The 70,305-nt window shown below is 32.2% G+C and overlaps 4 protein-coding genes and 2 pseudogenes across 7 annotated transcripts; 4 read left to right on the forward strand and 2 right to left on the reverse strand.

The window, feature by feature from the left end:
* Positions 1-1,617, reverse strand: part of LOC133292985 (formin-like protein 13) — a 3,133-nt pseudogene extending 1,516 nt beyond the window's left edge.
* A 10,908-nt stretch (positions 1,618-12,525) lies between these two features.
* LOC133293029 (uncharacterized) lies at positions 12,526-13,629 on the forward strand. Its single transcript, XM_061491545.1, has one exon. The coding sequence runs from the start codon at positions 12,526-12,528 to the stop codon at positions 13,627-13,629; it is 1,104 nt and encodes a 367-aa protein (XP_061347529.1).
* A 7,874-nt stretch (positions 13,630-21,503) lies between these two features.
* Positions 21,504-29,033, forward strand: LOC133292969 (omega-6 fatty acid desaturase, chloroplastic). 4 transcript variants are annotated; one of them, XR_009749002.1, is made up of 11 exons: positions 21,504-21,660; positions 21,816-21,870; positions 22,585-22,823; positions 23,375-23,518; positions 23,676-23,827; positions 24,358-24,480; positions 24,645-24,822; positions 26,704-26,822; positions 27,175-27,289; positions 28,399-28,614; positions 28,729-29,033. XR_009749002.1 is itself a non-coding variant. In XM_061491467.1 (10 exons), exons 1-10 carry the CDS (start codon positions 21,622-21,624, stop codon positions 28,558-28,560), a joined length of 1,326 nt encoding a protein of 441 aa, XP_061347451.1. In that variant the 5' UTR covers positions 21,504-21,621; the 3' UTR covers positions 28,561-28,710. The 4 variants fall into 4 exon arrangements, 1 of the variants encoding a protein (XP_061347451.1); XR_009749001.1 differs by having other exon boundaries at positions 28,399-28,610; positions 28,717-29,033; XR_009749000.1 differs by having other exon boundaries at positions 28,399-28,610.
* A 662-nt stretch (positions 29,034-29,695) lies between these two features.
* Positions 29,696-31,585, reverse strand: LOC133293012 (BTB/POZ domain-containing protein At2g24240). The gene has a single exon (XM_061491524.1). It carries the CDS (start codon positions 31,213-31,215, stop codon positions 29,881-29,883), a length of 1,335 nt encoding a protein of 444 aa, XP_061347508.1. The 5' UTR covers positions 31,216-31,585; the 3' UTR covers positions 29,696-29,880.
* A 7,227-nt stretch (positions 31,586-38,812) lies between these two features.
* LOC133292974 (ubiquitin carboxyl-terminal hydrolase 23-like) lies at positions 38,813-46,503 on the forward strand (annotated as a pseudogene).
* Positions 46,504-51,047: 4,544 nt separating this feature from the next.
* Positions 51,048-53,609, forward strand: LOC133293020 (probable LRR receptor-like serine/threonine-protein kinase At2g24230). The gene has a single exon (XM_061491534.1). It carries the CDS (start codon positions 51,048-51,050, stop codon positions 53,607-53,609), a length of 2,562 nt encoding a protein of 853 aa, XP_061347518.1.
* The last annotated feature ends 16,696 nt before the right edge of the window (positions 53,610-70,305 follow it).

The raw sequence follows: 70,305 nt of genomic DNA on the forward strand, positions 1-70,305 counted from the left end.
CATAGATTATATGAACTTATCTTCCTTTCCTTCTTTTAAGTATTTTCCCTCAATCGCTTTCCTTTTACATTTTTTGGGATATTGATGCCAAGTGCAGGCATGCAGCCTCTTGGATCAAGACTAAGACTCATCTTAAATGAAGCTCCTGTATTTTTCAAGAGTAATAAAGAAGGGCATTCTCTTCATCAGTATTGGTACATGCATGGGTCTAATATTTATGGATTAAGGCTCAAGCTACCAAAACAGTAATAAAATTTATGAGGTCGCAACTAATCTCAAGAATATAGCTGCTCACAGATTTCAACAAATATTTTGCCAAATAACAGTAACGCAATAGTCTTTTATCAGTTAAAATTAATTATCTGCCAAAATGAGAGGACAGTAGTTCTCATCGAGTCATCATATATGCAATGAGTGCATGCCTCCTAAAAACCACGATAGCATAATCAACAAACTGAAAAAGCCTAAAGAAATTCTGCTTGAATGAGTTCTCTTCTTGTATCTATAAAAATAAAGGATTTTATTTTTCTTATAAAAATAAAGGATTTTGTTTTTCTAGTCAAAAAGAGGAGCCAGGAGTACCCAGAGCAATCCATGTGAAATTTCACCTGCTTGTAAGCCCGGACACTTTTGCTTCTCTTTGGCGTTGAAAACAACATTTTTGGATTTTTATCTGCACTAAAAGGGTCCTGTCCGTAAATTCTAAACACAGGATGACAAGTACCTTCCCCATCAAAGTTTGGGATAAATCTGAGAATGATGCAGTCCAACATGAGTGTCCTATCCAGCGGAGGCCAATCTAAGGCCACACTCCTCCTTGAAACATACTACAGATACCTCAGTTGGGAAGGGATCGGAGTCAACGGTGTCAACAAATGTAAAAGCTCCTGTGGAGCCTGCCTGTAAACCATATCCAAAGTCCTCTGCTCCCCACTATAAAGTTTCCGATAAATCAACAATGCAGCCAACATGAAAGCCAAAACGGGCCAACCACCACGTTCACAATGCATCAACAACACATTCTGCTGCCCAAGCGAGAGCCAGCTTTCACCAGACCTTAAAAAGTGGTGAATGAGCTCCATTTTGAGCACAGGGCAACCCTCGTAGTGCCTAGGATAGTCCATGATAGTAATATCATACTCAGACATAATGTTAGCCATCACACTCTTTGTCTCTTCCTCACGGAAATTGAAAACAAGAATGGAAGCATCAAGCAAGTTCTCTCGAAGTTGACCAACTATCCCATCCATGTACACTTTGTAATTCTCTTCATTCCAAGCATCTGTGGCGAAGCAGCAATCAAAAACTACATTCACATATAGTGAATGTTAATTCCAATAATAATAAGGTAAATTCAAAATGAACTTGTATTCTTTTTCAAATTTCCATTCACATAATCTCTTATAGACCTAGCTAATGTTCCTTGAATTATGAATTACGTGAGAGCATAGCATGAAATCATTCTTCACCGTTTTTTTCAACAGGCAGATGCAATAATCAAAGGAACTAATTAAAGAATGAGAAAAAGGAGTGAGAGAAAGTACCGTAAACTCTCTCGCAGATCTCGAGGAGGCCATCAGGAGGCTTGCGAAAGAACAATTTGCGGAGCATAGCCATGTCCGCGAAGCTTCAGATTCAGGTTTCGACGAGAACCCTATCGCACGCGATGGATTTATGAATAACCAGAAATTCTCATATGAAGGAGAGGGAAACGATTTTCGTTACGCTTTAAGGCAGAAAATCACGAAGAAGCAGTTTTAGGGAAAATGAGAGAATTAATGAAAAGCGAGTTTGGATTTTTCGTTATCTCTCTTACTCTCTTTTTTTGTTTCACGTAACGATGAGGACGATGGGTCCGTTGATTTTGTTTCGTAGCTGAATTTTGTGACTGCAGCTGAGAATACTAACCGACTTACAGTGACCCGGTGGTCGGTAACGTGGAGACCCATTGAGGCGACACGTGTACATGGATGTGGACCATGACGGGTAATTTCTAATTACTGTGATTTTCCCTCTCCGGAATTTTTCCCATCATGTAATAGTCATGAGTTGCAGTTTCCGTACAATGAAAGACGCGTGTCCATCCTTGCAGCATCAGTGGCAGCGAATCGCTTAGCTGCACTGGAATTTCCCTGGAAATAAATGAGAGTATATCTGATCATTTATTTTGTGATACATGAATAAAAAAATATCATATCTAAAAAATAAATAATATAATATATATATTTACGTGTTACAAAATAATTAAGCAAATATATTGAATCTTCAATACATGAGATGTTCTAAGTGTAAATCTTTATAATTAAAAAAAAAGTATTTCCTTAATATAAACATTGCCTTTGATTTCCATTTTCATTCCCTCTGATTAAAGGGCAAGAAAATTATCAATCAACACAGTCATTCAACTAATTCAATCAACTGATGATTTATTTGGCCCTCTTAATTCTATTTATACATTTTATTAGTTGTAACTTCCTAACTAATCGCTTAACAAACCATAACTAATTCGATTACTATATATTAAAATGCAGGAAATAAAATATGAGAATTTACCAATTGAAGTAAAATCTATATATATATATATATATATATATATATATATATATATATATATAAAAGAGAGTTCACTGCTGGAAAGTTTTGCCAAGTGTCACTCCCTGGTTAATTCTACCGTTTGTGGTGGCAAACATAAAAGAATAATTAATTAATAAATATGGTTTTGAAATTCGAGATTTTAATTGGATAATCAAGTATTTTAATTGCTTTTATGTTGGAATTGGTCGTCTGATCTGAAATTTGAAATTTGAAATAGTTTAAAATTTTGAATTTAAATATGGATGGTGGGAAAAGAAATTCTTTTAAAAATTGAATTTTAATCTTTAAATCGAATAATTAAATGATCATTTGTGGTGGCAGACAATCTATGCATGTGTTTTGTAGGGTGATGATTTCGAGCACTGTCCTAAGGAACTTAATGTTCTTATTGATAAATCCATGTTGTTTAAAGTGAATGTGAAAAAAAATAATTTGGACTCATACAGTGAGCCTAGGTATCGGATTTCTAAAGTATGTATAAGCGAACCTGTAATCATATCCTTCCTTGAGACTGTTGTGGATACGAATGTGAGTTATTTTTTTATTAACATTATTATTTCTATTTAGGTTTTGCTGTTCTCATTCTGCGTTTCAATGGATTTGATTTTTTTCAAAATATTTGTTTTAAATGCACGATGAAGGATTATTTGATAAGGCTTGCGACAGTGTCGTTGCATCAGCAGAACCGGAAAGAGCTACAGTATCTCGAAATTATTGCTTATGAATTAATCAAAAAAATGTTGCATGCAGTTTTATTGCAAAACATAAGTTAATTTCAAACAATATTTGTTTCTGACAAGGATGTGGAAAGTCAGACGTGTGATAGTGCAGACGTTGGTGATATTTCGCTACCAATGCTGACGCCGTTAATGAATCCTAATGATCCCCTTCAAGACGATTTTAATTTATCAGTTGTCCGTCCTCCTAAGAAGATTAAGCTAGAGAAAGAGTTGAGTACTTACCCATTATTTTTTTTCTTTGTGTAGCTTTTTTTTCTTTATAATTATGAGTGTGATGTGTCTGTTAATATGTTGTTATTTTTTTTGTTTCTGTTTAGATTTGATGTTGTTCTGAAAGACGCATAGCTGGAACAATGTCACTTGGAAGCTGGAACAACGTCACTTGAAAGTTTTTTGTTTTTTGTCTTGGAGATTGTTTGGGATTGAACAATATAATTGTAGTTTTTGATTGTTGTATTTTGGTAATCACTTCCTCCGTGTTTAACTTCAAATAGGAACGTTCATGTAGATAAAGTAATGTTTATGCATATTCTGGAATATAAGTTTATCTGTTTGTCATTAGTTATTTTCCACAATATTTTCAATTGTTTTATTAGAATGATAAATATGTGGTTAATCCGGTAATTGGATAATCAGCTGTTTAAAAAGTTTCAAAATTCGAAATTTTATTTGTATAATCAGTTGATTTAATTACTTTTTATGTTGGAATGCGTCATCTGATCTAAATTTCGAAATTTGAAATGGTTTAAAATTTTGAATTTAAATATGGATGGTGGGAAAAAAATTCTTTTAAAAATTGAATTTTTATTTTTTAAATGGAATAATTTAATGACCATTTGTGGTGGCATACAAGGTAATGAATGTCCCACTGCCCATCACATTGGTATCCAAAAAGAAATCAGCTGTTTTAATTGCTTTTTATGTTGAACTTGGTCATCTGATCTAAAATTCGAAATTTGAAATGGTTTAAAATTTTAAATTTAAATATGAATGGTTGAAAAAGAATTTCTTTTAAAAATCAAATTTTAAATTTTAAATCGAATAATTAAATGACCATTTGTGGTGGCAGACATAAAAGAATAATTAATTAATAAATATAGTTTTGAAATTCGAAATTTTAATTGGATAATCACGTGTTTTAATTGCTTTTTATGTTGGAATTAGTTGTTTGATCTGAAATTCAAAATTTGAAATGGTTTAAAATTTTAATTTAAATATGGATGGTGGGAAAAGAATATCTTTTAAAAATCGAATTTTAAACTTTAAATCGAATAATTTAATAACCATTTGTGGTGGCAGTCAAGGCATTTAATATCCCACTTCCCATCACATTGGTATCCAAAAACAAAACAACTGTTTTAATTGCTTTTTATGTTAGAATTGGTCATTTCATCTGAAATTCGAAATTTTAAATGGTTTATCAATTAAATTTTGAAATTATGTATTTATTTTGCACAATCTGAAATTCGAAATTTTAAATTCAATAAAAAGAAAACTCTTTTCACGAACATGCATTCACGATCTCTATTCATGGAGATCAATAGAAACAAAAACAAATTTCACAATTGTTGAAGACCTGATTGTCGTTCAATTCACAATTTCGTTATGGTTATTTTTTAAATAATATATACACAATAATGATATAACAAAGACATTATCTTTGTTATATATTTGATTCAAATATCATAACAATCAAGAATCAAGAGAGATGGCAGACAAAATAAATTAGATAATCAGGTGTTTTAATTGCTTTTTATGTTGGAATTGGTCGTCTGATCTGAAATTCGAAATTTGAAATGTTTTAAAATTTTAAATTTAAATATGGATGGTGGGAAAAGAATTTCTTTTAAAAATCGAATTATAATTTTTAAATTGAATAATTAAATAACCGTTTGCGGTGGCAGATATAAAAGAATAATTAATTAATAAATATGATTTTGAAATTCGAAATTTTAATTGGATAATCAAGTGTTTTAATTGCTTTTTATGTTGGAATTGGTCGTCTGATCTGTTTCAAAATTTGAAATGTTTTAAAATTTTGAATTTAAATAATGATGGTGGGAAAAGAAATTCTTTTAAAAATCGAATTTTAATCTTTAAATCGACTAATTAAATGACCATTTGTGGTGGCAGACAAGACATTGAATGTCCCACTGCCCATCACAATGGTATTCAAAAAGAAATCAACTGATTTAATTGCTTTTTATGTTGGAATGCGTCATCTGATCTAAAATTCGAAATTTGAAATGGTTAAAAATTTTGAATTTAAATTTGGATGGTGTGAAAAAAATTTCTTTTAAAAATCGAATTTTAATTTTTTAAATCAAATAATTTAATGACCTTTTGTGGTGGCAGACAAGGCATTGAATGTCCCACTTCCCATCACATTGGTATTCAAAAAGAAATCAGCTGTTTTAATTGCTTTTTATGTTGGAATTGGTCATCTGATCTAAAATTCGAAATTTGAAATGGTTTAAAATTTTGAATTTAAATATGGATGGTTGGAAAAGAATTTCTTTTAAAAATCAAATTTTAATTTGTAAATCGAATAATTAAATGACCATTTGTGGTGGCAGACATAAAACAATAATTAATTAATAAATATGGTTTTGAAATTCGAAATTTTAATTGGATAATCAGGTGTTTTAATTGCTTTTTATGTTGGAATTGGTCGTCTGATCTGAAATTCAAAACTTGAAATGGTTTAAAATTTTGAATTTAAATATGGATAGTGGGAAAAGAATTTCTTTTAAAAATTGAATTTTAAAATTTAAATCGAATAATTAAATGACCATTTGTGGTGGCAGACATAAAAGAATAATTAATAAATAAATATGGTTTTGAAATTTGAAATTCGAAATTTTAATTGGATAATCAGGTGTTTTAATTGCTTTTTATGTTGGAATTGGTTGTCTGATCTGAAATTTGAAATTTGAAATGGTTTAAAATTTTAAATTTAAATATGGATGGTGGGAAAAAAATTCTTTTAAAAATTGAATTTTAATCTTTACGCGCAAGAACCAGGAAGCATCTGAAGCTCGAAACGCCTACATTTTTTTATTATATAGTTATTTTGTTTTTAAACGTTGAAACAGATAATGACATTTTTCTTTCATGACCAGAAATTGTTGACGCATTGATGAAATGACTTCTACTTCCTCAAAAAACAAAACATATATTTAATTAAATTACCGAATAAGTAATTAAAATTTATTATTTTACGAATAAGTAATTTTGTAAATTTTAAATTTTTATTACCCAAAATTATAAAGTGAAAGCGCACATGTTCTTACCATCAAGCGCATATCAATGTTGAATATACTTGTCAAAGTAGTGCCATTAAATATCTCTTTAAATACATCCATAAAGGGCAAGACAGGGTGACAACTGCTATAAATCATTCAGATGATGAAATCAAAATGTTTTATGATTGCAGGTTGTTGAATTCATATCGGTTATGTTTCCTTTCGTTACTTGGAATAACCTTTTTTCTAACTTAATTTGAATTTATTGCTTATATATGATAGGTATGTGTCCGCATGTGAAGCTGCTTGGAGAATATTCGGATTTGAGATTCATTACAGATTCCCTCATGTTCAGCGATTGCCATTTCACCTACCCAATGAAAAAAACGTTGTTTTTAGTGATCATGCTTCAATAACCGATGTCAAGACTAGGGCAGAGTCTAGACAATCAATGTTCGAGTCTTGGATGGATGCAAATAAAAATTATCCATAAGGTAGGAATCTTACTTATGTAAAGTATCCAACTCAATTTGTATATAAAGAAAGTAGGCATGAATGGCATCCCAGAAAACAAGGATTTTCAATTGGAAGAATAAATCGTTTTTCTGCCAATAATGGAGATGATTCCTATCTCCGAACTTTACTTAATTTTCAAAAGGGTTGTACAAGTTATGAAGATTTGAGAACGGTCAATGGGGTACTTTTTCCTACATATAAGGATGACTGCTATTCTTTGGGGCTTTTGGATGATGACAATGAATACATTGATACAATTAAGGAGGCAAGTTCTCGGGGTCAGCAACTTATCTGAGAAATCTGTTTGCCTTATTGTTATTTGGTAACTCAATGAACAGGCCTGAAAATGTTTTTTCAAAAATGCTAGAAATTACTATTTGACGATGTTCTTTATCGGCATAGGCAAAGAATTGGACGTGAAGGTAATTGTCCGGAACAAATTTTGTGCATTCATTTATGTGTATTGTGCACTATAATTAATATTCTTACCGTTTTGTATCGTGCATTCATTTATGCAAACAGTTTGCTTATGTTTAATTCACTTGACCTTCAAAAAAATGTGAGCATTTTTTGTTCCTTCATAATAAAATTACATCTATACATTTCACACCCTCTGATTTGTTCATAATTTCGCTTTATTTTTCTTTCCTCACCAACTTTGTCTTTGTTAATCCTTTTTTTTGTATTTTTCAATTTTTTTCAGATGCTTTGCTTACAGAGGATTCTATAAAAACATAACCCTGGCATAAATCGATAAGGTGTTGCAAAGCAACGTAAATGCCTCTCTGATTACCCATCCATGCCGAGCATCATGGGTGAATCTTTATTGGATATGCAGAATAGATTGGTGATGGATGAATTGTTGTATGACAGTTTCTCTTTGAAAGAAGAGCATGACAGACTACTGAATTCACTCACTGATGAGCAGAGGGTTGTTTATGACAAAATAATTTCAGCTGTTTCGGCAGGTAAAATAGGATTTTTTTTTCCTGTACGGCTTTGGTGGGACTGGAAAAACATTTATTTGGAACACCCTGTCAGCATTTGTTCGATCTCGAGCTGAATTAGTGCTTAATGTTGCTTCTAGCGGAATTGCTTCACTTCTTCTTCCTGGAGGACGTACGACACATTCTAGATTTCGTATTCCTATACAGATCACCGAAGATTCAACATGTAATATTGTAGAAAATTAGAATTCAAACATGTTTCCGTTTTTATTTCCTATTAATTAGGATTGATTATGATTGATTAGGATTGATTATGATTGATTAGGATTAATTGTGATTGATTAGAATTGATTGTGATTAGGATTGTGATAGGATTGATTAGTCATCGCTTAGTCATTCTTAGCGATTCTTTCTTGTATAAATACTCACTCATGTAATTTATTCAAAATCAATATACAAAAACTTCTTTTCAATATGGTATCAGAGCAGGTTCGTTCCTACCTTAATTCAAATCTGAAATAACCATCCAAACACTTCCATCACCGTCAAACACCTCCTAAACACCGCCTTGAATCTGTCCAACACAGAAACCTAGTTTACTGACCTCCGATCAAAAAAGTGAGGTGACCATTCGACTCAGAAGGATCCGACGAGTCGACCGCCGCTGGACCCATCGCCGTCAGCCGCTGCACGCGCCACCACGCGCCGCCTTCCAGACGTTTTTTTTCCGTCGCGACTTGCACAGACCTTCTCGCCGGCTTCTCCCCTTCCTGTTCCAGAGGTCAGATCAAAAGTTTACAAAACTTGATTTTTCATCAACGGTCAACCCTTCTCTTTTTATTCATGGCTTCCTCAAAACACTCTTTTTATTACCACGAGCAACCTCCTAAGGCCACTAGTCATGTGGTCCAGCAAGGTACAACTTTCCATGTTGATAGTCAAAATCATTGGATCCTTGATTCTGGAGCCTCTGATCATATGACAGGTAATCTTGGCTTGTTTTGTTCATACACTCCATATTCTGAACCTTCTCGGGTCAAGATCGCCGATGGCAGTTTTTCCCAGATTGCGGGACACGGAACCATTAAACTTTCTGAGCTGATTACTTTGACATCAGTTCTTTATGTTCCTTCTCTGACTTGTAATCTCATTTCCATTAGCAAGCTCACCTCTGAGTTGCATTGCTTTGCTAAATTCTTTCCACATGGTTGTGTTTTTCAGGAACAGGACTCGGAGAGGATGATTGGCAGTGCTAGAGAGGATGGTGGACTTTACTACTTTGAGGAGGATGTGACTCATGAAGCTGTTTTCGTAGAAAAAAACTCTATGTTTCCTTTTGATTCATGTAATGATGTTATGCTGTGGCATCGTAGGCTAGGCCATCCAAATTTTATTTATCTTCAGAAGTTGTTGCCAAACTTATTTATTAATAAAAGTCCAAGTTTGTTTTCTTGTGATATTTGTCAACTTGCCAAGCATACTCGTGCTCATTATCCTTCTAAAGTTCACCATGACTCTTCCCCATTTTCCTTAATTCATAGCGACATATGGGGTCCAGCCCGTGTTAAAAATATTTCAGGTACTCGATGGTTCATTACCTTCATTGATGACCATTCTCGAGTTTGTTGGGTGTATCTTCTAAAGGATAAGTCCGATGCTGCATCCGTGTTTAAAAAATTTCATGCCATGGTTCAAACCCAATTCCAAGTTGCTATACAAATTCTTCGTACAGATAATGGCAAAGAGTATTTTAACTCTATTCTTGGAGAATATCTTTCCCAACATGGCATCCTTCACCAAAGCTCGTGTCCTGACACACCCCAACAAAACGGAGTTGCGGAAAGAAAAAACCGACATCTCCTTGAAGTTGCTCGGGCTCTTATGTTTACCACGAGGGTTCCTAAATATCTTTGGGGAGAGGCAGTTCTCACTGCCTCGTATCTGATAAATCGAATGCCATCTCGCATTCTGAAATTTCAGTCTCCTCTTTCTAGTCTTGTTCGTATCTTCCCTTCCTTCCGAGGTGTCTCCTCCTTACCTCTCAAGTTATTTGGTTGTGTTGTATTTGTCCATATTCCCTCCCATCAACGGTCTAAGCTTGATCCTAAGTCTCTCCAGTGTGTCTTTATTGGTTATTCTCCTACTCAACGTGGCTATAAGTGTTATTCACCCTCTCTTCGTAAGGTCTTTGTCTCTATGGATGTCACTTTTTCTGAGAATGACCCTTTCTTTCCCTCGACTTCTCTTCAGGGGGAGTCTATAGGAGTAGATGAAGATCAGTCATGGGAACCTATTAATGCCACAGTATTACCTCTACTTTTGGAAACAGGGGGAGCTACAGAATCCTCACCATCAGGAGCCTCCTCAACATGGGGACAAGTTTATAGCAGGCGAAAGCCTCCTCAAAGTGTGAATAACCCAGAGCCTCTACACTGCCAGGATTCTGAACCATGTTCTAGTTCCAGCACCCCAATACTTGAGTGTCATGGTGAAAATGATCTACACTTGCCCATTGCTCTTAGAAAAGGTACTCGATCTTGTACTACTCATCCTATTTCTAATCATATTTCATATGGAAAGTTGTCCCCAGGGTTTCGTGCTTTCAATACTATGTTGGATAGTACAAAGATACCGAGAAATATACATGAGGCTCTCAATGATAAAAAATGGAGGGATGCTGTCTTTGAAGAAATGAATGCTTTAGAAAGAAATGGAACTTGGGAGATAGTGACCCTACCCAAAGGAAAAAAGGCAGTAGGATGCAAATGGGTGTTTACAATAAAATTCAATGCAGATAATAGCATCAACAGATACAAGGCAAGATTGGTTGCAAAGGGTTTCACTCAGACTCATGGGATAGATTATCATGAGACTTTTGCTCCGGTTGCTAAAGTCAATACCATCCGAGTTCTCTTATCTCTTGCTGCCAATCTAGATTGGCCTCTGCAACAGTTAGATGTGAAGAATGCATTCCTAAATGGTGACTTACATGAAGAAGTCTATATGGATCCTCCACCTGGTTTTGAAAGGGGAAATGAATCAGTGTGTAAACTAAAAAAGTCTCTATATGGATTGAAACAGTCTCCCAGAGAATGGTTCGACAAATTCACACAAGCAGTCAAAAGAAGAGGCTTCATTCAAGCACAGACTGATCATACTCTCTTCCACAAACACTCTAAGGATGGTAAAATTGCTATTCTTATTGTATATGTAGATGATATAATTCTTACAGGTGATGATATTGAGGAATTGAACACCTTGAAGAAATTTCTAGCAGCTCAATTTGAACTCAAAGACCTTGGCACTCTCAAATATTTCCTTGGTATGGAAGTTGCTAGGAGCAAAACAGGCATCACTCTAACACAAAAGAAATATGTTCTAGATCTTTTGTTGGAAACAGGAATGTTAGGGTGTAAACCTGCTGAGACACCTGTGGAACCTAATACCAAGTTAGGTATTGAAGATGGGAATGAGGTGGATAAAGAACAATATCAGCGATTGGTTGGTAAACTAATCTACTTATCTCATACGCGTCCTGACATTGCCTTTGCGGTGAGTATGATTAGTCAATTCATGCACTCACCCAAGGAGAAGCATCTTAGTGCAGTCTATAGGGTGCTTAGATACCTCAAGAATACTCCAGGAAGAGGATTATTCTTTAAAAAGGGGTATAAAAGGACAATTGAAATCTACACTGATGCAGATTGGGCAGGCTCATCAGTAGACAGAAGATCTACCTCAGGCTATTGCACCTATGTGTGGGGAAATCTTGTTACTTGGAGAAGCAAAAAGCAAACAGTGGTTGCAAGAAGTAGTGCTGAAGCAGAATTTCGAGCTTTAGCTCATGGAGTTTGTGAAGGAATCTGGTTAAGAAGACTTCTTCAAGAGTTGAAGATTTCATATTCCCTACCAATAAAACTATATTGTGACAACAAGGCAGCTGTTAGCATTGCTCAAAATCCTGTGCATCATGATCGAACAAAGCACGTGGAAGTTGATCGTCACTTCATCAAAGAAAAATTAGATGATGGAAGTGTGCATTTGATATATGTTCCAACCAAAGAGCAAACGGCAGATGTCCTTACCAAGGGCCTACACCGTCCAGCATTCGAAGACTTGATTGGCAAGTTGGGAATGATCAATATTTACCTCCCAACTTGAGGGGGAGTGTAGAAAATTAGAATTCAAACATGTTTCCGTTTTTATTTCCTATTAATTAGGATTGATTATGATTGATTAGGATTGATTATGATTGATTAGGATTAATTGTGATTGATTAGAATTGATTGTGATTAGGATTGTGATAGGATTGATTAGTCATCGCTTAGTCATTCTTAGCGATTCTTTCTTGTATAAATACTCACTCATGTAATTTATTCAAAATCAATATACAAAAACTTCTTTTCAATAAATATAAAACAAAATTCTACTTTGGCAGAGTTGTTGTCAAAAACAAAGTTAATCATTTGGGATGAAGCACCGATGGTACACAAATTTTGTATTGAGGCTCTTGATAGAACACTTAGAGATGTTCTTAGCTGTGTTGATATGCCCTTTGGTGAAAAAGTTGTCGTTCTAGGAGGTGACTTTCGACAAATATTACATGTCATTCCAAATGGCAGTAGACAAGATATAGTTCATGCAACCATCAATTCTTCCTATCTATGGTCCCATTGTCATCTGTTATCTTTGACCAAGAACATGCATCTCAATTCTGGAAGTAGCACTAATAATTTGTTGGAAATAAAAGAATTTTCTGAGTGGCTGCTTAAAATAGGAGATGGTGATCTTGGGGATGATGTTGATGGAGAATCTATTATAAAAATTCCAGATGAATTGTTGATCAAAGGTTCAGAAGACCCACTTTCAGACATTGTTGATTTTGTTTACCCGAATCTGATGGATAATATATTAGATCCTACTTTCTTTAAAGAACGTGCTCTTCTGACTCCTAAATTGTCCGATGTTGCCATGTTAAACGAGCACCTAATGGCTGTGATTCCGGGTGAAGAAAGGACATTATTGAGTTCAGATAAGGTTTTGAAACAAGACGGTAATTCATCTCTTGAGGATGACGAAATCTCCCCTTATATCTTAAATACATTCTCTTGTTCGGGGATTCCTGATCATAAATTAACTTTGAAGGTTAAAGTACCGATGATGCTATTGAGAAATATTGATCAATCAAGAGGTTTATGCAACGGTACGAGATTACTTATTACAAAGTTGGGGAATCATGTTATTGAGACAATTGTTCTTACAGTAAACAATATAGGAGATACTGTGTTAATCCCTAGAATGACGATCAGCCCATCGGGTCATACATTTCCAGTAAACTTCCAAAGAAGACAATTCCCCTTGGTAGTTTCGTTTGCGATGACTATCAACAAAAGTCAAGGACAGTCGCTGTCTCATGTTGGCATTTATCTTCCTAGGTCTGTCTTCACTCATGGGCAATTATATGTGGCACTATCTAGAGTAAAGAGCAGACATGGATTGAAGATGCTGATACTTGATGAAAATGGTTGCGTTACAAATACTACCTTTAACATCATCTACAAGGAAGTATTTCAAAGATTAGTGTAGTATACTTGGTTATTTCTACGAAGAGATGACATTGTTGTTTGGTATCAGGTAAGATCTCAATTTTTTATCAGAAAATATTTTTTAATCTTCTTTGTTGATTTCCTTTAGTTGTTATGCCTATTTTTTTGCTAATTTTTTATTGTTATGCAGATTCAGTATTCGAGGCACAATCAGTATATTATTCCCTTGTCATTTTTCAGAGTCAAAGGTTTTTCATTGTAATTCTGAATTATTCATCTGCCTAAACTATATAATTCCCTTAAATAATTTTTTCTTTTCCAAATATTGTTTATATATTGTTTATGATTCATTTCGAACAACAGCAAATACCAATAGTGCATGGCAGACGATATTTTACAACTGTTGTGAGTATCGGTTGGGCATATTTCTTATTATATTGCTGTCAACATGACATTTATATTTTTTTAATGGAGATTTTGCTGTCAACCATGGAATTTACTGTGTTTAAATTATTATATTCTTTTTTTTGTTCCTACCTTAAAAGTTACACGTTTATGTCATACGAACAAACCGATTTTTTTATTAATTCATTTACGGGACAAACAAACCAATTTTTTTTCTCCGTGCATCGCACGGGTAATCAACTAGTATTATATATATAGAGCATGATCTTTTGATTTCATATAAGATTAAAAAGTTTTAGTGCCCGTTTGTATGGACTTTTATTCCTAAAAATATTATTTTTCTTAAAAATATAAGTTCTATTGAGAATTTTTAGATGTTTGGATAACAACTTTTTAAAAAAACAAAATTTCAATAAAAGTTAAAATGCTTCTTTTTTTTAGTCAGTAGTTGATTGCTTTTGAAAAAAAACAGAAATTAAAAGATAATATAAATTATTATTTTTTTAGAAATAAGATAATATGAATTTTTAAAATACAATTTTAACCTCATCTTATCATATCTATTTTATCTCTCCTTTATTGTAATTTTATATATAAAAAGTGTTTTTTTTATTTTAAGATCCAAATAAATATTTTATGTAAAAACGATTTTCAAATCATACATCTAAATGTAAAATAACTTTATCTTTTAGAAAATGTTCTTTTAAAAAAACAATGCATAAAAAGTCAATTTTTTAAAAGTCAATTCAAACGGACCCTTAATCTTTATCTCAACTGTTAATTTTCATCGATCCAATAATTATAATTTATTTAAAATCAATAATTAATTAATAGTTACAACTTTATAAATTATAATCGTTGGATAGACAAAAATTAATGATTTAGATTGGGAGTTAGACTTCTTAATTTTATACCGAAGGAAAAAACATCTCTCCCACATGTATGTAATTAAAATTAGTTCTTGCTTCTACCAAAAAAAAAATTTGTTCTGACAACCGTATAATTATAATATGTACTCTAAAAATTTTGTGACATAAAAGGGGCACACTAGCACATTGCCGCATTAGTTAGGGCAATCTCTTCTCCTTGAAGCTTTATCAAAGGGTTAAAGTTATTAAAAGCAAAAAAAGAACAGTTTTATCGTGATGTGAGAAATTGCGGAGAAAGTTACATAACAAATAAGGAACAAATTATAGTGCCTTGCAAGACACTGAGTTTGAACCACCAAACAAGTCGTATTTTAGAATGGTCTTAGAGTGCGTTTGGATGAGCTTTTTTTCAAGAAAAAAAACACTTTTCGTTTTTAGTTCGCTTGGATATCTTTTTTTTTAAAAAGAAGAAGTCACAAAAAAGTCAAAAATTCTTTTTTCAGAAGCTAAAAATTTTAACTTCTAAGAAAAGCAGAAGTCAAAAGTCAAATATTTTTTTAAAAATATAAATAGTTTTAACTTTTGTAAAAAGTACTTTTAAAATAAGGAAGTGATAAAAAAATTACTTTTTTTAAAAGGTGAAACAAACAACCTCTTAGTGTGATATGCGATAGAGATTCGTACAAGAATGAACAAACAAAACTTCACAATACAACACAACTACCTGTAATTAAAAAAAAATGCCATAGCCACACAACCGACAATTTTAGAGCTCGTTAGCTTTTCTAGTGTAAGACTGTTAGCGTGTTTTTTGGGTTTGCCAATTTCCTGCTTGTATATTTAACTGAACCAGTTGTGTTTAGGTGTTGGATTCGATCCATATTAAAAAAACAAATTAAACCATTTAATTTAATGAACTTTCTTATCATATCGTTCCATTGATTTGATTTAAAATATAAATTCGACTTAAGGCAATTCAATTTTCATTTTCTTGTTTCCATGGTTGAAAATCCCTCTGCCCTGAACATTTTCGTGGACCATAATTTAAGTAACAATTGTAACCAAAATGCTTCCGAGTTTGTAGTCTAGTGGCTGTCTTAACAAATTCGTAGAAAATGAGTTAAGAACCTTGAATCGTTGACCCAAACTTTATGATAAACTACCGTGGGGGTTAAACTTGGACTAAAACAAGGCCCATCCTAGCCCAGTGTTGTTGCCTCGCTAAATGACATGCTCGAACGTGATTTTGTTAAGTTAGTATTTTTTTGGTAAGAAGTTACGTTAGCATTTAATAAATGTAACTAGTAAGTGTTTCATGTGTTTTAATAATATTTTTTAATTATAATAAAATAATATTATTTAAAAGGGAAAAGTTCACCAATACCCTTATGGTTTACTCCAGAATCACTTATGCTCCTGTGATTTTTTTTCGATCACATATGCCCCTATGCTTTGTAAAAACTAAGAAATCACAGGGGCATATGTGATAAAAAACATACCCTTTTACAAATCACAGGGGCATATGTGATAAGAAAAAAATCACAGGGACATAAATGATTCTGAAGTAAACCACAGGGGCATTGGTGAACTTTTCCCTATTTAAAATTATAAAGAAAACATGTATAATAATTTTAAATAGAATATAAAATTATATATTACAAATATTAAAATTTTAAAGAATATATATACATAATTAATTAAAAGTTTTGAATTTTAAATTTTAAAAAAATGGAAGTTACAAATGCAATATGTCACACTTTTAAGGAATAGTACTACTCTCAAGAGAGTCGACTGTAATTTAATATATAGAGATTGATATATAGTTTTTAGTATATACAATATTAGAAAAAATCATAAAGTTACCTTATACTGTATACCTTTTGCAAATAGGCACTTTAACTCTTTTACAATCACACCTTAAAAATTAGCTATCATTACATTATATCCTTTTGCTAATTAATTGTTAACTCAATAAGGATAAATAAATTTTAACCGTTGTTTTTATTAAATCCCAGCCATTGATTAATGCTGGAAAGGAAAAGTGAAAAATAAATTTCAAAACTTCCCTCATATATGCATTTTAAGATAGTTTTCTAAAATATAAAAAATAAGAAATAATAAATAAATACACTCTTCAAGTCACCCCTTATTATTTGACATTGTTTTGTATTTGTGTAAGCAATGAAAAAAAAAGAAAAAAAAAAGATACATGTGCAATTCATGTACGCGCATAAATCAACCACCACTTTTTCAAGTCAATGCATTGCGTTATCCCCTAAAACTCGACGTATCCAAGTGAAGCCACGAAAAAAACTAGAAAACGTTTGTTGAAAGTTGAAACAGATATAACATGTAAGTACATATATATTAGAAAGGAAAAAAAGTTGGGACTTAAAAAAAACTATACAAAAAGATATGGATTAAAATTAAAAAAAAAAATAAAGACAGTACCAACTACCAAGTTCGATACTCCGATATTACTAAAGAATTTTTTTCAAAAAAAGTGGAGGTCTGAACAATATAAATGAAAAACACGGTAAATGATATTTATTATAAGTAAGCTACTGGATTTAAAAAAAAAAAAACTAGTTGACCAAAAAGTTTTAGCGCCGCTTTGAATATGTTTATTTGAAAGAAAAGACTTGTTATGAATTTTTGTTTAACTGATGTTTTCAAAAGTCAGAGTTATTTTATATTTAATTTAAGGAAGATGTTATGTTTACAAGTTTTTATAATTAATTTTTTTTATTGAATCAAAATTAAATTAATGGTTATAAAATGATATCAAATAAGAGTTGTTGATTTGATTTTGATCTAATGACAATAAAATTGGTTATAAGAGAAAATATATTATAAATATAACCTCTCTTAAAATAATGTCTAAAAAACATTTTTAACTATTAAAAAATATATTTAATTAAAGAGTAGTAATGTTTTTATTTTTTTAAAGTCATAAATCTTGGCTTAAGGAGAACACCTTTTGGGTTTTTTTAATGCCTTATTTTTTTAATTAAATACATCTAAATACACACATGAAATGAAAAAAAAAACTTTTATTTGAAAAAATTCTTCTCGGAAAAAGCACTTCCAAACAAGAGATCAAATTTCCAATACCACCTTTGAGAGGGGTTTAAAGTCTTAATCCTGGACCCGCTCCGAATTGGATTAGTAGCGAAACGATGAACCGATTGAAATATTTCAAAAAATAAAATAAAAATAACAAATTCAATTTGTACTTAGTTGTATGTTAATAGCACTTTCATTTTTCATTGAAGTTTGTGGGGGTGTCAATTAATAGTATAATTAATTAGACAACGATCATTCTCTAAATTTTTATTTTTCAAAGTAAAAAATAATTAGGTAAGAAAAGTATTCACAGTTGGGAAGGGGGCTCAACCTTTAGCCATCACTGACCCTCGCACTCCGGATTAGTCCCATAGCCGGTTCAAAGAATCGAAGCTTGTAGGGATACCAGAGGGAGCTAACTCGCCTCAAAGAGGTAATTAGGGTTGGGTAACTTCAAAAAAAAAAAAAAAAGTATTCACAGACTACCTTGATTAATCAAAATTAAAAATAGAAGAAAAAAAGTTATTGAAAAGTAATTTTGTTTAGTTATTGACGCCAAAAATTTACATTCAAAAATAGATGGAAAGGAGAAATTTCTATTGGCAATCAAAACCCTCATAGAATATTATTTCTTGCAGTATATCGAAATAATAAAATATTTTATTATTTATAATCAAGATTAAATAGGTTTAAGAAGGAGAAAAGAAGTTTAAATATGTTATTTCTAATGCCCAGAGCGCATAACAAATATGACTAAACAAAAAATTTGGATTTTTATAATAGAGTAATCATTCGGTTCTCAATTTCAATTAACAAAATAACAAAATTCAACTTCTAAAATAAAGATCATAATCAGCCTTTTGTTATATTAATTATAAATTGATCCAAGATTTAAGATTTGCAAAATCTAAAATCCTAAAAATAAAGAAAATTTCAACCATAAATATAATGGTAATTAACTTCCAAAAGTAAATAAACAATTACAATTAAATCATTCAAAACATGTCTCAAATCTTAGATTATGTCTCAATTACATTGCCAAACAAATCACAATAATATCCCAATAATATCTACTGCTTTATTGAGACTTGAATTTGATCGTAATTTATTATATTTTAAATCACTATTTCTTTCAATAATTGGGACATACTTATTCGGCCACAACTCTGGTTGAGTCTGAACTTCTTGAATCAATGGTGCTTTATTGAGATTTCAATTTGATCGTAATTTATTATTTATTTATTTTAGGTGAAAATAATTTATTATATTTTAAATCACTACTTCTTTCAATAATTAGGTCATACTTATTAGGTCACAACTCTAGTCGAGTCTGAACTTTTTGAATCAATGGTAGAGCCATGTGCAATGGGCCAACTGTAAGTGCATCAGTTCTACTTAGGGTTGTAAATGAGTTGAGCGGAGCCAAGCCTATGAAAAATATTTTGAACTTGGTTTGGTCCATTAGTGACTTGAGCCTGGCTTGACTCATTTATAATTATAAATTGTATTTTTTTCCAAACTTGCATATATCCAAATGTTGAGACCAGGGATGTTAAAATCGGCCCGGCCCGACCGGTATTAACCGACGAACCGATTTTGGAAAAAATATTTCTAATGTTGCAGCCACGGGGATTCGAACTTGAGTCTCTTGAGGATGCGTGATCAGTTCTACTTAGGGTTGTAAATGAGTTGAGCGGAGCCAAGCCTATGAAAAATATTTTGAACTTGGTTTGGTCCATTAGTGACTTGAGCCTGGCTTGACTCATTTATAATTATAAATTGTATTTTTTTCCAAACTTGCATATATCCAAATGTTGAAACCAGGGATGTTAAAATCGGCCCGGCCCGGCCGGTATTAACCGACGAACCGATTTTGGAAAAAATATTTCTAATGTTGCAGCCACGGGGATTCGAACTTGAGTCTCTTGAGGATGCGTGGGGATCGAACCCTTGTTGTGAAGATAAAAATTATAGTATTTTACCACTAAGCTATATTTAATTTTTGGTTCACTTGCACCATTTAAAATATTTATTATATAACTAAGTATAAAATGTAAATTTATATACATATCTAATTCATGCGGTTGAACCAGTGACCGGGTATCCCGACCGGGTCGATCACCGGTCCAGGTTTAATAACATTGGTTGAGACTATAAATGCATCAAATTTTGTATTCCTTCGTCGTAGAACTCACTTAATCCATATATAATTACATCTTTCATGCTATCTAGCTATAATAAAATATATTATTTATTATAATAATATATCGAACGAGCTCACAGGCTTTCAAGTCAAGCCTCATTAAATTATGTTTGTTAGACAAGTTTTTTTTAAAACTTGATCCTGTTCTATTTATTCGATAAGTCAGGCCGGGCTTTGGGACCCTAGCAAGCCGTTCGACCCATTTACAATCCTAATTCCACTTAAAATGACACAAAGTTATGGGCATCTTTTAAAATGAAAAATATTTTTTATTAATTAATTATAATTTAATTAATATTACAAATAAAAAAATGTAAAATAAATATAATTAATATTAAATAAGAATATTTTATAAATAAAATTTATGGTTTAATATATGTCCAGTTAATATGGAGACAATTTATTTTTAATGAACCCAAAACGACGTCATTTTGAAGTTGAAAAAAATATATTTTTATAATTCTAATTTTCTATAGTGTTATATTAGTCTATTATTGTAGTTTTTTAATCTTTTAACTCCATAATAATATCATTTGGATTCACTGAAAATAATTTTATCTCCAATAATTTGAGAATCATTAAACCCTAAAAATTAACATCCTATATTTTGAGTTGAGAAACATGACAATTTTTTAACACGTGGCATGATAATATAAATCTAACTGAGATTGGATTTTTCGAATCAACTTGTTAAGTATTTGAGTCATGCTTAATGACTGAAAGTCAACTCTAGTCTTTTAATGAAAATCAATCAATTTAATTTAATTTTTTTATTCCTATTTCATGAAATTGAACCAATAAGTCAAACTAAACATATATATTTTTGTTATCAAAAAAAAAAAAAACATATATATTTTGTAATTTATATATTTATAAACGATAAGGCTTCGACTGTTGTGATTTTTATAACATGTTTAGGCTAATTTCTTGTCTATGACCAAATCTAACCAAACTTATAAGAATGTTGGATTTAACTAGGAACATTATACCTAAGTAAATCAAACACCAACACAATAATAAAAGATAGAGTTATATTTATCTCATTTTAAATAAGATAAACAAATTTTCTACACAAACAAAAGAAATGTGGGCTCCACCTTTTTTTTATCTCTCTTTTCTCACATGTTGATTCCACTTCTAATTTTATTTTTACAACATAAAATAATTATTTTCCTGCAACGTAAAAAAATTATTTCCCCGAAACATAACATGTATCTATAACATGTATCACATGAACTGAGTTAGATGGACTGAGAAAGAAGCGGCTGCGATGGTTTCTCAAACTCTGTCCACATTTTGAGGGGCCCACGAAACGACCCTTATTCGTTCACACATAAAATCCTTTGGTGCATTCCCATCCAAATGCCATCGATGACCCTTTTGGATTTGGTGAAACGGAAAAGAAAAAAAGCGTTATCTTTTTTGTGGGTTATTCAATTCAATCCTCGAGAGCCCAAAGCTTGCCTTGTGAGCTTAATTTCTGCTCATAATGGCTTGCATGCTTGCAAATTCATTACTCCTATTCAAGGTTTTCACTTATATTATATCCCTCTTGTTCCTTTTTCGTTTTGGGTTTGTCATAATTATGTTTGAGCTTTGAAGTACCTATTATCTTTAAGTGCTGTTGCTGTTGTTGCCTTGTTGGATTGTTTGTTTTGTTGTCTTATGGTTTGGTTTTGGCAGGGCTCTCATCAGAAACCAGTTGTGAGTAGAAGCATTGCTGTCCAATACTCACCGGGTATGCATGTTGTTGGATTACCTTAAATCGGTGGTTTAAGTTTTACAATTGTATGCATTCCTAGTCTGCACTTTGAGTTCTTGGTGATGTCACTTGCCAATTGCATTTATTGGACGAGGAGGACTTGGATGATGAGAAATTTAGAATTGCTTAACACTTCCTGGCTTCAATATATGCAACTTAATTTGATTATGAATTCTTCCTATTTTTCGGATATGTTAATGACTTAGTGTCGCCTTTGTTATTTGTAAGTATGAAAATAACCAAGAAAGTTCAACAAGATGATATGTCAAACGGTGCCTTCTGCTTCAAATATCTCAGTTATTGGCGCGTTGTTGATTTGTCTGTCATCTTCTAGCTATTTTAATAATATTCTCAGGGCCAAATTTTCATTGGGAACGATTATATTCAATTTTTTTATTTTTTTTTCTGCATGGAAAGCCGGCTATCATTACCTGGTGGCATCACTGATCAATATCACTAAGTCATTTTAATAGGGATTTCCTGCATCAAGTTGCAATATATGTACTGTTTTGTGGAAAAATTGACGAATTTTATGCCTACATGGATTACAAGTATCATTTCATAAGCCTGGCCTGGACTCAACAAATGGGACCATGGGGTTAATACGGAGCTTATGTTCAACTCTTAATTGGCATGAATAGTATGGGTGCCTTTCAAATAATTAATTGTGAATTTGTCATTCTGCCTCAGGAAAATTTAACCTAAAGGGTGACGGGCTTCTCCAGAAAGGGTTCAGGCATCAAAGACATTTTAATCTTAGGAATAAAGTTACTGTCATCCGAGCTGTGGCAATTCCAGTGGAACCAGCTCCAGCTGAAAGTGCAGAGTACAGAAAACAACTAGCCGAAAGCTACGGTTTTAAGCAAATTGGAGAGCAGCTTCCAGACAATGTTACTTTAAAGGATGTCATGAATTCCCTTCCTAAGGAGGTCTTTTTTATTTTGATTTATGTCATGTTTTATAGCATCAGCACTTAACAAGACTTTTGTATTAAATTGTAGTATGTAGAGTCACTTATTAGATACTCTTTTCTACAATGAAATATTTATTTGTGCACTTAAAATAACATTCTTTAGTGTGTTTTCTTCTTTCATAAGAATATTAAGACAATTCTCCTAATATCATGGTTGCATATATAAGTTTATAATAAAACATCAATGATGGCAATAATATTTACTGTACATTATGAGAAAGAGATGGTGTCAAAGGTCTGTATATGATTCTTCCGTCTCTTAGCCATCTCTTGTTCTCCTCCCCCCTTCCTTCTGGCAGAAATTGTATTCAAGTAAAAGAAAGAAAGGATTTGTCTTCCTTTTGTAATCTTTCCATGTGGTCCTTTTTTGGTCCTTTCCCCCTAATCTCCCTCTATTTCTTTCTTTACCTCTCCTTTTTTCCCTTTTTCCTTTTATTGAGGGTACAATTTTTATGTTAATATAATTGATTATCATGATGCATATTTTTTCCTTTACATGTTTTGAAGGTCTTTGAGATTGACAATGTGAAAGCATGGAAATCTGTTTTGATATCTGTCACTTCCTATGCTCTGGGGCTCTTTATGATTTCCAAAGCACCCTGGTATCTACTTCCTCTGGCTTGGGCATGGACAGGCACTGCAATAACTGGGGTTAGTTCAACAGGCATATCTTCCTTAAAATTATTACTTACTGGTTTCTCAGATCATTCTCAGTCCTGTCTTTCAACAACTCTTTTTGCCCTTAAAGATCTTGGCCAACTTTTTTTTTTAAAGTTTTGCAATCCTCTTTCCTTTTTTTCCCGTACAGTTCTTTGTTATAGGACATGATTGCGCTCACAAATCTTTTTCAACGAACAAATTGGTAGAAGACATTGTTGGAACTCTGGCCTTCTTGCCAATAATTTATCCATATGAGCCATGGCGATTCGAGCATGACAAGCATCACGCAAAAACAAACATGTAAGCAGTGTTTGTTCTATTTTGTTTTTTTGTAAGTGCAGCTTGTAAATTATCTGTAGCATAAAAAATGTATGCCATAGAGGGACCGTCTAATATTTCTATTCAATATAGTGCAAAACTTAGTTTTTTGTCCTTAAATCCACCCACCCTTATAAATATATATTTGAGTAGATTAGACTAAGAAGTAAAGATTTGCAGCTTACTTAAAATTGTTAGAGGGGTATTGCATCATTGTGGTACATGTGGTGTTTCTTTTTCCAATGTACATGCACACTCTCTGTCCCACGTGTACTTAAAGTCAGGTGGTACTAATGCTGAAAGGGTAAAATGCAGGCTACATACAGTATGCATAATGCACTGTATGAGATATGTGATGATAATTCTGTACCATGTTTTATGTTCATGGTGCACACAAATGCTCATATGAAACTCCTCACTCTCTCTCCCTTATCATTTCCCACCTTCATATGTTCAAGCGGTAGCTTCACTGTTTCATTACTTTCAACCGTATGTCATCTCTAATGCTCCAGGTTGTATGAAGATACTGCGTGGCACCCTGTTTGGAAGGATGAGTTTGATTCATCTCCACTTTTGAGGAAAGCAATAATATATGGATACGGTCCAGTTCGATGTTGGATGTCTATAGCTCACTGGTATGGCATACAAAGCAATTATTTATTCTTTTAAGGTCAACTATGCCTTGAAATATCTTTGTACAGTTCGTCAAGTGCTACTTCATGAACTTGAGAAGCCTCAATTTCATATTTTATGACCTTTAGTTTATAACAAATCATGATATCAATGTGCATCCTGACAGGTTGATGTGGCACTTCGATTTGAAGAAGTTCAGACCAAATGAAGTAAAGAGGGTGAAGATAAGTTTAGCTTATGTTTTTGCCTTTATAGCAATTGGATGGCCATTAATTATTTACAACACTGGAATCATGGGATGGATAAAATTCTGGTTGATGCCATGGTTGGGCTATCACTTCTGGGTAATTTCACTTCTGTCTCAGACATTGATATCTTGTTTATCACCATTGGCTTTTTCGTTTTTCTTTCTTTCTTTTTGTTTGGATGGGTAGTATTGACTCTGCACATATTTAGCAGGAGTAGAAATCAAGCCTTTTTCAATAATCAGGCATTGGATTAAACTTTTGATTTATTTTTTTCACTATCATTGGTTAGCAGTTAGTGCTGAACTTGAATGCAGATATAAAGCCTGCTTGTAATCTTATGTTTAGGGAATGAAACAATGCCAAAGTATCCCTGGCTGCATGGGATTGTATGCAGCCAGAAAATTGAGGGCAATGTCATAGTGATAGCCAGGGATGGGCTCCCTCCAAGCCATGGCTCTGCACTTATATTTTCTATTATATTATGCCTCATGTAATTTTTTTGTAAATGAAAAGCGGCCTCTTGTAGTCAGTAAGTTTGTATTTTATGGATTTGTCTATTTAGAAATGAAAGTACGAGATATAATCAAGTGACAAGATAAATTTCAAAAGAAGGCTCTAGCATATTCACATCAGGGAGATAGATTTTCAGTGCAAACTTGGATGGGTATACAGAATATTAAAGTATTAAACAACTCAAGACCAATTAATGAGGGTATTAAATTAATAGCCAGAGCATAAAATTAACTTCCCTTTCTTCAAATTTTAAAATGAATTAATCATAGATGAATTTTGTGGTACAAGATAGCTTTGTATTCTTCTTCTATAAAGCTATGATAATTCAAATTTTTAAATTGAAAATTTGTTGTTTAAATATGTGGACTTTTATCATTTTATCCCTCTTGATAGTTCATTCCTGGATTCAGGGTGGGAATAGACTAGGTTATCTATTAGGGGCCTATGGCCTATTTTGGCATAGCCTATGTAGTAAACAAGCTTGGTTTGGGCTTTTATAAAGGCTTATTTGATTAAGTAGGCTAAGGCCTAGGGCTTTAAAAAACCCTATTTGGCCTATTCATTTATTATTTGGTTATATAATTAATAATTTAAATACTTACATAATTTATTAACTATAGATTAATATAATGTACTAATTTCATGGAAAAATTAATATTTTTTATGAAAGGTTATACCAATTTGAAAACTAAAAAGTTTAAGTTTCTTGGTCTATTTGAAGGCCTTCCATGAAAGGTAGGCTTCTAAGTTGGCTTTTTCACCCTTTTTCCCCTCATTAATTATTTAATAACCATTTTGCCCCTTATTCAGAACTATCTACCAATCTGCCCCTCTTTAATCGATTAAATCAAAAATTTAATCGATTAAATGATCAAAATAGACAAAAATCGTTGACTTGAAGATTTAGTTGATTAAATCTCCCTATTTAATCGACTAAATCTCCCATACATAAGGTTGTTCTTCTGATAAAGAGGAAGATTTAATTGATTAAGTTGAAGATTTAATCGATTAAATCCATTTGACCATTTAATCGATTAAAGAGGGGCAGATTAGTAGATAGTTTGCAATAAGGGGCAAAATGGTTATTAAATAATTAATGAGGGGCAAAAAGGTGAAAAAGCCCTTCTAAGTTGGTTTTATGAGTTTCCAAGTTTCTTGGCCTATGGCCTTCATGCAATGTAAGCCTAAGCTTATTTAGGCAAATTCTAGCCTATTTCTACCTTTAGTTACAGTGTCTGCTTGCTTTTTTTCTTTTGTCATTCTACAGGTCTTTCATTTGTTACTCTATGTTGCAATCTTGCTAACTGTAATATCTTTAGTATTTTATTTATTTTTAAATACTGTGTGCTGTGGCCAAATCTGAATTTTCTTGATGTAATTAATACTCTGGCTATGTGTCTATGAGTTTAAAGTTATAATAAAGAGTCCTATATCTAAGAGTTGTTGTTTTGTTCACAATCATAGATGAGTACTTTCACCATGGTACATCATACTGCACCGCACATACCATTCAAATATTCAGAAGAATGGAATGCTGCTAAAGCACAGCTAAATGGAACTGTTCACTGTGATTACCCTCAATGGTAATGGGTTCTTTCTGCTCCTTTCATTCTAGTATATGCTTTTCTTACCAATATATTGATACATCGGGACGTAATCCCTGGTTGCTATTATCAATTAATTATAAAACATCTTTTAAATGTTTTAATACGTACAATTTCCTGATATCCATTTAAATCTCTACCGCCAGTGAATATGTTAAATTTAAAATCACCTGATTATCCATATTTGAAAGCCTCACATATATGAAGTCATAAACAGATTCTTTTGCTTTCCTTTTTTCCATTTTGTCTTCAAAATGCAGGTTTGCAAAATTAACTTGATAACCATAGGATTATTGATTAACTGGCATATTCTGACTACTTTTCTGAACAGGATCGAGATCCTATGCCATTATATTAATGTCCATATTCCGCACCACATATCCCCGAGAATACCAAGCTATAATTTACGAGCAGCTCATAAGTCTCTCCAAGAAAATTGGGGAAAGGTAAGATCATTAATGCCAATATCTTTTTCTGCTTGTTCATGTAAAGGAGGAGGGTCAGTGTTCGATTGTTCACGTTAAAAGTATACTACAACTATTTTCACAATTAACAAGTAATGCCTTTGCCTTCTTCTCCATTAGTCTTAATCTTAAAAAAAGAAATGAAAATGTTAAAAGAAATTTACTTTGCCATATAGTCCAAATACAAGATTTGAAGTATTGTTTATTCCAATAATACAAGTTTGTTTATGTTTAATCAGTTTTAAACATTATGAATGTCCAACTAAACTGCTAATCCCATATGGTTAAAAGTAGGGATGGGTATGGGTCGACCCGAACCGGTTTTTTTGTAGAACTCAACTGAACTGGTTTAAACCGGTGCGGTTCTTTGAACTGAATTTTTTTTTTTACATCGAACCGGTTCGGTTTGGTTCAAAACCGGTTCGACCCGAACCGAATATAAACTGATTTTTAATCTTGTTCAACGGAGACTGAAACGCAACATTAGAGAGAGAAAGAGAGAGAGAGAGATATGAATGCTTCAATTAGGAAAAAGGTTCAGAGGAAGTGCAAGTTGAGAGGCTACAATCTCAAAGTTGAAGCTCTTGATGAGATCCTCACCTTCGTTTTTTGATTCAAAGGCCCCGACAAAGACGAAGCTATCGATCTCCTCCTCGATCAACTCGAACAAGAAAATTGTTACTTCAATTTTTCGATTCAATTTCTGTATGTTAAAATAATGAAACAAAATGGCAGTTGAATCCAGGTGTTAGATATGTTGAATCCAGGTGTTAGATGTGTTGGGGAGAGAGAAAGATAGAGAGAGATGGGAACATACGGTTAACTACTGGGTGTTAGATTCAAGTGTTTAAAACCAGTTCTGAACCGGTTCTTGAACCAGTTTTTTAAAACCAGTTTGATTCTTGAATTGGTTTTTAAAAACCAGTTCAATTCATAAACTCTTTCTTTAAAAACCAGTTATTTTAGTGCAGTGCGGTTTGGTTCACAGTTCGGTTTAATTTTTTGGTTTTTTTGTTCACCCCTAGTTAAAAGAAGGAAAATAGCATTGTTGCTAATTATTTTTATCCTATTTTGTTGTGTTGGATCAACAGTATCTAAATGAGGCAAGTTGGAATTGGCGATTGATGAAGACAATCATGACAGTGTGTCACGTGTACGATAAGAAGCAAAATTATGTTGCCTTCGATGAACTTGCCCCCGAAGAATCTCGTCCAATTACATTTTTGAGGGAAGTCATGCCTGATTATGCTTAATTAGGTCCAACCTGGCTTATTCTCATATGAAATTTTATGTGTCAAAGTAGGTAGGTATGCCGTTCATTTTCTTTTTAGATGTTCGTTATTGTGTAATATGGTACTTTTTTCTATATCACGTATAACGAGGAAATTGATTGGAGTTCTCACTTGAAGTTCACGTTTCAGGGTAAATCATGTTACCCAGTTGCGGATTATCCAAGGGCAAACCCCTGAGAAGCATTCATTAGGTTAAAAGTAGATGTTATAGTAATATTAACAGCGAGATTCTTGTTAGATGATCACGTTGGAGGAATATTATATTATACATATACAGTTGTCTAACGGATAAAAAACCACGAGGAGTGTAGCACAGTGGTTTGAGCCTAATACTGAGTCCTGACAATGTTTTCTCATTGCAGGGTGTCTTTTGATTGTATGTTGCTGACATTTAAGTATTTATTTTCTTTTTTGGTCTTATGAAAAGTCCATATCCAACCATAACTGTTTGCAAACTTAAAAGTGGAACGATCTTCTAAACATAAACAAGGCTTTCCTCGTGGACAGATCTAGAGAGCACCATCGGTCTTGTTATTTTCTGTTAAATAATCACTAAGTGTGAATAAATTAATATTTAGAACTTGTACATTGAAGAAGGTAAGGTAGTCTGGCTGCTTACCAGCTTTGGGGTTTATGTATGCTTTTGATGGATTTGGTGCAGCCGAAAGAGTTCAATATTAATTGGGAAAGTACAGTTACCTAAAAGCCAAAACCAAAGCCCCAACCCACCAGTGACTCCTTTAGCTGACGCCATTCTATTCAAAGTAAGTTCATGACTGTAAGGTATAGCGGTTACAGCTTCCAACTACTACGCCAAGACACTTCCATTATTCCATTCATCCTTCTAAGGCTTTTGAATGGACTTCACCGCACTTATTCTACCATGTTAGTTGCGAAATAAAAAGGTCAAAAGAAGGTACTAAAGAGAATATGACCATCCTTAAAAAAAAAAAAAAAAAAAAAGGTAACAACTGAGTGCTGGTACGAACTTAGATTCTGCAAGAGATCTCAAGTCTTGTATGAAATCTGATTTCACTAGTAAGGGAAAAATAAGCAATCCATATATAATTTTCAATGTAGATATGGCAAAACCCAGTACACCTTTGGATAGTAAAGTAAAAGTAAACCTAAATGTATGCCACGTTAAAAAACTACTCAATCTCGTATATACAAGTTTTAGACTCATCACTATCTAGGAAAATGTAGAAGCAATCAGATCCTGGGAAACTAAGGATAAAGAACCAGAAACTAAGCAATCCCTTGTATGAAATGAAACTTTAATCATTTAATGGGTGGCGTTGGAGTCTCCCATATATCAAACACATTCTCCTCACTATGAAGAGCAAAAAGCCTATCACCTCCAATGGAAAAGTCACATATTGAACCACCATAGCTTCGTCTAAGCCTGGAAGTCAAAACCCACTCAGGGCCACAGAACACTGAAATACAATCGTCCATAGAGGAGAAAAGTTGCCCTTCATGCAGTGCCAGTTTGGGGTAACAAGGTTCCTCTGGCATCTTCCCCTTCATTAACCTACTTCTTGAGCTCCACCTAATGCTTGTGGCTGCCAAACTCCTCAAGTCCATGAAACCCAAATCCTCATACTCATTCACCACACAAACTGAGTTGTTATCCTCCATTGCTATTGCATCCCTCACTCGTTTCTCATCCACAGCCAAGGGAGCCCCAGCCCCCATATCAGACCAACACCAAACCATCTTCTTCTCTCTGAAATCCAAAAGGCTAATATAACAATTGTCCTTCCTAGGAAACATGGTAGCAACCAACAAACAGTTCCTCCCTTCCAACCACTGAAGCTTATCAGCATCACCAAGTGACCAACCCAAAGGCTCATAGAAAAAATCAATTTGCTTCCCAGTAACCTGGTCCCAAACGCCAACCCCATATTCATTGCTCCTTCCTTTACAGCTAGAAAATAACTTATAATCTGAACTAAAGCTCAAAGCACCAGCAGTGTAACTCTTAACTTGATTCTCATGACTAACTTGGAACTTATACCTGAGCTCCCCTGTGTTGGATCCAAACAGACCCATCCCACCATCACCACGACCACGCCGTTCGCTGACACCTATGACTATGTTGTCAGAGTCAACCCAACCAACATCATTAACTCTTTGATAATCAAGATTAAGAGGAGGATGTTCATCTAACATCCAATCATAAACATGAACCATGCTACCATGAGCAACACAGCAACCACCATCTGGTCCAGCTCGAATGGCTGTTCCATCCCCAGGTGCTTGTCCTTGAAAAGACCGAGACAACCTTAACCTATTTCCATCGAATGGACCCCACCTTGCCGATCTAACGTGGTCCAAGAGACCGTAGAACATGGCCTCCCTGTAAAGCAGCTTCTCGGGGATGTTGGGTGGAATATATAGTTCTCCGGTTCGGAGCAGATCGAGGAGAACGGCGAAGCAATCGGGATTGCGATCAATGAATTTCTCACTACAGTTATCTGATATTAGGTTCCAGTTCTCGTCGAACATTGCCCCAAACATAGAATTGCGCCCTGCATTGGCAAGGGTTGTAGCTGTTGTTTCCAACACTCTGCCTCCTACGTTGAATTTCACCCTGTCTTTCTGAATTCCCATGATTTGTTTCCTCCAAAGTTTATAACTTTTTGAGAAACCCAGATGAAGATGGGGATGGGGTTCAATTCAACACCTGATTTTCTCTTGAATTGGATAAACAATGGGTTTCGGGTTTTTCTATACGCAAGAAAAAAAGCAGGGGTATAAGTTATAACTGCCACAAAATGACAGAGAATTATTAGCAAACAAATAGGAATGATTTTTCCGTTTAACAGAAATGAATGATTTGGTTGTTTAAGGGTTGAAAATTGAAATTGAAGGAAAAGAAAAAATGGGTGTGTGGCAGGATCACAAGACAGAGGTTAAAAGAAACACAAAATATGATGGGATGGGGCTGTGGGAAAAATCAGACATGGATGGGCATTTAAGAGAGACGGCTTTAAAAAGTGGGTTTTTAAAATCGTGGGATTTGGTGAGAGAGGAATCAAATTGGGTTGGAGCGGTTGGAATTCAAAATCAAATTGACTCACTTTGATCTCTCCCTTTAACTCACTCTGTTTTTGTTCTTTCTCTCTCTCTTCTTTTTTTCTTTTTATTTTTTTTAAGTCCTTGATTTCTTTGTTTTTCCATTGATCGGGATTAGGGTTGGCAAAACGAGTCAACTCGGCTCAACCCGCGTCCAACTCGAAAAAAACGAGTCAAGTTAAGGTTGGCTCGAATAATAAACGAGATAGAAAACTCAACCCAACCCGTCCCGAGTCGGGTTAGGGTTGGTTGCGGATTGACTCGAAAAAATAAAAAAAATAAAATAAAATTTTATTGATACTGTAACTTCTAAATTATTAATTCATTCAATACAAAGATATTATACAGATAAACCACAGAAAATTCCTTTTGCATTTGGACTTGGCAGTTGGCACAACATTCACATTGTCACACATATTATAAAAAAGGTCCTTAATGCACGATTTTGGACTTATTAGTAGCTGCAGGGTATTTTCGTTTGGATCTTTGGAATTGGGATTTTAGGTTTTAGCGTTCCACTTTACCTTCATTAATTTTTATACTTTTATATTAAAAAAAATCATAACCCGTGAGTCAACCCATTTGACCCGTAGGTTGGCTCGGTTTTTTTCGAGCTGAAACGAGTCAGGCTGACTCGAGTTACTAATTCATTTTTTAACCCAACCCGATTTATTTTAGCCAGTTTACAAGCCAATTTGATGTGTTGACTCCTTTTTGCCAAGCTTAATTGGAATATAACATATAGTTGCATATTTCCTCGTAAAAATAATATGTGATGGCTTCTCTCAGTTCTTCTAAGTCAACTTTCGTAAAGAAACCGCGTCATGAGAGTATTAATACGAAAGGGACAACAAAATTGAGATTGTACGAGCAACTTTTTCTATTTAATTGACTCGTTACCGTGTCTATTTTGTTCATTTTCAAGGAGTCTTTCTGAACCTAATTGGAAGGCACCATTTCTCTTGTAAATAATGAAGGTAGGGGAAATTGAACCATCCTCGGTGTGACAATTTAAATACAAATTTTCACTAATAAGTTATTTAAAAATAAAAATGCACACCATGAGAGTCTTTTCTTATCAAGAACTCGACGGTCATCTTTATGTCACAATACATAAACATGTTAAGTTTTAACGTCAGCATTTATCAAGTGAATATTGCCTTTTCCCTTTTGTCGTTTCATGATAAGATAAGTCCCAATTTGCCTAATAGGAGTACTAGAAACTCATATTGGATGCCACCCAATCAAAAGGAAACAACTTATGAAATTCGAGGCCATTTCCTCCTTAGTTTTTTGCATTAATTTACCAATCTTTTTTCATAGCATCTGTCCCACCGTTTGAACTAGCAGTAGCGGGCCGTAGACGGCAAAACTTTCACACTTTGAGTATTGAATACTTCTCTTGAGCTTTTGAAATTGTCAATACGTTACTGTTCCTATTTGACAAAGTAAAACCACAAATAATAAGGAATAGTAATGACTCTAACATGCAGTTGGCAGGTCTTGGTCTTGCACCACTTTACTTTCATTTTTTCTGACGTTGAGATGTGAGAATAAACATGGCATTTACTACAAATGGTTTTTATCTCTGACAAAAGTTTGGTGGCTATACGTGATGGTCACAATCTTCTTTTTCGTTTTAACTTTAGTGGAGAGGAATGAGGATGAGGCCGAACGCTTCATAATTGGATTTTAAGATAACAAACTTAGGATTGACTCTTAAGAGTTCCGAAACTTAAAAAATACATGACATGATTAATTTTTTTTTTCTTAAACTCAAAGGCATTATGGAAATCATATTTTATCTTCGTCTTATCTTCATTTTAGTGGGTATGACCAAACATTTCACATCAAGTCAAAGGTGTTATAGTTTCATTGTATTTGTTGCAACTTGCAAGCAGGATATTCAATTGGTAATAGGAGTTTTAGTCTGTTGGGTCCAAGTTTATGATGCACTTATCTTCTTATCTTAGATTTAGAATTTTCGAACAAATAATTATTTACCCTCCATTTCTTTTCTAACAAATATTTTATTATATGGGGTTTTACTTTCATGAAAATGGGTAATTTAAAAGTTGAAACGCACTAGAATTATTTATATTTTTTTTAATGCTATTCAATCACTGTGTTTATTATTTACCATAAATAAAAGCGATGGACCAAAAGTACACTCATTATACATATGTATAAACTAAAGAATAAGAAAATATGGAAGTGGGTAACGTGCAGTTAAATAATAAATACGTATTGTTAGGAATCATATTATAAAAAAAGATATTTACTTAAAGTTCAAACAAATGTTACTAAAGCTCAATGGCATGCTTATTTTAAGTTGACTAGAGAAGTGGAGTAGCAAAATGTCCACCAAGTTTGAAACAGGCCTAACTACCATTAAAGGCATGACTAGAAGCAGTCAAGCATATTGGCTACGTTATTTTTGTGATAAATAAATTTTCCATCGTTAACTGGTCTTGAGTATAATATAATCGTGTTTAAATTTGCTTTTTAGCATGACTCCTTTTTCTTTTCTTTTTTCCTTCAACTTTTGGAATTTGTTCATGTTTTTTGTTTTCCAAATTTTTTGGGGCGGAAACTGAGAGAGTCATGAATAGAACAGTTTTTTCTTTTTCTTTTTCTTTTATTTTGTCGGTTACTGTCCGCACTATAATGTGGTATTATGGGCTTGTGGGCTTGTGGGCCTATCGGAACTTTTGGGAGTGTATCCATATCCCAAACCCAGACAGTTCATGGTAAGTCAGTAACATAGCCACAAATTTTGTGTGTGTGGGTATTATTCGAGGGCTATAATTAGGGGTGTAAATGGGCTGGGCTGGGCTTTGGCCATCCTGGCCCAAGCCTACGTCAAAAAGAATTTAGCCTATTTGGCCTACTGGCCTATTAAAGGCTTTATTTATTGTCCAAGCCCGGCCCATTTTCAAAAATGAGAAAGCCTGACATGGCCTACAGGCCTTGTAGGCCTCCCACTATATATACTAAGCAAAAAAAATAATTTTATAGAACAAAGAAAGTTTCATTCATGCATGACTAGTACTTCTCATAAGAAAAAAATGACAAACAAGAAAGAGTCAACATAATACCTCAGCTCTAAAATCTATATCATAGAGGAATAGAGTCAAAGAAATGAGAAAAATAGGAAAAATAAGAAAAATACAATTACTAGATGCTGAAATAAAGTCTACAAAAGAATGTCATTCATCTAAAAATCTTTAAACCACCATCAAGACAAGGGAAAGAAGAGTATTATTGAAAGATCTTCATCAGTAACATCATAATCCAGCAAGGTACTCATTGCTCCATGGTATTAAGCTGCAACAGCATGTAAAATTTGGAGACATTAGACAAGTTTTCCTTTCATAAAAATAAAATAGTACAAAAAGTAAGAGATATTAGTATTTGGTACTTTGTGTCTTTGCCACATAAAATAAATATTATTTTATTATTTTATTTTAATAAATTAAATAAGCCAGCCTACAAGGCTGTAGGCCGGGCTTGACAAAATTGACCTATGGCCTATTTATTAAAAAAAAAAATTTATAAGCCTAAGCCTACTCTATTTTTCTGAAAGGCCGGGCCGGGCCTGGGCTGGGCTCAATACGGCTCAGCCCAGCCTGGCCCATTTACACCCCTAACTATAATTACAAAGCGAGGTGTTGCGGGGAAGCAAATAGTTTGGTACGTTTTTCTGAAGGGTCAGGTGAAGCTCTTTTCTTCTCCAACTGAAGCAGCAGAAGTATAAAACACTAAAATTAGTTATAATTAAAATCGTGACAAATCTTTATTCAGAATAATTGTCTAACTTAATATTATTAAAACTGGTCCCACCGATTGAATCGAGATTAGGCTATTAACTGGTCTGATTTATTTAATTATCCAGTCATGCATATAATTTAGTCAAGAACCAATCAAGTCATAAATCAGGTTCAACCGATATTAACTTAATATTGGTTTTCTGAACTTGGCATCTAAGGAAAAGAGAATCAAATATTAATCACAAAGTCACATTAATTTGGTTATCAAAATATTTGTATTTATATATTTATTATATATTTTTAGAGAAAAATGTGTATCATTTTAAAGGATATAAAGTTGTGTCATTTCAAGTGAGAGAAAAAAATTGATAAAGGAGGAGAGAGAGAGTGAACAAAAAAATATAAAGGTGTGAGTCCAACCTCTTTATGAGTGAAATAACATAAGTTGTATCATTTAAAAGGACTAACAATTTTCCCATATTTTTATACAAATTCAAGTTAATCAGTTGAACCAATAGTTAAAGTGAGTTGAACCATTGACCTAATATTTGATCGAATCCATGATTGATCTAGGATCAATAACAATGGTGACATGTGATAATTCCGGGAAGCGTGTGGTACTAATACCGCGTGAATTTCATTTTGTTATTACATTTGTTATTAATATTATTAATCCAATCCAATGATAATTCCTAATATTTATGACAGTTATTTGATTTTCCACTTGCCAACTGTAATAACTGTCATAAATAATATTAATCCAATTCAATGATAATTCCTAAATCTGATTTTAATTTTTGTAAATACAAAAGGGAAAGGTTATATTTACTACCTATTTTTCTTACTATCTCTTACTACTAAATCTTAACCGTTGATTTCTGTCAATCTAACGATTATAATTTATTGTAAATTAATAATTAATTAATAAATATGACCCCATAAATTACAACCATTAGATTGACGGAAATCAACGGGTTAAGATTTGGTAGTAACAAGTAGTAAGAAAAATATATAGTAAGTATAACCTCTCCTAATACAAAATTGTAAAATTCCATTTACAAAAAATTGTAAAATTCCAAATACTAACGACACAAATCTTTTTTAAAAAATAATTATTTATTATTTTATAAATGTGATTGTAATAAATGAATGTTCATTTCTGATATAAAATATAAAAACTTAGACGCATATATAAGAACATTTTTGTGTGGATAAATATAAAAACTTATTACGTGCTGGTATATAATGCTGACAAATAGAGGTTGTCTGGAGTCGGTCCGGAGGACTAGACCGCCAATATTTTTTTTATGGGATAGGTTATTGTGCCTACTCCTATTTTACTTACCTTTGCCTACCCCTTTCGTTACCGTTCGATTATCATCTCATCCAACGATCCATATTTGTGATATAAAATAAATCTTTTTTTCTTTCTCTTTCTTCTCACTTTATCCCGTACCCTTTCTCTCTTCCGCTGCCATATACCTTCTTTTTTTTCCTTTATCGTTAATCAAAATAAATATTTGATTTATGATTTAAACTCAAAAATCAATTTGAAAAATCTGTATTAATAAAAGAAATAATTAAATAAATATTCTAAATCAGATTGTCGCCAATTCAAATAAATTTGCTGGAGGTTATTTGAATTTTGAATTTAATGTTATAGGAGTTGATTGCGTTTTGTATTTAATAGATGAGTTAATCAACTTTAGTGCCATCTTTATAGTATCATTGTTGCAAATTTGAATTGTGTTTGTGAGAAATAAAATATGTCAAATGAGATGTCATTGCGTAGATCTCGAAAAGTTATGTGGAATCAAAAAAAGAATTACCTGATTTGGATACCCGAGTCAAAAATTATGGCCTTCAGAAGTTTTATGATTAAATTATTTTTTTTTTGGAAAAAATGACACGTGTCAATACCTAACGAGAGACGCCCAAATGAGGCGTCACATATGACGCCCAAAAGAGACTTCACATTGTATAATAGATCCGCAATTATTCATAAAACTGTAATAAATACGTAATTATTTTGTTAAAAAGCATTAATTACTTTTTTTTTCCTGAATAACTCTTGGTTTCGTAAAAAAGCTTACCAACTTTTTCAAGAAAGTCTCGGTGTTGCAGCAAATACAAAAATCACCAACGCATATATGCAGGAAGAAAATAAAAACCCGATGGGAGGGACGTATACAATTATATGGTATTGAAAGTGCAAGTGAAATTTGCAATAAAAAAATCTCAATAAATCTGAGGGATTAAAGTGAGATTGTGAGAGAGATATTCTATTTATATTTCTTATTAAAAAGTCTCATAAAATTCACACCAATAAAAAATCTATTAAAATCATTAGATTTTTAAATACCGCAAGATTGTCTTTTCATTGTTTAAAATATTGACAGAATATCAATGAATTTGGACGAAATCTAAAATAAATTTTTAAAATCCTAATCGAATACCACATTACTTTTTTTCTATTCATTAAAATCTTAATTGGATAACGATGGATTTTTTTGTCAAAAAATAATTCATTAAAATCTTTTGAAATTCCAATCTAATACACCCCCCTTAGACTTCTTGTGGTCTTATAAATATAAAAATATTTACTTTTTCTAAATTTTATTTTATATAATTACGATATTATTAAATAAAATTAATAATTAAATATTAAATTAAAAAATATTTAAAGTTATTTATTTTGAAATTAATATATAAATTATCTTAATTTCTTTTTATCTAAAAATATATTAAAACTTTTAAAGATTATAATTTAAGATAAATTAAATATGTATTATCAAAAAAGAAATTTTACTTTCTCTAGTTAATTTTATAATGAAATGGGATAAAAAATAGATAAAATAAAATAATATTTGATTTGAATTTGTTTTCATGAAAAAAATAATTCAATTTTTTTAAAATTTAATTTTATTTATTTGTCTTAAATGCATTAGACGAGGGTATAAAATAAAAGAGGAAAAAATAAAAAATTTATATGTATAAAATTATAAGAATATAATTGATATTATTATTAATTAAAATTAATTTAAATTCAAATCAGTAATTTATATTTTTGGATACATAATTTTAATTTATAATATGATAATAATATAAGTTAAAACCTAAGAAAAAAAAATTATATATATATAAAATCATAAGAAAAAAAATTATATATATATATAAAATCACAAAGAATCTAAGTAATATATTTTTGTAATGATACTAAATCTAAGTTAAAATTTGAAATCCTCTTGCCGACCAAAGGCCTCATATGCCTTGAACCCAATTGTGGGCCCAGGCCCAGACACTACTACAAATAATTGTAGAGAGAAAGGAACAGTCAGAGTCACAGTTCGTGTTGCGTTCGTGTAGGGTTTAATAGGAAGCACAAAACCTTGTGCATCAGAGAGATTCAGAGTACATACACCATAACAACACCGTTGTCTTCTCTCTTTCCCACTTTCGCCGCCGCGTTTCCACCTTGTAATCAGAAATCGAAGTTTCTTGATCCAAACGGAAACTATGAATCCACCTGATCCTTCACCTAATAACATCCTCTTCCGGAGAAGGATCGAATTCCACCCTGTCAAGAAACCATTCAAGGGCTTTTCCAATGATTTTCACCTCGAGACCCTAAACCCTACCGCCTCCGAACCTCGACCGCCTTGTTCATCTCCCGCTGCCTCGCCTGCGGCTTCCAAGAAGCACGACGGTTCCGAATTATCCGACTATGGCTTGGATCCGGAGCTCAGCTTCGGGATTACCTGTCGAAGAATAGGAGCTGGGTTGCAAAATCTTGGAAACACATGTTTTATCAATTCGGTGCTGCAGTGTTTGACATATACGGAGCCACTAGCTGCATACCTGCAAAGTGGCAAGCATAAAAATTCCTGTGAGCAACTCCCCACTTTTTCTTTGGTTTACTTGACTCTGTTAGATGAGCAAAGTTGAATAGGGTTATGTTTTCGTAATTTCTCCATTTATTTAGCAATGGTGCATATGTATGTGTGAAGAAAGTTTTTGTTATATTGATATTCTAATTATATTTTACGATAATTGTAGGCCACATTGCTGGATTTTGTGCTCTGTGTGCAATACAGAATCACGTGAGTTGCGCACTAAAATCAACTGGGAGAATATTATCACCAGAGGATCTTGTTGGGAATCTACGGTGTATCCTTATGTTTTGAGTTTGATTTATGAATGAGCATTTAAGGTCCATTTTTTGTTCTCTTGTTTTAGACATTTGGTAAGAATTAGGCCACCTTTATAAAATAGTCTTCTTCCTTTTCCTATCTTTCTGTGCTTTTAGTGCATGAATTCCTTTGTGCCAAGGTGAATGGTTGCTATGGGAGTTTGTTTTCATAATGAGTTTCTGACCTTCACATCTTCTCTTATAAACATCATAAGATTGGAAAATACCAGTATCTAAGCTGTCTGTTCTGAAGACATGGCTAGAATCAACTTCTTACATTCTTACTAAACCACGAGGTTTGTTGTTGTGCATCTTTTTGGGAGCTTCCTGTTGCTGATTTACCTTTTTTAACTTCTTTTAAATGAGTTGCTGATTTATTATCCTTTCAGCTGATAAGGTTCTGAAACTAAGCTAATTGTCATTCACTCTTGTTTAAAGGCTGCAAATGATATTTAGAACAAGATTTCATACACCATTCTCCTCCTCCTCCTCCTCTCTCTCTCTCTTTTTTTTTTTTTGGGGGGGGGGGGTTAAAAAACAATGTATTTCCTGACATGAGATCAGGCATATCACAAAATTTCCGAAAGGCAAGGCAGGAGGATGCACATGAGTATATGGTTAACTTACTTGAGTCGATGCATAAATGCTGCCTCCCTTCTGGTGTACCAAGTGAATCACCTGGTGCTTACGAAAAGAGTTTTGTTCACAAGATCTTTGGTGGTCGTCTCCGGAGTCAGGTAATTGTTTCTTGATTAGTGGTGGAATTTTTAAGAGTGATATCATTACTAATGGAGGTTCGAAAATGGTTCAGTTGGCATCTAATAAAATCTGAGAATCTATATAGAAATATAAAATCATTAATATGGCCTTCCCCGAACAACAACTCAAAATAGTTTTTTGGTTGGTTTTGCCAGGTGAAATGCCAGCAGTGTTCTTATGGCTCCAACAAATTTGATCCATTCTTAGATTTAAGTCTTGAGATATTCAAGGCAGATTCATTGCAAAAAGCACTTTCAAATTTCACTGCTGCAGAATGGTTGGATGGTGGGGAGAAGCAATACCATTGTCAACGATGCAAGCAGAAAGTTAGGGCTCTCAAGCAGCTTACAATTCATGAGGCACCAAATGTGTTAGGTTCAGTTTGGTTGTGAGCTGAACTTAAAACCTTTTGTTAGTGGCTCATATGTAAGCAATGTTCTTTTTTAAGTTATATATTATCTCACTTTCTGTGCAATATCTCTTTGTTGTTTTTCCAAAACTTGTGTTGGATAAGATGGAAAAATCATGTCCCTAATACTTGTTTTGCCGGTGGAAGGATTACTATGTTTAAAAGGACAAGCTTAGTAGATTTTTCAGAGTTTTTTGTTTCAAAATATTTGCTATGCTGTTTGACTGCCTTCTATTTGTGTCTGTAACTTATAATATGGTTATGTTACACTTCTTACTTTCAACTTTCTTCTGTTTAGCAGGAAGGGGATGTGAAGTACTCTCTTTATGGGGTTCTGGTTCATTCTGGTTCCAGCACTCATTCTGGCCACTATTATTGCTATGTTCGCACTTCGAATAACATGTGGTATACCTTGGATGACAACCGGGTAATGAAAATATGCCTATCTAATTTTCTTTTTCTAGTGCTATGGTTTTTGGAATTCTTGGCAATGTACTGAGAAAGTGAGAAGTAGTCAATGTCTCTAGAGATGGGGGAACTAGAAAGAAGAGTAAATATTACATTGTAGAATAGCATTTCATTTTTTGAACTCTAGTTAGTCTATTCATAATGGTTACCTCTTTGCAATTTGACATTATTGTTGCGTCAATGTTTGTTTGTTTTTGGTGATTGGGTGTTGTCTTCCCTTGCATAGAAGTCTGATGAATTATATCAACATCAACAACACCTTTATCCAAAAAAAAAATCTTGTGAATTATTCTATTGATGAATTATATGCTATGAAAATAAACTGCATAACTTGTGAATTATTGTATTGATGACTTTTTTTGGAGGAACACTATCATGAAGCCACACTAGGGTGCCCTATTCTTGCCTCATATAAGTCACTCATCATTTTAACCCAATTTTCTCTGTTGCAACAGGTGAGTCATGTCAGTGAGCGTGAAGTTTTAAATCAGCAAGCATACATGTTGTTTTATGTTCGTGATAGAAAAAGTATTATTCCAAGGAAGCCTGTTGACATTGTTAAGAAGGATAATATGAAGGCAAATGTGAATGGAAATAGAGATTCTTCAACTTCAAACCACATATTGGTTGAAGTTCCAAATGGTACAGTGGAAAATAAACTCTGGGGGGAACCTTCTATGACTGCTGAAGCTGAGAAAAATATGTCCAATGTTGATTCGTCAAGGGTTTCCTTTCTGAAGGATACTCTGGTTCAGAAAAAAAATAGCGTCATGTTAGCTGAAAACTTGATGCAAGGTAAAATACCTGTAGCGGAACTTTCTCCCAAGGCCCAGCAGCCAGTGGACTCACCAGAAGGGCTCTCTGCTACTAAACCAGAACTTGAATGCATGTCATCATTAGATCACTCCAGAAAAGACTATACTGTCCCTAGTAATCTACAAAGTTCTGTTGCACCATCTGGATGCAAAATTGATATGTGCAATGAGAATGAAATTTCAAAAGAGGGCATGAAAGATTCTCTTGCTATTGTGCCAACCTTCAATAATCCCCAGATATCTACCGGTAAACATGCAAATGATGGAACATCTTATTCTCTGGAGGTAAATAATTCCAAGTACTCTCACTACCCTAATTGTGCTAAACTGATGCTACTTTAGTTTTCTTGATTACTGATCTGTGAATCCTCTTTTAGAAAAAAATTGTTGCAAAAGTTGATGTTGCTGCACCTCAAGATTCAATGTCAAACGGCACTAGCTCCATAACGTCACTTATTCCACTGAACAACGTTAACCATCAGGTTTCTACACTATCCCCTCTGTCTGCCCATTGCTTTGAGACTTATTGTTTTGATGTATTGACCGAACTTTTAAACTTTTAGGTTGGATCCTCTGCAACTAGTTCAGTGTGTGACAAAGCAGGTGGTATAGTGTGTGAAAATGCTGTTGGTTCTCAAGGACTGGTTCTTCATGACTCAGTAAATGGATCTTTGAATATGGAGAGTCTTAATCAAAAGTGCATGAAAAAATCAAAAAAGAAGTTTTTGAAGTATCAGGTATCAAGCATGCATGCCCGCTCAACGTTCCTTTTCTTGGCATACTTAAGCCCTAGAAAGAAGAGGAATCACAAAAGAAGTAAACGTCGCACGTCCGGTTTGAAGAATCCAATTAAAGGAAAGTTGGATAAACATGATTTCTCATCTGATGTTGGGCCATCTACAGCTGAAAAAGTTGATGAATTTCCCTGTGTGTCAACTACAGCTGAAAAAGTTGATGAATTTCCCTGTGTGTCAAGTTGTTTCGAGAGTAGGGAAACCAAGGCTGGTTATAAAGCTGGTGCTAATTTTAAATCTAATAATGAATCTCCGGTAGAAAATACTGCTGAAGAATTTAGGAAGAGAATCAATCAAAACTGTGCCATTCTTGCAACAGCCATGCAACTAGAAAATATATCTGGGTGTGGTTCAGTAGTAGACCAATTTGAAGCTAGACAAGCTGATAGTCTGCAAGATGGTAAAAGAGATCAAATGCATAATAGTTTAATGAGTATGCTCACCCGAGGTCTGGAGGAGACAGTTGGTAAGTTTCTATTGATTTTCTCTCCCAGTTTTTGTCTGGGATAATATGTGAAATTTGTGTTCCAAATCCATGTAGTTTAATCCTGCTCTTGTTCTGTGCAAAGTGGAGTTGCATATATGTGGATGTGCTGCCTTTGGATTTGTACTATGATAATATACTCGAATATGATCAAATCAACATCAACAACACATTTATCCCAAATTAATTGGGGTCGGTGGTAGATGAACCCAAATAAAAGATACGAAAGGGTTGAAAAAAGATAAAAAATAAAAATAAATAAATAAAGTAGTAATAATATATATATATATATATATATATATATATATATATAAGTAATAAAAGAAGGGGAATAGAAGAAGAGGGGGAGATAAAGAGGAAAAGGACTAAAAATGGACCATCTGGAACATAGGAATATGATCAAATAAATGCATAAATGTGCTTGCTCATTTTAGTGTCTAATTATTCTGCTATAGTTGACCTAAAAATATTAGTATCCTTGTTTCATGAAACACTTTATTTCGGGATCTCTTTAAGTTTAGATAATATTGACTTCTGAGGGAATAACCCAAGGAAAAGGGTCCCTAAACTGTGAATTCTCTAAAGTGAGCAAGTAGTGGTATATCTACCCTTGAATTTTAGTGGATTAAGATAATGAAGCATAGATACGCCTTTACTTTCCAGATAATCTCACTTTAGAGAAGTCTATCCATAGCTCAATTTCATTTATTCAAAGAGGGTGAGCCTGAAACAGTTGTAAAGTTGCTTGTTTGTGACTGAAAGGCCACATGTTCAAATTCGGGAAACATTTTCTTTTCAATTATGCAAGGGTAAGGATGTGTTAAAGGATTGCCCTCACCTCAGCCTCGCTAGTCGGAGTTTAATGGAGAGTGATTTTTTTATCTCATTTATTGTGGAGGGGTATCAATTAATGGGTATTGGATGAGTGGGAAGAGAATTCCAGAAAAGGGTGGTATTAATTTGGAGTGGGAAGAAAATTCAAGAAAAGGGTGGCATGTAAGTAATGAGAGAATCTAATGTAGGGAATAGTAGTAGACAAACTTCTGGCTCCTTAATCTGGTAATTTTTTTAATTTAAACCATTTACTTATCTTTTGAGTTTTGGGTAATAATATAATCTTCACAAGAATTGAAGAATGGTCATAATCCCATAATGATTTTGTATTTATCTCTAATTAATCACATAATGTGGACTTCACCGAAGTGGCTATACTGTTAGTTGTGATCCCTCTATGGTGGTTTAGGGGTTGCTACGATGCCATTTGAGATTGATAACTATAAAGTGGGTCTATCTAGGCTATATGATGGGGGCCAGTGGGTAGTGACAGCAATAGTGGTAGTGGCCATGATGGACCTGGTAATGGTGTTGGTATTGATGGTGGTAACTATGGTTCTGGGTTGCTCTTATATATATATATATATTGTGGAATGAAAATGCTCTTTTTAGAGATCTCCTAACTGAATCAAATATAGTTATCAGGGTATTAGGAATTACTGAACTGCTTCAAGTAAACCAGACAAATATTTTTAGTGTTTGAATGAATAAAATTAATGGGATGAAACTTGTAAAGTGGTCTGGAATGTGAATCTTTCATCTCTACTCAATGACTTCCACCTAAATAATGTTCATGCTCAATAAAACCCAAAGCTACTTTATTTAGTTTAGCTTAGTTTGTTATGTAATGGTGTAATACTTGAGTCACTTCCCATCCTTTTTCCTGTACTTTTAAACTCTTGGCACCTTTATGCTTGACTTATAACATTTCTGTTATTAATTTGGGTGCAGTTGCAAGTTGGGATGATATAGAATTACATTCATCTCAGTCCTTGGAGTCAAAGAATGACCAGATTGTCAGCATTGGATATGTAGGAGATGAATGGTGAGCTCAGCCACATGTTGTTCCTTTCTCTCTTCTTTTTTATTTATAGTAATTTGGAATATATTGGTTTGGGCCTTCCTCTGTCATGACCGACTCTTGGAAGAAACATTTTTCCTCGAGTTCATGGTTTCAAAGTGAGTTTTTCTCTCTTAAGGAGAGGAAATATGGTATTTTTTTTTTGAGTTGTGAAAAGTTATCATTTTCAACGATTTATTTGTGGGATTAGTTTTTCTCATGTTATAGGAGCTAATTTTATCTCCTACACTCATAAAAGTGTGTGGGATCCATATTTTCTTTTCTCTTGTTTTTTCTCACATGGCTCCAAACACTTTTATGTATGTGTATGAAATAATTTTATCTCCTACAATATAAAAAACATAAATCTCTTTATTTGTACCTAAAAAGTACTTTCTTCTACGTACTGGATTTCTATGTTAAATAATCACAGCTTAAGATTCAACTTTAGGCTTCTCTAATGTCCAAACAATGATGTTATGATTGCCTTTACATAATATGTTGCCTTGTAGATTCGCTTTTTGACCTAGGAAACCTTTTAGGCTATTATTGGTATGTGTTTATACATGAAAATGGAATGGAGTTTTTTAGTGTATGCGGGAAAGGTTTTTGTCCAGGTTCATTGTTAAAATCTGCTCTTCTTCATCCAGTTGCAATCTACCAAATATTATTATAGCTGTTAATCACAATGTTTGATATTTTGGTGGGGGGAGGCTTAGGATTTTTCATCACTGACTGTGACTGGCTATTCTAATGAATAACTTCATATTTATAAATTTGTATCTTTCCACCTCTAAATTTACAGGGATGAAGAATATGATAAGGGGAAGAGGAAGAGGAAGAAGATAAGGGGCTCCAAGCACAGCTTTAGTGGACCGAATCTTTTCCAAGAAATTGCTACCGAGAAATCCAAGTTTAAAAGGGTAAAGTTGGATCAATCTAGCTCAGGGAACCCGCCGTTTAGGATGTCTGTGGGCTTTTTGTAGCAATTGTCGATTTGTCAAACGCTGAAAGTGTAGTGAAGAGAGCACCTACCTTGTTCTTTTTTAGCAGTACAAAATTTTTGTTTGCACGATTATTTTATTGTCTTTGGGGCCGAGCTGCAGTGGGATGGGTTTTCTATGCACTGGTGTACAATTCTCATTGTAGACAACAATGAGATGTACATTCGAGAAGTGAAAAATGTAACCCATTGTAGTAGACCAGAAATTTTGTTTATGAATTTTATATTTTTCAAATCATTTTGTACTTGCGTTGCAAAATGTGTCTGTATCTTGTACTGGATTTTTATTTGGCATTTTGGTTTGAGTTTGAATTAGATGGTAAACAAGTATGTTAAAAATTAATATTATATAATTAAATTTTAGGAGGGAAGAGATCATTTGACGTGTCTAACATAAAGTCTGAGATCTCATTCGAGAGTTAACATATTGTCTTGATTTAAATGACTCTGATTTGTAAGTATTTTGATCTAAGGGGGTGTTTGGTAGATGGTTTCATATGAGATTGATGGGTAAGTCAAGGTGGGAATTGCATATAGTTCATTGATATTTCTCACGGTCAGCAGGAGTAGTTATGGTGTTTGAGGTCCATAATTCATTTTCACAGTTGAAAAATAAATAAATGAAGAGTTTTACTTTTCATCTGTCACATAAGACAGATTCGTTTCCTGCACACTGAAAAATAATATTGGATCTATTTAATTTTTTTTTTCTATCTTATTTTGGTGGGTTCTATTGTTGGTTTGTGAGTGTGACATAAGAGAGAAATTTTCCTACAAAATGAGACTAATAAACCTCATAAATGAAACATAAGCATCATCACCAAAAATAAAATATAAAAAAAAATAAAAATCGACAACAATAACATGGCTATCTTGTATTTACTTTTTATTTATTTATTGAGTTTCATCAATTATTGACTTCTTTCGATTTCCCATAATTTCTAAACGCATACGTTGCTTTGCTTTCGGATACTTGGCTACTAGCTATTCATGATGTCCTATTAATTATTACCTATGGAAAAAAAAAATTGTGTTGGTATGATTGAGGAAGTGTGAAAGTGTTGTGCAAAAGGTTTGCTCTCAAGTAGAAGAACCTTCTTATAAACTCCATAATTTGTAGCTTGCATGAGTACGCACATGATGGTTTATTAATTTAGAAAGATTGACGATATCTTCGTATAAGATTTCCAAAATTTAAAATAATCATGTACTTTCTCCAAAATTTGGATTTAGTGTGATTAATTTACGAATGCATACTAGTGCTGTTTTTTACATATGATGGACCAGTGTACCTCATGAGTCCATGAAGTGGTCCGTCTGATACAGGGACATTATTTATTTGACGTGGTTTGAAGTATAAGTATGAAGGCATGATTGATAAAATGCACAATAAACATAGTGTTCGCATAAAAATAAAATAAAATATTATGTCTATTTTTTTATGCTTATTTTATTTGTTCTTCTTCAATATCATTAGATCAGAATATCAAGAAAATAAAAAAATAATAAAAATTAATTAAAATTCTAATATAACAGTATTGAAAATGAACAAATAAAGTAAATAACTTAGGCCTAAAAAATTTAGTGGGGATGTTATGATTTATAGTAATTATGCCAGTTGATTTCACGTTACTCATTAAGCCTCATCCTTAATCAATGCAAATCATTAGACATAGACACTGACTAGGCTTCATTTCCATCATCTTCACTCATTGGCTGTGGCTTCTAAATGCTCTCTCTCTCTCACGCACTCAGAGAGTCAAATATTTATGTGTGTTGGCCAAACTTGCCATGTGCAAACAACAAATAGTGTATTGCTTGTATATGAAGATTTGTTTCCGTAAAATAAAGGGAATGAAGTGAAAGTCTCATGTGCTAGCACTTCTCCAAAGGAGATTCAAATGAGTGGAGAGTATTAGAGAAAGGAGGGATTGTGGGCCACAAAAATGGGTAGAAATAGACTATATAATTAAGACCCAAAATTAACTAGGGTAAAAACCACCGGACATTAGACAAAATCTAATTGAAATAAATATTGAAGCGAAATGAAAATCATTGCAGAGTTTCCGAGTTAGAATCTTTAGTTGTGTTAAAAATTTAATAGAATTTTTTTTGGGAAATCATACTCTCATGTAATAGGAGAACAAAATTTTTTCTTACACAAATTCGTTTTCTGTGCCAATTAATTTTTCTTTTCTTTTATAATATAAAATATGGGACTCACATTTAATTTGTCTCTATTTTTATTCTCTCATGCAACATAAGAAAACATGAACCCAATTTTTTTATCATCCTCATAATCTTGCATGACTATTAGGATAAAATATAAATTATTAAAAATATTTCACACTTTAAGTTTTTGGATTAAATTATTTATTTATATGATACCAAAGTTTTAGTGGTCATCTGTTTGATCCTCGTCGCCTCAATTTTTTAGTTGAATTAAGTAAAACACAAGATAAATCAAAAATTGAGTCTATACAATATTCATGTTTCAAACTCAAAGTGCTTTTGCACGAGGGATTATGTTAGAGAAAAATATAAAGTACAGTTCGATCATCGCCGCTCCTCACTTTCTAGTTGAATTAAGTAAATCACAAATTAAACAAAAAATTGAGATCGGACAACATTCACATTTCAAACTCAAAAGGTTCTTGTGTGGGGAGTTATGTTAGAGAAAAATATAAACCATTAAAAATGTTAACTTAAATTTTTGGATTAAATTAATTTTTTACACTTACTCAAGTGGATTAAATGATTAATCAAATAATTGGTAAAAAAAATCTAAAAAAAAAAACATTGCATACAAACTTAGCTTTAAAATAAGGGTAAAGTGTGTGTCATTTTAAAGGATGTAAAGTTGTATTATTTTAAGAGAGAAAAAGAGATAGATAAAGGAAGAGAAAGAGTTGACAAAGAAAATAAAGGTGTGAGTCTCATCTCTTTGTGAAAATAAAATGATATAAATTATATCATTTAAAAGTATAAACACTTTTTTCTTAAAATAATGTTTCCAACATAAATTGCACCTTGATATGGGCAATATTAGTCCTTCTGCTGGGTTGCTTCACGTGACAAGACAAACAGTCCGAAGGGCTCAAAACCCCAAACTGAAATGGATTATTTATTGTCACTTACTAACTAGAGGGTCCACATGGTAGATTACTGCCATTGTCCCTGGTGCCTACATTGAGAATGACCCGCATTTTATAATTACAACTCAGTGAACATAAATTAAGACTCACTTATTTCTGGGAGGAAAGGAACATTTTTTGTATGTTTCAAAGTCAAAAAAATACACTTTATTCTACCATGCATTGAAATGGTTATTATCAAAATTATTTTTGTTATTTTTGGGACTGGAAGGTGGGTTGAGTTGAGAGACCACAATAATATAGTCTAGATCTTGGTAGCGACAGAGAGCTTTTTTCTTGAACCAACAACATTAATTGCCAAAAAAATTGAGGAAAGTGAGACACTCATATTTTCCCTGAATAGCAATTGGATTATTTGCCAGTAGAAGTGATGGTATTTAGGATTCTAGCTGAACATTGCCTTATTTTGATGGTGAAAGGATCCAAACTTTGAATTATATATTCGGACTTTTTTATTATAAAATTTTTAGTATTTTTTGAGATTTCTCCACCTATTAATCGACTAATCCATTTAAAACAACCCTTTACAGTTGAACCAAGTGCTTCGTATTATAAAATGCTTGTGTTTAATTCAACAAATAGATCACCGATTAGTTGCATAGCAAGTAAAATTATACCCTTTACAGTAGTAATTTGAGCTATATACAATATCAGTAATAAAGTAACATTAATAAATCATATGGACAAAGTATACATATTTACCGCATGTTTAGATTTAATTGATTTTTAAGAATTTTTTTTTTTAAAAAGAAATCTGTCAGTATAATTTTAATTATAAATTTTTGAAAATAAAATAACTTAACTTTAATTACTTAATTATTATAAAATATCAGAGAAGTTTGTGTGCTGAGACAAAAAAGAACAAGGGGGTCCATTTTGCCTCGGATAATTATTATATCAAAATTCAAAAGGAGACATTTCTTTGGTTTTTTTCTTTTCCAAGGAACCAAAAATGGTGATGAGCACTCTCTCACTCAATGAAGAATCATTGAATTCACACCAACAAATCTTTGATATATTAACCAACCATCATCCTCAACTGTATTTTAGTGCAGTTCCTTCCCATTTATGAAGCTCAAACCAACTACACCTCACTCCAATACCAAATTCATGTTTACCTTTCCTTACTGGTACAAACTGCTATGCATGTTGTGCTGTCTGTGCCTCATTTGAAGGGGGAAAAGCCCTTCTTAAAAAAATCAGTTTTTGTAGTCAAAAAGTCCTGCCACACAAGTAAAGCATCACACCTTTTCCACAATCTTAGAGTCTAGACAAACACACTCACTATAGTTTGCTTCTTGCTTCGGTTGTTTCTTTATTTCTCTTTCTTTTTGTTGGTTTTCAAAGATCTGCAAATCCAGACAAGACTTCCTCACATTCTCTTGTTTCTAGTCCACAACATTTGTGTTACATCATAGTGAGTTTGTTTCTTACAAAGTAAACAGTTCTCTTTTAACCTTGTGTCCTTCTACGCTATACTATGCAGTAAAAAAAATGTTTTGCTTTTAAGTTCAACAAGATATGGTCATGCTGGTTTTGAAGTTCTGAGAGGGGCGTTTTCCTTTGGCGGTGGAGGTTTTGGGGTTGCTGTTCTATATTATTTCTGAGCATCAAACATCACTCCTTGATGGGTTTGGGAGTATTTGGTTCTGTTCTGATTTTGACACTCTTGTTCAAGCATTTGGCGTCTCAGCAACCGAACACTGATGAGTTCTTTGTGTCTGAGTTCTTGAAGAAGATGGGGTTAACATCCTCTCAAGCCAACAACTTCTCTACTTCTGTTTGTTCATGGCAAGGGGTTTTCTGTGATGCCAATAAGGAACATGTTGTTGACTTGATGCTTTCTGATATGGGCCTCACTGGCCTTATTCCTGATACCACCATAGGCAAGCTCAGCAAACTTCAATCTTTGGATCTTAGCTACAACAAAATCACTGGCTTACCTTCAGATTTCTGGAGTTTAAGCTCTCTCAAGAACCTTAACCTCTCCTCCAATCAGATTTCTGGTTCATTGACTAACAACATTGGCAACTTTGGTTTGCTAGAAAGCTTTGACTTGTCCAGCAACAGTTTCTCTGAGGAAATTCCTGAAGCTATTGGCTCCCTTGTGAGTCTGCAGATCCTCAAACTTGACCACAACAGGTTTGCACATAGCATACCCTCTGGGATTCTCAAGTGCCAATCTCTAGTTTCAATGGATCTTTCATCAAATCAACTTAATGGAACCCTTCCAGATGGTTTTGGTGCTGCGCTTCCTAAGCTCAAGACATTGAATCTTGCTGGGAATAACATTTCTGGTCGTATTTCAGATATCTCTGAGTTGAAGTCCATTGTGAGTCTCAACATATCAGGCAATTCGTTTGAGGGTTCTGTCATGGGTGTGTTTCAGGAAAGGTTGGAGGTGGTAGACCTAAGCAGAAACAAATTTCAAGGTCACATTCCCCAGGTACAGCACAACTCTAATTACAATTGGTCTCATTTAGTTTATCTGGACTTGTCAGAGAATCAGCTTAGTGGGGAAATTTTCCAAAATTTGAATGAATCCTTGAATCTAAAACACCTTAATCTTGCACACAACAGATTTACCAGACAGAAATTCCCACGGATTGAAATGCTCCCAGGATTGGAGTATCTGAACTTGTCCAAAACTAGTCTTGTTGGTCACATTCCTGATGGAATCTCACAACTGACTAATTTAGATGCACTAGATCTTTCTATGAATCATCTAACTGGGAACATTCTCTTACTGAGTAATAAACATCTCCAAATTCTTGACCTTTCAAACAACAATTTGAGTGGACCAGTCCCTCCATCTGTCTTAGAGAAACTCCCCCAGATGGTGAAATACAACTTCTCTTATAATAACTTAACCCTTTGTGCTTCAGAAATCAAACCTGAGATCCTGCAAACAGCATTCTTTGGATCATTGAACAGTTGTCCAATTGCTGCAAATCCTCATATTTTCAAAAGAAGAGCCACTGGACATAAGGGAATGAAGCTAGCTCTGGTACTGACCTTCTCAATGATCTGCTTGCTGGCTGGCCTTTTATTTCTAGCATTTGGTTGCAGAAGGAAAACAAAAATGTGGGAAGTTAAGCAATATTCATACAAAGAAGAACAGAATATCTCAGGTCCCTTTTCATTCCAAACTGATTCAACAACTTGGGTGGCTGATGTTAAGCAAGCAACATCAGTCCCAGTAGTAATCTTTGAGAAGCCATTGTTGAATATTACATTTGCAGACCTCTTGTCTGCAACTTCAAATTTTGACCGTGGTACCCTTTTGGCTGAAGGAAAATTTGGTCCTGTCTACAGAGGCTTTCTCCCTGGTGGTATTCATGTAGCAGTTAAAGTTTTGGTTGTTGGATCTACATTGACAGATCAAGAAGCTGCAAGAGAGCTAGAGTTTCTTGGTAGAATCAAGCACCCCAATCTTGTTCCTTTAACTGGATATTGTGTTGCTGGGGATCAAAGGATTGCTATATATGATTACATGGAAAATGGTAACTTGCAAAATCTGCTTTATGACTTGCCACTTGGGGTACAAAGCACAGATGACTGGAGCACAGATACATGGGAAGAAGCTGACAATAATGGGATTCAAAATGCTGGCTCTGAAGGATTACTCACAACTTGGAGATTTCGCCACAAAATTGCCCTCGGCACTGCTAGAGCATTGGCATTTCTGCATCATGGATGCTCACCTCCAATAATTCACAGAGCTGTTAAAGCTAGCAGTGTCTATTTGGACTATGATCTGGAACCAAGATTGTCTGATTTTGGATTGGCTAAAATTTTTGGAAATGGCTTGGATGAGGAGATTGCACGTGGTTCACCTGGTTATGTTCCCCCAGAGTTTTCTCGACCAGATTTTGACTCCCCAACACCAAAATCTGATGTATACTGTTTTGGGGTTGTTCTCTTTGAGCTACTAACTGGAAAGAAGCCAGTTGGAGATGATTACCCTGATGATAAAGAAGCAACTTTGGTAAGTTGGGTCAGAGGACTAGTAAGAAAAAACCAAGCTTCAAGAGCTATTGATCCAAAAATTTGCAATACAGGACCATATGAACAAATGGAGGAGGCTCTCAAGATTGGCTATCTGTGCACAGCTGAATTGCCCTCCAAGCGACCAAGCATGCAGCAGATAGTTGGACTTCTAAAGGATATTGAACCTACTGGTAGCTAGCATGAAGAACATGATGAAATGGATTTGAGGTCGTTTAATTTAATTTATCTTTTTGGTTTTCTTCTAGCCTCCCATGCAACCATGGAGCAAATGTAAAGTATTTAAGTTCTTGAATTGTGTTTTTGATGTTTGATTTTTTTTCTTTTTTCCCACCATTTCTTCTGGTAGATGAAGAAAGCTTTGATGAATATACACCAGAACTTGATCTTTGAACTAACATGTTCCTGCAGCAAGTACTCTTCAATCCACTTTATTTATTCTTTTTTATCTGTTATTGTATAAAAGTAAAATTAGTTCTGTTAAAACTTAAAGCTCTAGACGAATAAGTGAGTTAAATGTGGCCTTGTCTCTATTTTCATGTGTACCCCTGAAGATATTTGAGGACAATGTCACATGTGAAAGACTTGTGGAGCTTTCTTGAGGTAATAGAACATTATTGGGATGACTGCCCCATAAGCAACCTTGACTGTGACTCTATTCTTTCAAAATGAAAATTTCAATATGAACAAAACTACAAATTCTACAAGTTGGATCTGCCTTAGAGAGACGTAAGAGTTAGGGCAAGTTAGTGGGTGCAAGAAACCTCATAATTTTTAGGGTACCAAAGTTTTAAAGTGAAAGTTGGACCACCTCTGAACCATTTACTTGTCGTTTCTGGTTAAGGGTTACCCTTGTGATTTGTCAAAAGGGTAAATGTGATGAGACCTAATGCATGGTTGAGGTTCAGAATGTTGCCTCTTCCATCTTCTCTAAATATCAAAAGAATAATGTTTCTTATTTCCACTTGTGTATTCATTACCTTACTTCTGTATATATAGTAGTTTTTACCATTCTGAGTCTTGACTTGTTTTATTTGCACTTACACTCCGATTCTATCTTTATTTCTAATGTGAGGTGAGGTCACTTGTGGAGTTAGGGAGGGGTGATTGTCCTCCTAAAGTTCATTAAACTTTTGTCTTAAATTATATTCAGACTTTAGACAAAAGTAGCGTAACATAATTCGTCCTTATAATTTTTCAAGTAAGAAATTTTTTTGGAGAATTGTTCAAATTTGACTATATTTTGACACACTATTGTGTCATTCTATTTAAATTAATGTAAATTTTGAATTTGGCTTCGGCAATTGGGTGAGGTAATACACAGTTAAGGAATGTGTATTAAGCATTATGCATGACAAAAAAAAAAATTCTTGATGTTTTTTAAGGAATGTGTGTGTGAACGAGAGAGAGGCTTGTCCTAATCATGTTGTATTCTTCAAAGAAAATGTGAAAAACAACTAAAAGTGTGTGAAAGAGAGAGAAGAGGGGCATGTTGATGTTGATAATGATGTTGGAATTGGAGTGGAGTTGGTATAACCTAATATACTAGAAATACTTATACGACTTAGCTTAGGCAGATTAAACTACGTTGATAGATAAATTGTCACATGACATAAAGACTTATATAAAATAAATATACAATTATTAATGATTAATTTAATCTAGTCAACAAAATACACATTCCAGTGTCACATGCATGATAACATCTTAACATGCGGAGCAATGGGAGCATGATGATTGCAAGTTTCAATCTTGAATGGTCTCTTTGGTTTGGTTGGCCGGCACCCAACCAACATGCCCCTTTTTCACTTTGAAAAACTAATCATAAAGACCAATTTAAAGTTATGAACAAAATATGACCTTGCATAATTAGCTATTCTTAGGTGTTGACAAAATAAATAGAACGATGTCACATATGATCTAAGCAGTAAGGAGTTAGGATTTACTCTGTAGATGAGGTTTCATCGAAAATAGAAAGTTAATATTTTACAAAAGATGAAACCGTCCTTTTCATGTCTATAAGGATAGCGTTCTGATCCCCTAATTTTGCCTAGAAAAAATGTAAATAAAGAAATGAGAAATAACTCATAATGTATAGCACAACCATAAATAAAATAGTAATGAAATAAATATAATGGGTTTTATAAGAGTTATGTTGTAGGAAAAGTGATTGTGTAATGTTATAGAGATTCGTTTTGCGTGCCTTAATTTTTTATTTATTTTTTTGTTTTAAAAAGTGTGAGTCCCATAAAATGTTGTGAGAGTAGAAAAGTTTGTTGTGTTATGTTAAAGGATAAAAGGAAAACCCAAATATAATATAACATAATATGTGGACCCATATAGCACTGCACAATATAATATGAAGTTCCCAATGGATGGTAGGTGGTGTGTGGAAATTTACTCTCCTTTTATTCTGCAAAATTTCCGCTCCACTATTTCGTTTCGTCGGAATTGGAATGAAAATCTTGACTAATTAATAATATTGCGCACTTTTATTAGTTGGGGATAGATAACAATTGGTGGCAGTCACGAATTTAATTTCATATATATATATATATATGTGTGTGTGGGTGTGGGTGTTGGGTTATAACATTTTATTTAGTGTGTTTATCGTTCCTTTCATATATCTATTTGGAGTCTTATTTATTTTTTATTTAAGAAATTCTTCTTCTTCTTTGTTAATCAAATAAATAATTTAGAGAAATTACATATAAGTTAATTTAACTTATAAGAGTAGCAAAGGACATATTGAAGTAATAGTAGACACTCCCTTTTTACTTATTTAGTTATTGACTTTAACTTCTCCATGCCTAGAAAATAAAAACGTACAAAATTTGGAATTGGCCTGAGCCCTGGACCTTGCGTAAAAGTTTATATAAGGGTTGCCTCCATCCTCAAGTGATGGGACTGGAGTGATATCTTCATAATTGTTAAGCTGAACTGGTTTGATATTACACATGCTTAAATTTTGGTTTAACTTGTGTTTATTTTAATTTTATTAGAAAGTGAGGGAGGTGAGGATCGACGTGACCTTGTGATCATTGAAGCTTTTATACCATGTAAAGAATCACTTATGTAATGTCTGGCCACTTCAAGAATCAATGACTATCCCCACATACTAACACAAGACTTTTCAATGTGTTTTTTCCTCACTCGCACACTTCCTGAGAAAACTTCTCAGGAGATCACTCATCCCAGAATTACTGCAAGTCAAGCACGCTTAACTATGGAGTTCTTCTGTTCCGGGTTACTGAAAAGTAGATGCATTTTGTTAGTATAGGTAATACCAATTAATTCTTATAAGCTATCATCAACTGTACCGTCTCATACCAGCACAGTCTCTGGAATCCCTCTCTTTCGGGTGTTGATTGGATTCATCCATGTACCCGCTGCTTGAAGCCTGCCAGGAGCCGCTCCTTGTCTGAGCCTTTCGTATCATGCCCTTTCGCACCGGCGATCACTCCCGGGATATTACAACTTCAACCCAAAACTTTAAGGGAATGTTTGGTAGAGGAGAAATTTTTTTATGTCTGGGAATCATAATTCTCAAGAATATGATAGGAAAGTGAGTTTTCAAGGAAAGTGACCAAAAGTTGTTTGGTAGATCAAAATATTACCGGGAATATTGGCCCCAAATGATTGATTCTATGTTTGGTTAATTGTCAAATATTATTAGAATTGTGAGTTGATTTTACAAAAATAACCTTTATCACTTCCAACTATCTCTCCCGCTCACTCTCAGTCCAGAAAACGCCGGCAACCAAAAACCACACTGGAGTGCAGATGGGAACTTTATTAAAAAAACTATTAACAGGAACCATTTTTATTGCTGATGCCAAATCGAACCACCAACAGGACCTGTACCAGCATACACCAATTTTTATTTTTTCCCTTCCTAAAACTCCAAATTCACCTCTTTTACTTCAAATTGAACTTGTCTGCAATCGATTTTACAGCTTTGAGCGGAGAGGGAGGATGGAGGTGAAGCAACTTGGGAACTAGCAGAGAGAGAGGGAGGGAGGGGGAGGCGAGAGAGGGGAAGGGGTATTTTGGTCCAAAAAATGTGAAAATATTTTCTCACTGTATAGGTTTTTCAGAATACCATATATAAGAAGGTATTATTACTTGAAAATTTTCTTCACAAATTAAAATACCAGGAAATTCCCCACTTCCTTATACCAAACATGGGTATCTGAATCTCAATTTAAGTTTCTTAGAATTTTAAATTTTATCCTCCTACCAAACACCACCTAAGGGGGCGTTTGGTCGAGGAGAAATTTTTTGATTAGTAGGAAAATGTAATTGATAGGGAAGTGATTGGAAAGTGAGTTTGGTAGGAAGATGTAAAAAAAGTTGTTTGGTTGAGTAAAAATTTACCAGAAAAATTATGTGAAATTCTTGAATGTGTGTTTGGTTGAAGATAAAATATTGATGGGTAAATTTAGTAAAATTACAAGATAACCCTCTGACTAAATAACCCTTTTATTTTTACAAACTTGGCAAATTAGTCACCCAATTATTCAACTTTTTCACTTCTCAAGATTTCCCCCACAATACCACCCGCCAAGAAGCTATCTTCAACAGTGTTTTTTGATAGAAATCACATGCAATCTGTGAAAGATTGGGAACTCACTTAGGGGGATATATTTCATGAATCGGCGAAGCAAACGTGGTATTATTAGAATTCATGAATCACTTACCCATCAAACTTGAGAGAAGTCCCGAAACAAACGCCCGCTAAGGTATTGGGTAAGGATCTTTCTAATGATTTATACTATTCTCTCACAATAACCACCATATGATCCCTTTGGATGCGGACCTTTGGATGCGGAGAAAATGGAGTAGCGATTCTATAGTAGCCATTCAGGTTATATCTAGTAAAGAAGATGTCTCTGGTAATCCTCTTAGGGTGGAAAGCATTAACCAATATATGGTGTTCTAAAAATTGGGTTCTCAAGTTTAATCATATTAGGACTAGGAGAAGTAGCATTAATCGTTGTGTTGATGCCTTAGCAAAGCTTGCTTTTGACTCTGCTGATGGTTTGGTTGTCCTTAACAGGGCCCCCCTCTGGTTTGGGAGCGGTTTTTCAATGCAACGGACGCACGTAAGTCTTCCATTCAGATTTTGATATTTGGATTATTTTATTCTTTGAACTTTTTGTCTGTACAATTTACATTCTCTCTCTCCTATTTTAATTGGTGGGTCACCCAATGAATGGTGCGACCGTAGCACAATAAAAATTTCACTGGTTTGGGTCCTGTAATGGCCCTTGATGCTTGTGGTTTGATTAGTTAGATTGTGGCTTTTTTTTTCCCTGGGCTTTTGCCCCATTTATGTACTAAAAAAAAACACGTAAAAGGAAGATGTAATAAGTTACGTAATGAAACAACACAAACTTAAAACATAAATGTAAAATGAGCCCTTTTTTCACTTCTGAATTATAATAAATTTTCCGTCCAATCCACTTGCATGTGATTTATATATGGTTTAGTGTCTCTCAAATTATTATTGGAGATAAATTTATTTTCTACGCACACATAAAAATGTGTGAGGTTTATGATGGCTCATGTGAGAAAAAAAGGCCCTACAAACTTTTATGTATGCATAAGAGATAAATTTATCTCCTACAAATATAAGAAACAATAATATATGAAAAAAATATTTCTGGAGTTGCTGCAGAAGTTTTTATCTGCCATTACTCCATGGAGTACATAGACAAATTTTTTAAACAAATTCTATTGTATGAGACCCACTCTTTTTTTTTTTTTTGTAGGATCCATTATTTTATTTATGAGAGTGGCAGACAAACTTTTAAATCCATAATATATATGAGAAAAGTTATATTTATAAAATTATTGTTTACAAACTCTCTCTCTCTCTCTCTATATATATAAATGATTTAATTTCATTAATATGATAATCAATCCTATTACCTCTAGTCCTAAAGGTTTTGTGCTTGAAAAAATAAATATGGACATATCACTCAAATAATTGGGTGAGTACTAGATATAGCTTTTTCAAGGGAAGATAGCTAATATTTACAACATTTTTGTAGTTAAGGGTCATGATACTGTTGGTCAACAAATTAACGTGTGACTTGTGAAGTACAATAATTATTAGGAAATAATCTAATGAGAGTGTATCAGCGCCTCTAAGTGTTCCGATCAACAAAGCAACTCTTGGACGAATTTTCAATATAGTTCGAGAACCTATTGATAATTTAGATCCTATATATACTTGCACAACATCTTGTATTCATAGATCTTTGCATGTCTTTACAGTTAGAAAAAAAATTATCCATTTTTTAAACAGGAATAGAATAATTCGTAATCAGATATTGGCTAAAAGGTCTTATCAATAAAATTTGCATTTATATGATATTTTTGATTTCTTGTAGTGACACATCTTGCATTTGTCCTTCATGTTTTTTAACTAATTAGTATTAATATTCTCTGAATTGATTCAATCTCAAATTAAGAGGAGTTTTTATGCTATAATTATGAAAATTTATTTTAATATACCGTAAATTTATTTTATTAAAACATTTTACTTTTTTGCGCTCTTTCTTTCTTTCTTTCTTTTTTTAACAAAGAGTGTTCATTTTTTTCTAACTTAATTCTTTAGGACGATACAATTAGAAAAATAATGCTATACTATTTTTTTTCTTATGATATTAATATCTTAATTGTCATATATTCATTCACAACCATCTTAATTAATTTTGTTGTAAATCAGCATATAAAACTTTTTATTAATAAGAATACATATTCACTAATGATGATACCACTGGGAATTAAACTGATTACACGTGATTGAACTTGATTCAAGTTGAAGTATTTTGAGGTTGAGGTTAATGGTCTCCGTGATTATTGGCTCTCAAACATGATGATCTCTGGATGCTGCAAGGTAATGTCTCGAGTGTAACTGGTGGAGACAGGTACTTGCAATACATTCCGACTCTCAAGTCAATATTTAAGTAAATAAGTTTAAATAATGGGATTTATAATTCTTCTGCTGCTGTAAGCTTATAAATCTTATGCTACAGACACATTTCACAAGTATGTCCCACAGATAATAGAAAGAGAAAATTAAACACAGGTGGAGCCCATTGCTTTTTGTGTCTGCGGGAAAAACATTGATCTGCTGTCACGTAAGAGATATATTACCCTTAAATAATATAGAAAAGGATGACTATACCCGAGTCTTTTTCCTTTCTATTTATAATGTGCAGCATAACCTGCCAGTGGACTTAGCTTATCGTCTTTGTGTGGCGATTTGATTGATTTGTCTTTTGATTGACTCGTTTGAATGACCTTCAATGCTTATCCCTCTGTGTGCCTCTTTGTGAGCTATATTGAGTCTTAGGAGGAAATTTATCTATGTCATTCAATCATAGGCTAAATAAGTGGTAATCATTGGCTGAATAAGGTTGTTAGAAGCTTTGTGCATCTAGCTAATCCGGAGGATGACTTGTACGTGCATCCTACATGTTTCTTAATAGTTAAGGATTGTTTTAGACATAATCCCGTGATAGGCTATTCTCCAAGTTCAGTGGGCTTCTTCTATAGTTTGTAGCTCATACTTTTGGTCTAGACCAATTAACATAGATATTTATTCATCAAATTTATTCTATCGTAATATCTATAATCTAAAATATTCGTAAACCGGGGATGTTCCAGCTTAAGCATTGTAGGAAGAGTCTTATTGTCCGTGGGGTCTTGTTTGGCTTGAATTTGGATTAATTGGCACCATTGACGATCGAATACCAAATGATTTAACACAAATAATTGTTGTAAAAAGATTGAGATTAAAAGATTAAGAATACAAACCAATTTAATATATAAGAGTAGATGATGTGATGATATTTATAAAACAAATTAAAACCAACCACCAAAAGCCATGTGGGCTTAGCTAATCATTAAAAAGTAATTATTTATCATTATCTAGGAAATCATAATTCTTTTATTTGAGAGAGTCTTAATTTCTTATTCTATCTTTTTTGAAAAATGACAAGTGTCATTTTTTATTTCAAATTTAAATGTCATTTAATCCAATAATGAATGTTTTCTTTTGAATTTTAAGGAAAAAATATTTGTCCTTTTAAGTGACACAACTTATATACTTTCACTCTCATAAAGGGGTGGGACGCACACCTTTATATTTTTTTGTCTACTCTCTCTTCTTTTATCTATCTCTTTCTTTCACTTAAAATAACACAACTTTGTATCCTTTAAAATGATACACATTTTTTCCAATTTTTATACATAGTTATCTTTTAATCTTTTTTTTTTGAATATTTTATCTATTATTTTGAAATAAATTGTGCCAAGAACGAAATCCTGCGGTCAATGATTGATGACTGGTCCTTTTTCTGAACATGGTTACAAATAATCTGAAGTAGGAGAAATTTTTTTGTGGGACGGGACTATGATGGTTCCTCCTAAAAATAGAAAAAAAGGAAGAACGGAGGAGAAAAAATCAAAAAGAAAAGGATAGAAATGAAAAAAAAAAAAGAAATTTCATTTATAAAAAAAAGTCCACTGAATAAATAATGGACATCGAACATGTTAAATTTTTTCCTGAAGTAGATGTTTTACTGCAAGAGGAACGAAAAGATAAGATCAAAATTCAAAACTAGTCCCACAGATTTAATGGGCTTTGGCCCTTTCGGCCACCTAATTCCAATAGACAGTGACATTCAATGTGTGGTCCAAGTCCATAAGATTTTATTTTATTTTTACAGAATTACAGGAAGATCTTTGTTGAAAAAAAGAATACATATTTTTGTATCATAAAAGTGTGTAATAAGTTTTTTTTCATAAAAAAATGGTTTTAAAAAGTATTTTTTTATTGAATACTTTACATAAATAATGTTATCAATTTATTTGCATCAATTTTGGTACGTAGAATTATCTAATATTTTATTATCATCTTTCAAACATGCTCGATTCATTGGTTGAAAATTGAAATAAGGGGTGATGCATTTTTTCCACATTAACAATAATATTCCCTTTCTTTGAATAAAACATAATTCCATGAACATTCAGCTTCAGATACCCAATCTTGATTAAAGGAATCAGTTAAAGTAGTACATGTTTGATTACATTTAAGTAAGGTCTTTAATTCAAATTTTTGTGAATGTAAATTTTTTTTTTTTAAGAGCTAGCCCCACCAACCATGATGTGAATATTTTTGACTCGAACAAAATTGTCTTCTGTGAAAAATATGATTTATCAAAAAAAAAAATATTCATTCTTGTTATGTTTTTAATAGTAAATAGAAAGCAGAGGTTCTTCTTGCGAACGACCATATTTGGAGGAAAGCATAAAAAATTACAGTGAAGAGAACATAATTTAAAACATAAACTTCAATAATGTGTCACCAAAAATTTTGTTGAGACGTAAGGAAAAGTCTAAAATATTGGAAAATTACCAAACATCCAGACGGTAGACTAATTTACAATAGGACGAAATTTAGATAAATTTTTTTTTAAGTTTTTGTACTTTGCAGTGTTACTTTCGGATAAAAATATAGAGGGAGATTATATTTATAATTTTTTTATAATATCTTATAATTAAATTTTAACAGTTAATTTTCATCAATTTAATAGTTATAATTTATTGAAAATTAATAATTAATTAATAAGTGTGACCCAATAAAATATAACAATTAAAGTTTATCAAAAAAATAAAATTATAACAGTTAGATTCACAGAAATCAATGATTAAAATTTGGTTATAAGATATTGTAAGCGAAAAATGTTATAAATATAACCTCCTAAAAAGTATATGTACACAATTTTAAAATATCTTAAATATGACAACTATAAAAATGAATTTGAGGTTACAAAAAATAATTTTCTTTAATTTTCTTTAAAAAATTGTACCAGAAAGACTTACTTAGTTTTGTGTAAGTTTTGTTTTTCACAGCCAATGAAAAACCACACAACATCCTTAGCATTCAAAATTTAAATGAAAATCTTAAGGAGCAATTTGGCAACTTTTAAGTCCAAATTAAAATTACTTAAGACAAAAAGTCACATAAATTCAGCTTATTTTATAACTTGATTAATTTATTTATAATTGGATTAAAACTTGTCTTCAGTCAAATTTAAAATCAAATTTTGAAATCATAGCCGGGTTTAAAATTTAAATAAAATGACACTTTTGATTTAAATATTAAGTTAGAGCAAAGAGATAATATTGAAAAAGTAGGAGAAAAATATCATTTAAAAAAGAATACATTAGTGTTATAAAAAAAAAAAAGAGAATACATTAGTATATTCCTTGTCTAGGTTTACTTTAAGGACATATTATTGTATTTTTTAAGTGAAACTATAATATTTAATTACTTATCAGAATTTATTTACTATTTATTTTTTAATTGACTAAATATTATAATAAAACAATGTGTTTTACCCAAAATAACACAATTGTGTCGAACAATCACTTTTCCCTTGCTTTAAAGTTTAAACTATATAACATATTAGTCTATTACCTGTGCGATGCACGGAGAAAAAAAATCGATTTGTCTATCTTGTAAAAGTTAACGCAAATCATAAAAGTATATCTCTGCATTTTATTTAAATCAACACTATTAGGTACTTAACTCCAACTTTTTGTACATACAAAATTGACAAATATTTGAGTTATTATGTTTAATATTCTAACAAATACTTCATAGTTGAAGTTGAATGTGATAATTCAAATGATTATTCATTAGCTTAATTGCATAAGTAATAATTGAGTAATCAATAAGAATTAACTTTTTTGTTAGTTCAAATGGAACTCTACTCCATGTATAAAATTCTATACCTATGGCTTACTGATTACTTACGATCCACCAAACTTTGCAAAAGCATCATGTTTAATCATTTGATATAAAATACAAATGACATTATATTAGCTTGTCCCATAGTCATTAAAAAATTACGTAGTTTGACCCGACTTCTTTTAATATTTCTTAGAGATGGACTTTCATTTATCATAATATAATTGTTCATTTTTTATAGATGTTTGTTTCTGAAATATTCATAACAGTAAATCCAATGATCTTAGCCACACAAAGACGAATTTGATAGAAAATAAATATAAGGGGGGAAAGTACTAGCCGGCGGAGTGGGTCGGCCCTACGGGCCGAACCTATTTTGTCATCATTAAGTGTCAACATTTTATATCAGCATGGTTTGTTAGACAGTAAATATAAAGAAAAAATTGTTGCCATGTGGAGTGGGTCGGCCTTACGGGCCGAGCCCATTTTACAATCTCTATTTGTCAACATTTTATATCAGCATGTAATAGATTTTATATTTATTAAAAAGAAGTTCTTATAGTTGCATCTATATTATTATCTATCTATATTTTCTATAGTTGTCTCTAAATTGACTTTCTAAAGAATGTATATTTGAGACATATATATATATATATATATATATATATATATATATATATATATATATATATATATATATATATTAGATGAAGAGTTGACAAATATTTGAGTTATTACGTTTAATATTCTAATAAACACTTAGCCACACAAAGACTAGTTTGATAGACAGTAAATATGAGAAGACAAAAAATATGTTGGCGGACGGGATGGGTTGAAACCAATTTGTTATCTCTAACTATCAATATTTTATATCAGCATATAATAGGTTTTTATATTTAAAAATATTTCTACAGTGATTGCAGATAAGTTATTTGTATTCACTCCCAAAATGACATCGTTCTCTATTGAAAGATTAAAAATTATAATGATAAAGACTATTATAACCCTGAAATAAGTTAAAATTACAAAAATACCTTAATTCTCGCCCCAAAACAACGTCGTTTTGCGCTTAATGCAAATAAGTTATTTGCAGTCGTTGCAGAAAAAAAGAACCCTTAAAATAATAAGTTATACCTGATTTATATTTTTAAGTCACATATAATTTAAAATAATTAAATATAATTATAGGTGTAATTTTACTTTGATTTTAAGTATATATATTCAATTTTTTGGTTATACTTATTTATAATTTTTATATTTTTTTAAAATTAGTTATTCATATATATTTAAAACGTTTATGTTAAATATGTTTTTTAAAAAATACTTGTACCAAAAAAAGTTCTCTTTTTGTATTATTTTTTCTCTTTTTGTATTATTTTTAAAATAAAAATTTAATTTATTTTCTTTTAAAGTATAAATATGTCATTTCTTATTTTTTTGCATTTAAATATTTTTGTCAACTAACATATATTTTTATAATTTTAAATATTTTTTTGTTTAAACTATAATTTTATATTAATTTAAATTTTTTATTTATATCTTTTCTCCACCGCTGAAACATTAAATGTTGAACTATTTTCCCAGCCTTAAAGTTCAAAAATCAAATTTGAAAAGTTTAAATTTTAAATTTCAAATATTTAATAGCAAATATCTTTTTACTATGCATGAGTTAGATGGTCACTGATCACTGAATGATCATTCTTTTTACGTCGGCATAGTTTGTTAGACAGTAAATATAAGAAAAAGAGTGTTGCTAAGTGGAATGGGCCGGCCCTACGGGCCGAGCCCATTTTGCCATCTCGATCTGTCAACATTTTATATCAGCATGTAATAGATTTTTATATTTAAGTAAAAAAGATTCTTATAGTTGCATCTATACTTTTCCTATCTATGTTTTTTTATAGTTGTCTCTAAATCGACTTTCTAAAAAGTGTGTATTTGTGACACATATATATTAGATGAAAAGTGGACAAATATAATTTGAGTTGTTACGTTTAATATTGTAATAAATACTTAGCCACACAAATAGGAGTTTGTTAGACAATAATTATGAGAAGAAAAAAAATATGTTTGAGGACGAGACGGGTCGAGACCAATTTTCTATCTCTAACTATCAATATTTTATATTATCATATGATAGGTTTGTATATTTAAAAATAGAGAAAAATATTTCTACAGTGATTGCAGATAAGTTATCTGCATTCTCTCCCAAAACGACATCGTTCTCTATTGAAAGATTAAAAAGTTATAATGATAAATACTATTATAACCCTGTAATAAATTAAAATTAAAAATACATTAATTTCAGCCTAAAAATAACGTCATTTTAGGATTAATACAAATAAGTTATCTACGGTTGTTGCAGAAAAAAAAAAGAACCTTTAAAAATAATAAGTTATGCTTTTTTTTATATTTTGAAGTCACATATAATTTAAAATAATTAAATATAAGTATAAGTGAAATTTTAATTTGATTTTAAGTATATATATTCAATTTTTTGATTATACTTATTTATCATTTTTTATATTTTTTAAATTTGTTATTCATATATATTTAAAACGTTTATGTTAAATATGTTTTTAAAAAAATAATTGTACGAAAAAAAGTTCTCTTTTTGTATTATTTTTTAAATTAAAATTTTTAATTTATTTTCTTTTAAAGTATAAGTATGTCATTTCTTATTTTTCTACATTTAAATTATTTTTTATCAGCTATAGATATATTTTATTATTTCAATTTTTTTTAATCTATAATTTTATATTAATTTAAATTTTGTATGTATATCTTTTTTCCCACCGCTGAAACATTAAATGTTGAAAAAAAAAATTCAGCCTTAAATTTTTAAAATTTAAATTTGAAAAGTTTAAAATTTAAATATTAAATACTTCATAGCAAATATATTTTTACCATGAGTTAGATGGTCACTGCTCACTGAATGGTCATTTTTTTTATAATAATTAAAATTATAATTTATTTTCTTCAGAATGATAGATGTCATTCTTATTATTAAAGTTTAAATTTTAAAATTTAAATTCTTTTGTATTAAAAATACATATTTTTTGAAAAATTAAATTATTTTATCGTTTTTATCTTTTCTATATTGGTTATACATATATATTTAAAACCTTTATGTTAATAAAAATTTAAAAATACTTGTACGGAAATCTTTTTAATGTTTGTTTTTTTTTTAAGTTAATTTTTTATTTTATTTTTCTTTTAAAATATAAATATGTCACTTCTTATTTTTTCTTTTAATTTTCAATTTTGAATTGTTTTTAACGACTATATTTTTATAATTTTTTTGTTTAATCTATAATTTTATATTAAATTTAACTTTATATATATATATATATATATATATATATATATATATCTTTTTTTCCACTTCAAAAATATTACATGCTGAACTTTTTTCTCACTTATAAAGTTCAAAATTAAATTCAAAAAATATAAATTAGTCCTATTAAATATTTTCCCACCTAATAGATATAATAAGAAATATTATAAATAGGCTATCTATAAAAAAATATTTTTAATAGGCTTAACAATTTTTCATATAGAAAGTAATGAGAAACATTAAAATTGTTTGTAAAATACTTAATGACAGATATTTTTATATGATACAAGAGTTGGATGATCACTGTTTATTGAATTATCATTCATTTTTCAGTGATTATATTTTTATAGTTTATTTTTTACAGAATGATAGATGTCATTCTTTTATTTAAATTTAAAATTTAAAATATTTTGTATTAATTATACATGTTTTTTTAAAATGTTTGTTTTTTAAATTTTTATATTGGTTATACATATATTTTTAAAATATTTATGTCCAATTTTTTATATTGGTTATACATATATATTTAAAAATTTTATGTTAATTTTTTTAAAAAAAATAGTTGTACATAAAATATTGGTTTTTTTGCACTCAATATTGTTTCACTATCTTTAAATTTTAACTTTTACTTTTCCGAGTACTTTGAAATATTATTGAATTTATAACTATACTTTTCTTAAATCGATAGAGCATTTTATGTTTGAGAAGAAAAATGCTTTTAATTTATAATTTTTTTATTTATAAATTTCAAATATTTAAAACGTATATCTTAAACTTTTTAAAAAAAATTACTTGTATGCTTTTTTTTTTTCTTTTATTATATTTAGGAATTGGTTTTTTTTTTAAAAAAAATTGTTGCCTTCTGGAATTTTCATTTTTGTTTTTATATGAAGTTGGTTTCAACGCTATTTATGATGAATTTTTTGGAAGACAAAAAAATTCATATACCTGTATTATATTTTGGAATTGGAGAGCCACCAATTTCTCTTTTGGTTCATATTTCCAATACGAGCATTTAAAGTAGATCTCTCCAATGCCTAATTACATTGCTCAATTAAGCCATATAATTCCCAAAAGAAGAATTATTTAAAATATTAAAATATATTTTAGGCTGCTATGTCTGACCTAATTGCATTCCTATATTTCTTTATTTAAAAAAAAAATTGTTCTGCTAAATAATGTTCCATTTTAATTAGTTAATATTTTTAATTAAGACATCTAATTACTTTTCCAATACAGTTATCTGGAAAGTTTGAGGGGATATTATGATAAAAACGAATGGTAGATATAAAACGAAACAAAGCAACTCTTGATTTTCCATAATCGTAATAATAATAATCAACCATTTTTTATGACTATGATTATGCATCATTACTTTTTGTATATGGAACCTTATTAAGATGACAATCCATCGGTGGCTTGTCCTTTTCCATTGCAGTAATTTAATTAACATGAATATCCATTTAACAACGTCTGTTTATTTATATATAAAAATTTTAATGCACAATCTTATGGGCAAAAAAAAATAAAGACACTCAAAAAATTTAATGACATGATGGCTCCTTGTTTCCTAAAACATAACCGTAATTTTTTTTCGAATTTTTTTCGCTTGTATGTGTTTTAATATAAATTCATTTTATTAAATTCTACTTATTTTTCAAAATTAAAACAAAGGAATTAATATTTGAATAGCTCCTCATTTCTGTTGAGTTAAATTTGGAGGATTTCAATGATGAATAGACTAAAACATGTAACAACTATATAATTATTGGTTCTAGGAATATTAAAAGACATGTAGCTTATTGTAAAAAAGTAAAACATCAAGTAAAAACATAATGAGATGCTGACTCCTCGTTCCCTACACATAATGCATAATGACAATTTTACAATTTCATGACAAACATGTGAGAACAACATTCTAGTAACAAAAGTATATAATTAGAGCAACATTCTGGCTTATTCTATCTTGTCTTTTTCTAAATCACCATTTGAAACTATGTTGCTCGGTTCAACTGGTCTAGCATCTGGCACACTTCGAACATCCTTTGAAGAAATAGATGATGGTTTTATGAGGTCGAAGTAGTATCATTCATATCAAACTCATCACTTTCACCATCATGGTAAACATATCTGTCAAGAACAAAAATAAATTAAAGAACAACAACAATAGTGAGAAATAAATTATGTATGGACAAAAAGAATAGAAGGAAAAACTCATCTTGCTCTTGCCGGCATTAAAGATGGAAAACATAAGGACTTTAACATAAAAGATAAATTTTTTGTTATCAAAAAAAAAAAAAAAAAGATAAATTTTTACTGTGTTGAATTTTGAGATGGTGCCCAAAGAGCATAGACAAGAAAGGCTAAACATAAATATTTAGTCATTTAAAAGTAAAGACATTTTATTATATCATCTCGTTCATAATATTGGGTGATGGAAAAAATACTTGTAAAAGAAAAAAATATAGAGAAGAATGTCATACCTTCCTCTGAGGAAGTAAAGAAGTACATATTTTAGTGATTCTAAATCATCCCGTCAGCTTTACTCTACAATAGAGCTACAAAAAAACAAAAAATATTACATGTTCATCTAATAGAAGAACAACTTGAGAAGATGAAGAAGATAAATAGACAGAGAAAAGAAAAATCATATGTACAAAAGCTAATTACCAAATGAAAAGACCCAGTAACACATATCCTATTTGAGGAAGGATATTCTCACTACCAAAATTTTTCACTACCAACTTATTACCTATCTAATCACCATTA

This window comes from Gastrolobium bilobum, unplaced genomic scaffold (assembly GCF_033153095.1).
Source record: "Gastrolobium bilobum isolate Gb01-03AN ecotype WA unplaced genomic scaffold, APGP_CSIRO_Gbil_v1 utg3588, whole genome shotgun sequence".
NCBI classification, from domain to species: Eukaryota; Viridiplantae; Streptophyta; class Magnoliopsida; order Fabales; family Fabaceae; genus Gastrolobium; species Gastrolobium bilobum.

Coding starts and splice junctions, on each gene's coding strand:
- LOC133293012 (XM_061491524.1), bottom strand. CDS start 31,215: ATGGGAATTCAGAAAGACAGGGTGAAATTCAACGTAGGAGGCAGAGTG.
- LOC133292969 (XM_061491467.1), top strand. CDS start 21,622: ATGGCTTGCATGCTTGCAAATTCATTACTCCTATTCAAG. Junction 22,824..23,374: donor TGAATTCCCTTCCTAAGGAG/GTCTTTTTTATT, acceptor CATGTTTTGAAG/GTCTTTGAGATTGACAATGT. Junction 24,481..24,644: donor TGGATGTCTATAGCTCACTG/GTATGGCATACA, acceptor GCATCCTGACAG/GTTGATGTGGCACTTCGATT.
- LOC133293029 (XM_061491545.1), top strand. CDS start 12,526: ATGGTACACAAATTTTGTATTGAGGCTCTTGATAGAACACTTAGAGAT.
- LOC133293020 (XM_061491534.1), top strand. CDS start 51,048: ATGGGTTTGGGAGTATTTGGTTCTGTTCTGATTTTGACACTCTTGTTC.